The sequence below is a fragment of the Primulina tabacum genome, chromosome 9 (assembly GCF_025594145.1).
Source record: "Primulina tabacum isolate GXHZ01 chromosome 9, ASM2559414v2, whole genome shotgun sequence".
Lineage (NCBI taxonomy): Eukaryota > Viridiplantae > Streptophyta > Magnoliopsida > Lamiales > Gesneriaceae > Primulina > Primulina tabacum.
The window spans coordinates 19,894,601-19,966,689 of record NC_134558.1 but is presented as its reverse complement, the minus strand read 5'-3'; the positions used below and the strand labels follow the sequence as shown (position 1 = coordinate 19,966,689).

The window sequence follows — 72,089 nt, the reverse complement described above, 5'->3', positions numbered from 1 at the left end:
TACATATCCTGTCCTTCAAGGGACAAATGGATGAATGCAATTGAAGAAGAAATGGATTCAATGAAATCATACCAAGTTTGGGAACTAGTTGAACTTCCAAAGGGACGTAAAGCTATTGGGAACAAATGGGTTCTCAAAATTAAGCGAAAGTCTGATGGGACTATAGAGAGGTATAAGGCTCGACTAGTGGCAAAAGGTTATACTCAACAAGAGGGTATTGATTATGAAGAAACCTTTTCACCAGTAGTGAGATTTACTTCTATTCGTTTATTATTGGCCATATTTGCTAATTTGGATTTAGAATTATATCAAATGGATGTAAAGACGGCTTTCCTCAATGGAGAACTTGAGGAAGAAATCTACATGGAACAACCAGTAGGTTTCGTTGTTAAAGGTCAAGAAAACGAAGTTTGTAAATTGAATAGATCAATTTATGGCCTTAAGCAGTCTTTTAGACAATGGTATTTGAGATTTCACAGAGCAATAATTTCATATGACTTCATTATGATAGATGAAGACCATTGTGTATATGTGAAAAGATCCAATAAAAGGTTTGTGATTCTATCTCTTTATGTCGATGACATATTGTTAGCTGGGAATGACAATGAGTATATAAAAACCATTAAGAAATGGTTATCCTCAAATTTTGAAATGAAGGATATGGGTGAGGCAGATTACATCCTAGGTGTTAAAATTCACAGAGATCGTTCTAAGAGACTTCTTGCACTGTCTCAAAAATCCTACATTAAAAAGATTCTAGAACGATTTAAAATGTCAAATTGCAAACCCATTGATACTCATGTGGCCAAAGGTGAAAACTTAAGTCGTGAAATGTGCCCAAACACTTCTGAAGAAATCCATGAGATGTCTAAAGTGCCATATTCTAGTGCTGTTGGGAGTTTAATGTATGCAATGATGTGTACTCGTCCCGATATTTGTTATGTCGTGGGTCTTGTCAGCAGGTATCAATCTAATCCAGGAAGAAGACACTGGAGTGCAGTTAAAAGGATTCTAAGATACCTAAAAGTCACTACAGATTACTTTCTTTGTTATCAAGGAAAATATTTAACACTGAAAGGATACACAGATGCTGATTGGGGTGGTGATTTAGATGAGCGTAAATCAACTTCTGGTTATGCTTTCTTGCTAAATAATGGATGCATCTCTTGGAGAAGCAATAAACAAACTTGTGTATCACTATCCACAATGGAAGCAGAATTTGTGGCATGTGCTTCTGCAGTGCAAGAAAGTGTTTGGTTAAAGAGATTCCTATGTCATTTGGGTATCAGTAAGCAGTTCAGTGGGAGCTTTAACAATTTATTGTGATAGTCAATCGGCAATTGCTTACACAAAAGACCCCAAATACCATGGAAAAACCAAACACATTGACACGAAGTACAACTTTATCAGAGATATAGTAAAAGAAAGAAGTGATTTTGAAATACATTCCTACACGCATGATGGTGTCTGATCCGTTTACTAAGCCAATACCAAGAGACATATTTATAGATCATATCAGATCTCTTGAACTACGTAGGATATGATTGTAACTAAACACATGTATTTAAGACATTGTACTCATTATTATAATGATGTTTTCATTATGTGTAATGTGTACACTTTATGAATTATTAATCTGAAAATTGAACGTCTGTCTGACAAGTTGAGATTGGCTCTCTCACACTAGCAATCACCTCTGGTGCTGAGAAACATGCAGAGATGAGACGATATTGGTTTTGTTGAGAACAAATCCATACATATGTTGCCTTGGTATATATTACCAAGATGAGATTACTTATGTAGATTTTATTGTAATCGAAATGGATATTCCCACAATCCATTTATCTTGTCTTATAGCCAGATTAGAGTTTTCTTTATATTGATACATGTTGGAGGATAAGTAAAAAGAAAACTCAAGTTAAGTGTTGAGATGCACTTGAACTAAGATCTGTACAATGTGAATATTTTTTTGTGACATACATATTTTAAAGAGGAAGAAACACATCGTAGCACGTGTTTCATACCGCGTGTGCTGGAGTGACCATTTGGATAATGATTATTCGAGTCCCACATCATTGTGTGAGATCCATAGGTTTATATAAATAAACTTAATATTATACCCTTAAGACTTTCAACAGTCTCTTTAATATTATTTTATTGATGCTACTTTAGCATGATACCAATAGCTATGGATGATTCGGTAATGCGGTACATGTCTAAGAAAGCAGCTAAAATAAAGATTGAAAGATTCTAGTGGGAAAGGAAGATTTATTTTGACACTTATTTTGTATTCACAAGCCGGATAATTATGTTTAACTTCGTTGTTAGAACATAATTGTGAATACATACAGAGATAAATAATTTTGAATCAAGTATGCTCTTTTTATTTTATTTTGGGACAAGAGATACGTTGATTAGTGTAATAAAATAAATCTGAGGTATAACGAGTAAAATGTCCTCATAAATATGTTTTGAATTGAGCTGCTACATATCCTTAACCGGTGTATGGCTCTGAGCTCTTATTTAATATGCTCGTTGGTCACACGATCCATTTGCTTGTATAAAATTGGAGATATATGATTGTGATAAATCTAGGCAAGATGTCTAGCCCTCATGTGCAAGTGGGAGATGTAAGAATTTATATATATATGGGTTAATGGTAATGGATCGCCCATGAGGGCCGACCCGACCCGACCCAAACAATTTAAATTGGTAATTTGAATTTATGGAGGGAGTGGTTATTTTTTTTAAATAACTTCCCTAATCTTACTCTGTTGGGGATCGATGTAGAGTTTAGAGGGGGGTAAATAAACTCTTCTCCTTTGATGATAAATTTTTACAAAAGGTGCTAGAATCCTGTTAGAGATTGTAGCTGTTCTTGTTCGAGTGTAATTCCAGCAAATCACTAAAGTAAGTGCGGAAACGATCCAATGGAGTCGGGTGAAAATAGTAGTAACAGTAGGCAATAAAACAATAGTTGTTTCTGGAAGTTCGAAGATAAAATCTTCTACGTCTCCCCTTCTTCTGTTTCCAGAAGGTATCACTAAAAGACTTTGGTTTTTACAGTACACACCCACTTCAATAGGGCTTATCCTTTGCCTACTGAAACTCTTAGTAACTCAACACAAAGATTAAATACAACAGGGTTCTGGAAAAGACTCTTTTCCAGTTTTACAATCTCTTCTCTCAAAGTATAATAAAATTGTTTTGCCTGAAGAGATAAAGAAACAGCAGTACAAAATGATCTCCAAAGATCAGATGAAATATGAAGCGTGTACTGTTTTTCTGCAATTTTGAGCTTGGAAGATGAAGATTGATTCGCGGTTGCTCAATGTAGTATTGGATAGGTAAAAATGATCAGCGAGCATCTCTAAATGGTTTTGATCCATATATATAGATAACTTGAATCCAACGTCTATAATCAAAAACGGCTCTTTTGATTTCTGAAAGAAACAGCTTTATTCCTTATGGATCCTGCAAAAATCTTTCAACACAATCAGTTTGTTACTTACCAAAATGGGCAAAGCGAATTAAATGACTTCGTACAGCATTTAATGGTGCAATTAATACTTGGTACTAGGTAAAGTAACGGTAACATTTAAGATAGGAACGATTGAGTGAAATGCTGTTAAGTACTGATACAGTAAAGCTAAGTTCTGCTACTGATATACTAAGCTGTTGAACACTAACTGAAGTACTGCTTCTGGTAAAGCGAGTCAAGAGCTACTGCTTTGCATTAACTTCTGGTTCGAGTTATTCCTACAGGTTTTGATTCTCATCACCACAATAAAAAAGGTCTAACATTGTTGAGATTTCTTTGCAGAGCTTCTATCTCAAATTCCATGTTAAAGATTTATGGTTCCGGAGATGGAGTCCTAGTGAGCATACGCTGTTTGATTTCGACAACATGGGCAATATGAGCAGCAGAGTCAGAGACAGACACAACCAATGCAGTAGAGGTTGTAAGCTGGGGTGGAGCAGTAGGAGGGATCGCGTCCAGCAGAGCAGTAGAAGGACCAGGTGCAGAAGAGCTTGCTTCTGGAGCAGTAGAGAAAGTATGTGCTGCAATAGTCTCCTCAGCAGCAGATGGAGCAGTAGAAATTTCTTCAATAACAGCAGAGGGTTCAGGAAGTGTGCTTTCTGCTGAGTGACCAACTTCCATTGGCTCCAGCTGTTCAACGGGTGGAATCGGATCTTTCAAGATTGCGACCATCTCCTCTTGATGTTCAATTGAGAATATCTCCAAATTTGACAATGAGGGAGATTGAGCAGCATGCGATTCTTCCTCGGGTTGATTTGCTGATTGGACTATTGGTGGAACTGATTTATCGGGTGGAATGAAGTCTGGTACCGCAGAATCATCTCGAGTGATAGATTGAATAACTTCATCCACTGATGCCAGTTCACGAACAGATATGAAAGAAGAGGACTGAGTAGGCACCTTGGGAGATGCAGGAGTACTGGAAACCTTAGCTTCTGTAGGAGCTATAGTTCTTTCCTCAACTGGCTTAATCTGATCAAGATCTGGAATAAGGCCTACTGAATTGATTCCAGCTTCTGACGTTTAATCTGCTCAAAAATGAAACTGCGACGTCTCATCGCTTCAATCACATTTTCTGTCTTTGCAAATTCAAAGACCTTTCTCTCATATTTTACCAGTCTTCCAAAAGTTCCTGGTGTTCTAAAAAACTAGAGGGGATGAAATATCCGAACCTTGTGCCATTCATCAAAGAAAGTCATTTCTTCATTTGCAGAATTTTCAATTTCTTTCAAATGAAGAGCAATGCCAGTAGAAACAGTCGATTTGGCAGCTGGAAATTGTGGTTCGTCAAGAAGTTTTTCTTTGCCTTTTCCGGTCGATGAGGCAGTCATCATGGGTCGAAAAGCAGAAGACCCGACAGTTGATTCACGAATAACGATCCCAGACACGGGTCTGACAGTTGAAGAAGTAGATGTTATGGTAGCAAAAACAGCAATTGGTTTAGAGACCGAGATGGTTGGTGGTGCAGCAGAAACAGCTTTTGGAAACACTTGTCTCAACGGAACAGTGTCCAACTCAGAGATTGTTGTTGTCTTCTTGATTCGAAGAACAGTGCGAGCTTTCTTCTTGTTGGGAGTAGGTGGTAGAGATGGTTGAATAGGAGCAACAGACTCCTCAGAAAATGTTTTATCAGAATCAGTGGAGATAGCCACTCTCTTTTTTTTATTTTCTTCTGAGGTGCTAGAGCCTCAGCTGGAGCATCTCCCACTTCCTTTTTCAAAGCAATAAACTCACCCACGGTTGGCTTTGGTCTTAATGCAAGCACATTATCAGCATCTGCCATTGTGACGTACGAGGCGTCCAAATCAGAAGTAAGAGCAAAACCAACATCCTTAAGCATTTGGCTGATCTGCACAACGAAACTAGAACTCCTTCTGAACACCATTTCTTTCATTATTTTGAAAAGAAAACGACTCCAATCCACCTTATATCCAGAAGTGATGGCTACCATCACTTGAACTTTTTCTTTAGTTAGCCGATCGAACGTTCCGGCTTTGACTAACAGTGCTTTGGCAACAATATCAGCAAGTACTTGAAATTCTATCTTCAACAGCTTCTTGAAACAGGACGGAGATAGTTCTTCTCCAGAAGCTGAGAAGTTCAGTAGAGCAGTAGACATTTCTTCCTTGGAAATTTCAGAAAGTTCATTGATCCCTGAAAAAGGGAGAAGGAAGGTTGATCCAAGCAAAGCAGCATCAATAGAGATGGATGCACCACCCTGGGAATACATGATTTTCCCTTCTTCCACAGTCGCCTTAGCATAAAAATCCAGAAGGGCAGTTTTGTATATCACAGCAGGTGCTTCCAAGAATTTTCTGAGTCCTGATTTTTCAATAACTTGGAACATCTTGAGAAGGTTCTCATCCTTGATAGTAAGGACATACGCAAAGTTGACTTGGTAAGCATTCAAGGTGTAAGCTCCGACCATTTCTGTAAGTAAAGAGGATTTGATGAGAATATGAGTGCAAGAGAAAGCAGTAGTCGATGATCAGAATACTGGAAGCGTAAAAATGAAAAGAGATTAAAGAGGCGGTTAATATTTAAAATTGTACAGCCGTCAGGGAAACATAAGGACACGTGTCAATATATTTGCGGTTGAGTAACTGAAAAGTTAAGCAGATGGTGTCAGCAAAACTAATGATTTAAAAATTTTTTAAAAGAGCGGGCTATCCAATAGGTTATTGAAAATAATCAGAAGAAGATTTGTCGTTTTATGATAACGTCTGCTAGAAGTGATAGGGTACTGAAATATTTTCAGCACTTTGATGAAACCAGCAGACACGTTGTTTTATCGAAAAGACAAATATTCTATCTATTACTTAAAAAAACGAAAATCTTAGTCTGACTAAGATAATGTTCCCCCTAAATCAATGCAACTAATAAATGCGAAGATATGATATCTGAGGAAAGGATAGATGTATCTTGGTATTCGTGTAGTCAGACCGCCGTCTCTATAGCTTCCCAAGACTCTATAAAAATGCATGCCTGCACTTTCACAAAATAAGTCATTTAAACTTTTCATCAAATCAGAACAAATGAGCAGTTCAAACGATCTCTCGGAGTCTTCTCCAGAGTCTGAATCAGCAAAGGATTTCCAGAAGCAACTTCCAGCGTCTCGTAAGAAGATGTTTGAAGACATCATTTTTCAAGATATGAGGGCTGAGAAGAAAATCCTCAGTTTATAACATGAACAATCAGTAAGATTGTTCAAAATTATTAGGACTAGGTTGTGGAATCACTTCTCCCACAACCACAATCATTCAAGGAGAGGGGTTCCCAGCAGTCCTTAGATAGGTTTCTGCTGAAGTACTTTGCACGAAGTACTTCAAGCTGCAGATATCAACAAATGTAGTAGATAAACTTTCTGTAATGCTTCTGGTTTTATGAATGAAAAAAAAATCTTATTTAGTCATATCTTGTTTATCTACTGCTTTCATTGAATGAATGAATGATGAAAATAATAAAAAAAATACGAGAAACTCAGTCTGTGTAAATCAGTAGAACGGTTCGGTTGACTTGAAACTCTTCAACTTCTTTACCATTAAATGTAACCTCTCTATAAATAATATGACAACAAGTTGTTAGGAAAACAATAATTCGATATGTCAGACTCAAGCAATTCGGATGCCTATAGCAGCACTCATGTCTTGGTAACACCAGAGACACTTCCACATCTGGAAACTTTGAAGAGAACCATAGAAGAATATGTCTGGATAAAGGTCATGTCCATATGGTTCAAGGTGCAGGAGCTGCAGAATGTGTATCGGAATGGTTTGAGTTCTACTACTGCTCAAAGAGCAAGAGCCAGGAAGTACAAACAGGAGATTGAAGTTGATCAGGTTTCTGAGCTTGCTATTGATAGAGTTCTGCTATAGATGATGCTTTGGAAGGAATGGCATCTGCTTGAAAAGATTTCCAGTGCAGAATCCTTTCAAAGGATTAGAAGTCATGAGTTGAGTAACTGGATTTCCAAGTGGCAAGACTCCGTGGAAAATGACTTAGACAGTATAACCTGGTTTCGATTACATTCTAAATAAAATAATAATGGTTGTGACATGTTGTTCCTTTACTTTTCTGCAAGTAAAACAATGTTAGTGCAATAAATTGACAATATTCAATGATAACATCAATAAAGTCAAGTTAAATCAATTAAATCGAGTATATTACGAAAATAAGAAAACTTATTCTCAGGCAGATGTTTTGTAAAGATGTCTGCTGCTTGTAAATCAGTAGAAACGTATTCCAGATGAATGTCCTTCTTCTGCACATGATCTCTTATAAAATGATGTCTGATGTCGATGTGCTTCGTTCTGGAATGAAGTACTGGATTTTGCGTGATTGCAATGGCACTAGTATTGTCACAGAAGATAGGTGATTCAGAGGCTTGAATTCCATAGTCTTTGAGTTGTTGTTGCATCCATAGTATTTGAGAGCAGCAACTTCCAGTAGCAAGGTATTCTGCTTCTGCAGTAGACGTAGCTATGGAAGTCTGCTTTTTACTAAACCAGGAGATCAGCCTATCACCAAGGAATTGACAAAAACCACTTGTGCTTTTTCTGTCTAGTTTGCAACATGCATAATCAGCATCTGAATATCCAATAAGATTGAAAGATGAATCATTGGGATACCATAAGCCGACATTTTGAGTTCCTTTTAAGTACTTCAGAATACGTTTAGCAGCAATATAATGAGATTGCTTGGGGTTAGATTGAAATCTTGCACAAATGCATACAGCAAATAAGATATCAGGTCTACTGGCAGTAAGATACAATAGTGAGCCAATAAAAACACGATACTGAGTTACCTCTACTGAAATTCCACTTTCATCTTTATCAAGCTTGGTAGATGAGCTCATTGGAGTAGAAGCAGCAGAGCATGCGTCCATACCAAACTTTTTCAGTAACTCCTTGGTATACTTAGCTTGATTTATAAAAATTCCAGTATCAAGTTGCTTGATCTGTAGTCCTAGGAAGAATGTTAATTCTCCCATCATGCTCATTTCAAACTGATCCTGCATCAATTTAGCAAACTTTGCACACAGTTTGGGGTTAGTTGACCCAAAAATAATGTCATCAACATAAATTTGTACCAATAAAATATGCTTATTCTTGACTAAGGTGAACAAAGTTTTGTCGACTGTGCCAATTGTAAAATCATGATTAGTAAGAAGTTGTGACAGAGTATCATACCACGCTCTAGGTGCCTGTTTTAAACCGTACAGGGCTTTGTGTTATTTGAATACATGATGAGGTGAAAAATGATCAATAAAACCTGGAGGCTGTTCGACGTAGACCTCTTCTTGTAGTAGACCATTTAGGAAAGCACTCTTCACATCCATTTGATAAACTTTGAAATTCTTAAAAGCAGCAAAGGCCAAAAATATTCTGATAGCTTCGAGCCTTGCTACTGGTGCAAAAGTTTCATCATAGTCGATTCATTCCTCTTGTCTGAAACCTTGAGCCACCAGTCTTGCTTTATTTCTAATCAATGTGCCTTCTTCATTTAATTTGTTTCTAAATACCCACCGAGTTCCAATAACAGCTTGGTGAGATGGTCTAGGTACTAGAAACCAAACTTCCTTCCTTTTGAATTGATTCAGTTCTTCTTGCATAGCTTCAATCCAACTTGGATCCAAAAGAGCTTCTTCAATTTTCTTTGGTTCATCCTGATAAATAAAAGCAGTATGCATATATTCATTATTCATTTGCCTTCTGGTTCTTAAAGATGCTGCTGGATTTCCAATAACCAAAGATGGAGGATGTGATTTTCTCCAAATAAAAGGGTTTAAAGGGATTTCTTCCTGGTTTGATATATTTGGATTGATCTCAGCTGAATCAGTAAAAGGTTCTGGAGTGTCAGCTACTGGTACTGGTAAATCTAACGTATGTATTTCTGGTTCCACTATTGAAATGTCTGGTTCTAGATTTTGAACGTCTTTGATACTTGGTTCTGTATCTTCTTCACTATCTGGTTCCAAATGAATCCTGTCTAACCTGTTACTCGAATTTGACATATTAGAAATTTCAGGAGCACTGCTGTCTTCATTGAAGACAACATGAACAGATTCTTCAACATTGAGAGTTTTATTGTTGAAGATTCTGAAAGCTTTGCTTACTGCTGAATAACCAAGAAAAAGTCCAGCATCTGATTTTGAATCAAATGCAGATAAGTAGTTTTTACCGTTGTTAAGCACAAAACATTTGCAACAAAACACATGGAAATAGGATACATTAGGCTTACTCCCTTTCCATATCTCATAAGAAGTCTGATTGTGCCTTTTGTTGATCATAGTTCTGTTTTGTGTATAACATGCAGTGTTGATTGCTTCTGCCCAGAAGCGCTGAGAGATATCTGCTTCTGCTAGCATTGTTCTAGCAGCTTCTTTGAGAGTTCTGTTTCTCCTCTCAGCTACTCCGTTTTGTTGAGGCGTTCGGGCAGCTGAATATTCATGATGAATGCCATTTTTCTTCTAAGTATAACTCAAGAATTTTGTTAGTGAACTCAGTACCCCGATCACTTCTGATTTTAATAATTGAAGATGATTTTTCATTTTGAATCTTTTTCAGAAGCTTGATCAAGAGGTTACTGGTTTGATCTTTTCCAGCAAGAAATATTACCCAATTGAATCTAGAAAAATCATCAATAACAGCAAGGGTGTATTTCATTCCCCCTAAGCTCGTGATAGGGATTGGACCAAATAAGTCCATATGCAGTAATTCCAAACACCTTGAAGTTGATTTATTACCTTTGTTCTTGAAGCTGGATCTGATCTGTTTCCCAAGCTGACATGCAGAACAGACATGATTCTTAATAAAATTAATATCAGGTAAACCATCAACTATGTTCTGCTTCTTGAGATTATTGATTGATTTGAAATTCAGGTGATTCAATCTCTTGTGCCAGAGCCAATGCTTATCAGTAAGAGAGGCAACTAAACATGTAGGAACAGTAGCATGATCTAAGTTCCATGAGACTTTGTAGGTGTTGCCTTCCCTCTTTCCAGTTAATACAGTAGACTCAGCAGAATCTTTAACTGTGCATATGTGCTTCCGAGAAACTACAGAATAACCATTATCACACAGTTGACTAATGCTAATCAAATTATAACAGAGATTCTCAACTTGTAGTACATCATTGATAGTTATGTTACCATGGATAATCTTACCCTTACCCACGGTTTTACCTTTTGAGTTGTCCCCAAAAGTTATCTTTGGTCCAGTACAACTCATTACTTCTGATAGCATACTTTTCTGTCCAGTCATGTGTCTGGAGCATTCACTGTCCAGATACCATTTGGAGCTGCTTACTTTAGCTTTCTTTGCATGTTCTTGCAAACACAAATTTTAGTATCTGGTACCCAATCAACTTGGGTCCAAGCCTTATTAGTCCATTAGGAACCCACATTTGTACAATTTTAGGTGATTTTGTACTTCGGGTATCCATAGAGGTGTGTGCAGCAGAGGATCTGTTATTTCTAACAGTATGCATAGTTGGATGTTGTTTTTCCCTTCTGTTTGTGTTGTCTGGCCTGTATCTCTTCTGAACAGGTCTAGAATTATAGTACTGGTAGTTTTTAACCTTCATAGGGGGTTGTCCTCCTGAGTTGAATCCTCTACTGGATCCAACACTCTGGTGATCTCTCCCCTTAGGTTCCACATAGCCCAGACCATAATGCTTCCTTCTGTTCGTCTGATTTACATTCCTTTCAATTTGAACAGTTGGTACTTCAGGTTCATATACCACACTGGATTTAACAAAACGAATGTATTTTGCTTTGCTTGTATCCAGTTCTACTAGTTTCAGAAGTGCTTTCATTATTGTTGAATCCGAGACCACTCCTATCTCCAGATTGCTTCTGCAATTCTTGCATCTTTTCTAATGAAACAGACGACTTATTCCATGCATTTACCAGAACAGACATCTTCTGATTTTTAGATCTTATTGTCTGGTAATCTGTATTTACTCTTTCATTCTCAGTTCTCAACTTACTTATCTCAACTTTTAAATCATTGCAGATATTCTCTTGTAAACAAGTGAACTTACTGACTTGATCTTTTAAGTTTTGATTTTCAGTCTTAACTTCCTCGAATGATTGAGAAAGTCTTGAGTACTCCCCTACCATGTCATGCAATGCTTTAATTAAATCAGTTCGTGTAAATTCGTCAGAGTCAAAGTCGAATACCTCTTCAGATGTCGAGTTTGGTTCAACATCCGCCATAAGACATTTGATCTCTTCTGCATCACTTTCACTGGAATGATTTTCTGAGTCAGATGACTCAGAACTGGATCCGCCCATTATTTGCTTTCTTCAGCAATCATCGCTTTGCGGTCTCTTCTGAACTTTTTGTCATTCTTTTTGTATTCTTTCTTCTTCTGGTCATCTTTCTTGGGCTTTGGACAGTCAGCATTAAAGTGACCAATCTTTCCACGGTTGAAGCATGCCATATCACCAGGTGGTGAATCCTTCTTGAAGTTTCGATTAGGATCTTGGTAAGCTCGGTGATTCTTCTTCATGAACCTGGAGAACTTTTTCACAAAGAGAGATATAGCGTCATTGCTGATCTTTTCAGCAGTATTTTCAGAAGTACTCTCAATAAAGGTAGCAGGTACTGCTTGTGGGATGACTACAGCAGCAGCAGTAGTAGCAGCAGTAGCAGCAAGGGCCTTGGCTGGCAGATTTGTTGAGGGCTCTTCTCCGCTTCTCACTTCTAGCTCGAACTCATAGGCTTTTAAGTCGGCGAACAAGTCATGTTGCTCCAACTTGTTTAGATCTTTAGAGACTCTCATAGCCATTTTTTTGACGTTTCATTCCCTAGGTAAAGCTCTCATCACCTTGAGTGCTATTTCTCTGTTGCTATGCTCTTTACCAAGGGCTGCTAATTCATTAACCAGGCTGCTGAAACATTCATCAAACTCATTTAGAGTTTTACCAGCCTTCATTTTCAGATTTTCAAACTTCTGCATTGCTACAGACAGTTTGTTTTCCTTTGTCTGCTCATTTCCTTCACATATTTGAATGAGCTTTTCCCAGATTTCTTTCGCGGTAGAACACATCTTGATTTTACTGAAGGTGTTCTTATCAAGAGTTTTATAAAGAATGTCCTTCGCGACATTATCAAGATTGGCTTTCTTCTTATCTTCGTCAGTCCATTCGTTTCTTGGTTTTTCAACCATTTGCGGCGCACCGTCAGTAACAGCAATAGTTGTATTTGGTTTTAAGATCTTTAATGGGCCGTCTGTGATGACATACCACATATCGTCATCTTGGGCTGCAAGATGAGCTTGCATCCGGATCTTCCAGTCATCAAAATCTTCCTTCGAGAACATGGGAACCTTGCTAAAATGTGCCATAACTATTGCAAATTTTCAGAACAAGAGAAATCTGCTCTGATACCACTTGTTGGGGATCGATGTAGAGTTTAGAGGGGGGGTGAATAAACTCTTCTCCTTTGATGATAGATTTTTACAAATGGTGCTAGAATCCTGTTAGAGATTGTAGCTGTTCTTGTTCGAGTGTAATTCCAGCAGATCACTAAAGTAAGTGCGGAAACGATCCAATGGAGTATGGTGAAAATAGTAGTAACCATATGCAATAAAACAGTAGTTGTTTCTGGAAGTTCGAAGATAAAATCTTCTACGTCTCCCCTTCTTCTGTTTCCAGAAGGTATCACTAAAAGACTTTGGTTTTTACAGTACACACCCACTTCAATAGGGCTTATCTTTTGCCTACTGAAACTCTTAGTAAGTCAACACAAAGATTAAATACAACAGGGTTCTGAAAAATACTCTTTTCCAGTTTTACAAACTCTTCTCTCAAAGTATAGTAAAAGTGTTTTGCTCGAAGAGATTAGGAAACAGCAGTACAAAATGATCTCCAAAGATCAGATGTAATATGAAGCGTGTACTGCTTTTCTGCAATTTTGAGCTTGGAAGATGAAGATTGATTCGCGGTTGCTCAATGTAGTATTGGATAGGTAAAAATGATCAGCGAGCATCTCTAAATGGTTTTGATCCATATATATAGATAACTTGAATCCAACGTCTATAATCAAAAACGGCTCTTTTGATTTCTGAAAGAAACAGCTTTATTCCTTGAATGGATCCTGCAAAAATCTTTCAACACAATCAGTCTTGTTACTTACCAAAATGGGCAAAGCGAATTAAATGACTTCGTACAGCATTTAATGGTGCAATTAATACTTGGTACTAGGTAAAATAACGGTAACATTTAAGATATGAACGATTGAGTGAAATGCCGTTAAGTACTGATACAGTAAAGCTAAGTTCTGCTACTGATATACTAAGCTGTTGAACACTAACTAAAGTACTGCTTCTGGTAAAGCGAGTCAAGAGCTACTGCTTTGCATTAACTTCTGGTTCGATTTATTCCTACTGGTTTTGATTCTCATCACCACAATAAAAAAAGTCTAACATACTCCAAAACATGATTGATGATATACAATTGAAGAGGAGATACCCGAGGCATTCATTCAAAGATTGCAACAAATATATCACTATTATTTGAGCATTTGGATTGTGAAAAAATCGATTCCCTTTCGTTCGTGATCGGGTCGTGACATTGAAGTGTATTAATATCTCTGGAACAAGGTTAGTAATTCAACTACAAAGATCCTAAATTAAAGTATGAATTTATTCGAAAATCATATGCGAAATTCGAGTGTATGATTTCCGTCAGCCTCAATGGGAGACTTGCAACAAAATTGCCGTCGGGGTAAATCTTTTTTTTTATTTTGTTATTTAATTTTTAATGATTATAACAAATAATTATAAAACAACACAAAAATTTATAAATTGTAACTAAACAATATTCAAACACTTATTGAAATACAAATACACCCAAAAAAAAAATTCTTTTTAGTTAAAAATTTGATGCAAATGAGTTGGAGATAGATATTATATTTGGTGCATAGATTACACTATTTTAGTACAAAACTTACACCAAAATATAATTTTGGTCATAGATGGCCTATTTCACTATTTTAGTGTTGCTATAACTTTAAAATAATGCAATATTTACATTAAATATAAAACATATATCCACCCATTCAACACTAAAAGAAATATTCTTCTAATATTCCCAATAATTTTATTTTAAAAAATTATTATATTCAACAAATTATTTAGCAATATTAGAAATCATTACATTTAAATAATTATAAAGTTAACGTAATTAAAATAAATATTTAGTAGAGCATGATTAAATTTATTAAAATAATTACTTCGATGTAGTTTATAAAACTCAAATTGATTGTATGATAAATAAGACACATGCTTTCATTTGTATATCTATAAAATATTGTTATTCAATATAATTACAAAAAAATTGGAATAATTTGTATATCTATTAGATATTTAGATTTATTTAATAAACATGAATTGCTTCGATGTCAAAAGTGCGTTCACGAAGCACATGCAAAAGGAAAATAATGTCCACTAAATTGGGACAATTAGCGGTGGCCCTTCAATTATATTATATTTGTTGAAAATAATATATTAAATGTTGAAAAATAATATTTAAAATGTGTGTATTGAATATTTGAATGTTGAATATTTGAATGTTGAAAATAAGAGTTGTAAATATTGAAAATTAGTGTGTGTGATATAGGTAATGATGTATTTTATTTTTGGATTATTTGTAAAGAATTCCTATAAATAGATCTCTCATTTGTGAAGAAATTCACAATTGAGTAGAGAGAAAAATATTATAAAGTGTGTAGTTTGGTAAATTTTGAGAGTTTGAGATTTTTACTTTTTACCATAAATTTTTACTTTTCACAACACGTTATCAGCACGAAACTCTAAAAGTCCTTCATACTTTTTCAAGCTCCAAACAGAAGAAAAAGATAACAAAAATAATAATATTTATTTTACTGTTATTTATTTATTGTGTATATATTTAATATATAATATAATGTTATTATTAGAAATAATAAAAATAAATTTTTCAAAAACTTGTTATAAATCCTGAGAGGATGTTAAGACGACATCCCACACTCCCGGTAAGGGATACGACAAATATAAAAGCCTATAAGATTTTTAAACAAAATAACTTATGACACATCATTATAATAATGTGATATGATATACATAATTATTTAAACATGACTAATATTATATACACCATATTATTATCATAAAATTATACAAATACATACATTTATTTTTTTGTACACCAACGGTCATAAACGGTAACAAAACGGCTAGTTTTTGCCCCATAAATATGATCTCACAAATTCTTTCAATCACTCCAACTTTCTTCTATTCTCTAAAAATTATTCTTCATCAAATTTTTCGAAGAAAAAAGAAGATGACTTTCTCAAGGTTATTTTTAATTATTTTGGTTATCATACTCACGAGTCTTTTATTTATCGGAGAATATCCTCCTCGTGTGTTTTCTTTATTTTTACAAATGCTTGTAATTGTTGTTTATCCATTACTTTGTATTGTAATATTCATTAACTAATAAAATGCATCGTAATTTTTTAGTACCACCATGTCAAATTTGACAAAGCTCGAATTTGTTGCGCTCGACATCACGGGAAAAAATTATATGCCATGGACTCTCGATGTAGAAATGCATCTTGAGTCATTGGGTATAAGCGAGACCATTAAAGAAAATGGTATATCTTCATCACAAAAAAAAGCAAAAGCTATAATATTTTTGCGTCGACATTTCGATGAAGGTTTAAAATGTGAATATCTCATCGAAAAAGATCTCATGGCTCTGTGGAAAGGATTGAAAGAAAGATTTGAACATATAAGGGAAGTTATACTTCCGACCACCCGTGATGAATGGAATATGTTAAGATTCCAAGATTTTAAGAAAGTCAGTGATTATAATTCAGCGATGTATCGAATAATCTCGCAGATAAAATTTTGTGGACATGAGGTTACAGAATCGGAAATGTTTGAAAAAACAATTTCCACGCTTCACGCATCAAATATAACTTTACAGCAACATTATAGAGTGCGTGGATTTGCGAGATATTCTGAACTCATCACCTGTCTTCTTGTGGCGGAATAGAACAATGAGCTATTAATGAGAAATCATCAGTCCCGACCCACTGGATCAACAGCATTTCCAGAAGTAAATGCTGTGAGTAAAAATGAATTTAAACCTGGAAACCAAAATCAAATTCAAAGACAAGCTTTAGGTCGAGGTCGAGGTCGAGGACGTGGACGTGGAATTGGCCGTGGTCGTGGTCGAGGCCGTGGTTTTGAAAACAATAGAGATAGTTATTTTTATAACTCATCTCAAAAGGGCGTCACGAACCACCCACATAAAAGGCATCATGAGAACATGTGTGTTAATGAAAATCACTCGAAAAGATTTGAAAGTTCTTGTTTCAGATGCGGCACTCCAGGACATTGGTCTCGTATTTGTCGAGCCCCTGAGCACCTTTGCAAGCTCTATAAAGAATCGATAAAGGGGAAAGAAAAAGAGACCAACTTCACTGAACGCAGTGACCGTTTGAGTGATTCAACTCATTTTGATGCTGCTGATTTTATGAATGATTTCTCTGAAAATGATCAATATGTTGGTGGGATAGAAATGAACAATATTGATGCTACTGATTTTCTCAATGATTTCTCTGATAATGAACAATATAATGGTAGAATATAAATGTACAATAATTTATTTTTCATGTATTCATATAATAATGTTTTATTGTACAATTATGATATGTGTTATATTTACATATGTATTGTCAGTAATCTTATTTCATTGCATATTTTTTTTGAAGTTCAAATATGGAAAATGCTATGAGCAAAGCTGAAGTTTGCATATCCGATAGTGGTACAACGCACACTATCCTCCGAGATAAAAGATATTTCTTGGAACTAAAACCAACAAAAACAACGATGAATACAATATCAGGTCCTGTAGACTTGATTGAAGGATGTGGTAAAGCACAATTTTTGTTACCTAATGGTACAAAATTTTTGATCAATGATGCTTTATATTCACCACAATCGAAAAGAAATTTGTTGAGTTTTAATGATATATATTCCCATGGGTATGATACTCAAACAATGAATGAAGGGAATGAGAAATATATGTGTCTTATCACATATAAATCAGGAAAGAAATATGTGATTGAAAAACTACCAATGCTCCCTACTGGATTGCATTATACACATATAAGTCCCATTGAATCAAACATAGTAGTAGATAATTCTTCAATATTAACCAATTGGCATGATCGATTAGGACATCCTGGTTCAACAATAATGCGAAGAATTATAGAAAATACACATGGTCATCCACTGAAAGACCAGAAGATCTTTCAGAATAATAAGTTTCAATGTAAAGCATGTTCTCTTGGAAAATTTATTCTAAGACCATCGCCAGCCAAAATCCAAACTGAATCACCAATGTTTCTTGAACGTATTCAGGGTGATATTTGTGGACCAATCCATCCACCATGTGGACCATCCAGATACTTTATGGTATTAATTGATGCCTCCAGCAGATGGTCACATGTATGTTTATTGTCAACTCGAAATGTTGTATTTGCAAGATTACTTGCTCAAATAATAAAATTGAGGAATCAATTTCCCGATTATACAATCAAGAAAATTAGACTTGATAATGCTGGTGAATTTACTTCCCAGACTTTCAATGATTATTGTATGTCTATGGGAATCATTGTTGAGCATCATGTTGCTCATGTACATACACAGAATGGATTGGCTGAATCATTGATTAAACGTCTGCAAATGATTGCCAGACCAATGATTATGAAAACAAAGCTACCTATTTCTATATGGGGACATGCAATTTTACATGCTGCTTCATTAATTCGCATCAGACCAAGTGCATATCATAAATACTCCCCATTGCAACTTGCATTTGGTAAAGAACCAGACATTTCTCATCTGAGAATTTTTGGATGTATGTTGTATGTGCCTATTGCACCACCGCAACAAAAGAAAATGGGACCTCAAAGAAAGGTTGGAATTTATATCGGTTATGATAGTTCATCAATCATTCGATATCTTGAACCTCAGACAGGCGACGTGTTCACAGCACGTTTTGCTGATTGTCATTTTAATGAGGAAATCTTCCCAAAGTTAGGGGGAGAACAAAAACATACCGAAAAGGAAATTACATGGTATGTATCATCATTGTTACATCTGGATCCAAGAACAAAACAATGTGAAAAAGATGTACAGCAAATTGTGCACTTGCAAAGAATAGCAAATCAAATACCAGATGCATTTGCAGACACAAAAGGGATAACTAAATCATATATACATGCTGCAAATGCTCCTGCTCGAATTGAAATTCCGAAGAAACAAATTGAAAATACTCATGATGTCATTAAACGCCTGAAGCGTGGAAGGCCAATCGGTTCCAAGGATAAAAATCCTCGAAAAAGAAAATTCATAGAGAAACACGATGATCACAAAATGAAGAATGATGTTCCTGAAGAAACACATGATGATCACAAAATAGAGAATGGTGTTCCTGAAGAAACACATGATGATGAAAATGTTCTGTCAGAACCACAAACTGACGAGAATCATGAAATCTCTATCAATTATATTAATACTGGAAAAATATGGAACCGAAAAGATATAGAAGAAATTGATGATATATTTTCTTATAATGTGGCAATCGACATCATAAATAATAATGATGATCATGAACCAAAATCTTTTGGTGAATGTAAAAATCAGCAGGATTGGATAAAATGGAAAGAAGCCATCCAGGTTGAATTGGATTCGCTAAATAAACGTAATGTTTTTGGACCTATAGTCCTTACACCTGAAAGTGTAAAAACTGTTGGTACAAATGGGTTTTTATTCGAAAGAGAAATGAGAAAAATAAAATAGTAAGATATAAAGCTCGACTTGTTGCGCAAAGTTTTTCTCAAAGGCCTGGAATTGATTATGAAGAAACGCATTCTCCCGTGATGGATGCAATTACGTTTCGGTATTTGATTAGCTTGGCGGTATCTGAAAATTTAGAAATGCGTCTTATGGATATTGTTACAGCTTACTTATATGGATCACTTGATAGTAATATATTTATGAAAATCCCTGAAGGATTTAAGATGCCTGAAGCACAAAGTTCAAAACCTAGAGAATGTTATTCTGTGAAATTACAAAGATAATTATATGGGTTAAAGCAATCCGGTCGAATGTGGTATAATCGACTAAGTGATCACTTGATGAAAAAGGGATATGTAAATAATTCAATATGCCCTTGTGTTTTCATTAAGAAAATAACATCCGGATGCGTAATTATTGTTGTATATGTTGATGATTTAAACATCATTGGAACGAATAAGGAAATTCAAGAAGTTGTGTCATACTTGAAGGAAGAATTTGAAATGAAGGATCTTGAAAAACCCAAGTATTGTCTGGGTTTACAAATTGAACAAAAAGAATGTGGAATGTTTGTTCACCAGAAAAATTATACAGAAAAGATCCTTAAACGTTTTAATATGGATAAATCTAATCCTTTAAGTACTCCAATGATTGTTAGATCATTAAACATAGAAAAGGATCCATTCCGTCCATGTGAAGATGATGAAGATATTCTTGGTCCAGAAGTACCATATCTAAGTGCTATCGGTGCCCTTATGTATCTTACAAATTGTACAAGGCCTGATATATCTTTTGCCGTAAATTTGTTGGCAAGATTTAGCACATATCCAACAAAGAGACACTGGAACGGAATTAAACATATATTCCGTTATCTACGAGGAACGACAGACTTGGGACTTTTATATTCAAAAGATGCTAATCCAAGTATAATTGGTTATGCTGATGCTAGATACTTATCTGATCCACACAAGGCACGTTCCCAAACTGGATATGTATTTACTCGTGGAGGCACTGCAATTTCTTGGCGTTCACAGAAACAAACGCTCGTAACAACTTCATCAAATCAGCCGAGATTATTGCACTACATGAAGCAAGCCGTGAATGTGTGTGGTTAAAATCAATGACCCAACATATCCAAATCTCATGCGGATTATCATTCGACGAGAAGCATGTGATACTATATGAAGATAATGCTGCATGTGTTGCTCAAATGAAAGAGGGATACATAAAAAGCGACAGAACTAAACATATTCCTCCTAAGTTCTTCGCATTCACCAAAGAGCTAGAGAAGAATAAATGTATTGATGTTCGTCACATTCAATCAAGTGAAAACTCATCAGATCTCTTCACAAAGGCACTTCCTACGTCAATATTTAGAAAGCACATATATAATATTGGGATGCGCAATCTACGAAATTTGTGAAGAATTGTTTGTGTCAACATGAGGGGGAGCTTACGTGACTGCACTCTTTTTTCCTTACTATGGTTTTTATCCCAATGGGTTTTTCCTATTAAGGTTTTTAATGAGGCAGTACAAAAACACGTAATGAAGACATCTTCGTATCATGATCATCATCACAAGGGGGAGTGTTGAAAATAATATATTAAATGTTGAAAAATAATATTTAAAATGTGTGTATTGAATATTTGAATGTTGAATATTTGAATGTTGAAAATAAGAGTTGTAAATATTGAAAATTAGTGTGTGATGATGTAGGTAATGATGTATTTTATTTTTGGATTATTTGTAAAGATTTCCTATAAATAGATCTCTCATTTGTGAAGAAATTCACAATTGAGTAGAGAGAAAAATATTATAAAGTGTGTAGTTTGGTAAATTTTGAGAGTTTGAGATTTTTACTTTTTACCATAAATTTTTACTTTTCACAACAATATTATTTTATTTTATGGTCACTCACAATTTTTCATGGGACCTTTTATTTCTCTTTTTTTTGGTCCCCCGATTTAATAATTTTTATAAAAAGTAAAAATTTACGATAAAAAGTAAAAATCTCAAACTCACAAAGTATATTAAACTACACATTTCATAAAATTTTTTCTCTACTCAATTGTGATTTTCTTCACAAATTTAGAGATTTATTTATAGAATTTCTTTGAAATAATTAAAAAATAAATACATCATCACACACTAATTTTCAATATTTACAACTCTTATTTTCAACATTCAACTTCTTATTTTCAACATTCAATCTTTTTATTTTCAACACTCCCCCTTGTAATGATGATCATGATACAATGATTGTCTTCATTACGTGTTTTTATACTGCCTCGTTAAAAACCTTACTAGGAAAAACTTATTGGGATAAAAACCATAGTAATGAAAAAAGAGTGCAGTCACGTAAACTCCCTCTCATGTTAACACGAACAATTCTTCACAAACTTATATCTATGCTTTCTAAATATTGTCGTAGAAGCCCCTTTGTGAAGAGATCTAATGAGTTTTCACTTGATTGAATGTAACGAATATCAATATCTTTACTCTTCTCAAACTCTTGGGTGAATGCGAAGAACTTAGGGGAGATATATTTAGTTCTGTCGCTTTTTATGTATCTTTCTTTCATTTGAGCAACACATGCAGCATTATCTTCATATAATATCACATGCTTCTTGTCGAACGATAATCCGTATAAGATTTGGATATGTTCGGTCTTGATTTTAGTCATACACGTTCACGACTTGCTTCATGTAGTGCAATAATCTCGACGTGATTTGATGAAGTTGTTACGAGTGTTTGTTATTGTGAACGCCAAGAAATTTCAGTGCCTCAACGAGTAAATACATATCCGATTTGGGAACGTGCCTTGTGTGGATCAGATAAATACCCGGCATCAGCATAACAAGTTATGCTTTGATTGATATCTTTTGAATACAAAAGTCCTAAATCGGTCGTTCCTCGTAGATAGCAGAATATATGTTTAATTCTATTCCAGTGTCTCTAGGTTGGATATGAGCTAAATCTTGCCAATAAATTTACAGCAAAAGATATATCTGGTCATGTACAATTTGCAAGATACATAAGGGCACCAATAGCACTTAAATATGGTACTTCTTGACCAAGAATAACTTCATCATCTTCACATGGACGGAATTGATCTTTTTCTATGTTTAATTATCTAACAACCATTGGAGTAATTAAAGGATTTGATTTATCCATATTAAAACGTTTAAGGGCCTTTTCTATATAATTTGACTCGTGAACAAATATTCCACATTATTTTTGTTCAATTTGCAAACCCAGACATTACTTTATTTTTTCAAGGTCCTTCATTTCAAATTCTTCCTTCAATTACGACACAACTTCTTGAATTTCCTTATTTGTTCCAATGATGTTTAAATCATCAACATATACAACAATAATTATGCATTGGAATGTTGTTTTCTTAATGAAAACACAAGGGCATATTGAATTGTTTACATATTCTTTTTTCATTAAGTGTTCACTTAGCCGATTATACCATATTTGACCCGATTGCTTTAACCCTTATAATGATCTTTGCAATTTCACAGAATAACATTCTCTGGGTTTTGAACTTTGTACTTCAGGCATCTTAAATCCTTCAGAGATTTTCATATATATATATTAATATCGAGTGATCCGTATAAGTAAGCTCTGACAATATCCATAAGACGCATTTCTAAATTTTCAGATACCACCAAACTAATCAAATACCGAAACGTAATTGCATCCATAAAAGGAGAATACGTTTCTTCATAATCAATTCCAGGCATTTGACAAAAACCTTGTGCAACAAATCTAGCTTTATATCTTACTATTTTATTTTTCTCATTTCTCTTTCGAATAAAAACCCATTTGTACCAACAGTTTTTACACTTTCAGATGTAAGGACTATAGGCCTAAAAACTTTGCGTTTATTTAGAGAATCCAATTAAACCTGGATGACATCTTTCTATTTTATCCAGTCATGTGGATTTCACATTCACCAAAAGACTTTGGTTCATGATTTTCATTGTCATTTATGATGTCAAATGCCATATTGTAAGAAAATATCTCATCAATTTCTTTTATATCTTTTCGGCTACATATTTTTCCAGTATTAATATAATTGATAGAGTTTTCACGATTCTCATCAGTTTTTCGTTCTAACAGAACCTTTTCATCATTATGTATTTCTGCAGAAATATCATTCTCTATTTTTTGATCATCGCGTTTCTCTATATTTTTTCTTTTTCGAGGATTTTTATCCTTGGAATCGATTGGTCTTCCACGCTTCAAGCGTTTAATAACATCATGAGTGTCTTCAATTTGTTTATTTGGCATTTTAATTCGAGCAGGGGCATTTACATCATATATATATGATTTAGTTACCCTTTTGTGTCTGCAAATGCATATGGTATTTGATTTGCTATTCTTTGCAAGTGCACAATTTGTTGTACATATTTTTCACATTTTTTAGTTATTAGATCCAGATGTAAAAATGATGACGTATACCATGTAATTTCCTTTTCGATATTTTTCTTTTCTCCCCATGACATTGGGAAGACTTCCTCAATAAAATGACAATCAGCAAAACGTGTTGTAAACACGTCGTCTGTCTGAGGTTCAAGATACCGAATTATTGATGAGCTATCATAACCAACATAAATTCGATCTTTCTTTGAGGTCCCATTTTTGTTCGTTAAGGCGGTGCAATAGGCACATATACCATACATCCAAAAATTCTCAAATGAGAAATATTTGATTCTTTACCAAATACAAGCTGCAATGGGGAGTATTTATGATATGCACTTGGTTTGATGCGAATTAATGCAGCAGCATGTAAAATTGAATGTCCCTATATAGAAACAAGGAGTTTTGTTTTCATAATCATTGGTCTAGCAATCAGTTGTAGATGTTTAATCAATGATTCAACTAATCTATTTTGTGTATGTACATGAGCAATATGATGCTCAACAATGATTCTCATTACATACAATAATCATGAAAAGTTTGGGAAGTAAATTCATCAGTATTATCAAGTCTAATTTTCTTGATTGTATGATCGGAAAATTGATTCCGTAATTTTGTTATTTGAGCAAATAATCTTGCAAATGCCACATTTCGAGTTGATAATAAACATACATGTGACCATCTGCTGGAGGCATCGATCAATACAATAAAATATCTAAATGGTACACATGATGGATGAATTGGCCTACAAATATCAACCTGAATACGTTAAAAAACATGGGTGATTCAGTTTGGATTTTAGCTGATGATGGTCTTATAATAAGTTTTCCAAGAGAACATGCTTTGCATTGAAACTTATTCTTTTGAAAAATCTTTTGGTCTTTCAGTGGATGACCATGTGTATTTTCTATAATTATTCGCATCATTATTGAACCAGCATGTCCTAGTCGATCATGTCAATTGATCAGTATTGAAGAAATCAACTACCATATTTGATTCAATTGAACTTATACATGTATAATGCAATCCAGTAGGAGCATTGGTAGTTTTTCAACTACATATTTTTTCCCTTATTTATATGTGGTAAGACACATATATTTCTCATTTCCTTCATTTATTGTCTGAGTATCATACCCATGAGAATATATGTCATTAAAACTCAAAAAAGTTCTTTTTGATTGTGGTGAATACAAAGCATCATTTATAAAAAAATTTGTACCATTAGGTAACAAAAAATTTGCTTTACTACAACCTTTTGTGAAGTGTACAAGACCTGATATGGTAATTCACCATTGTTTTTGTTGGTTTTAGTTCCAAGAAATATCTTTTATATCGGAGAATAGTGTGCGTTGTACCACTATCAGGTATACAAACTTCCATGGGATTAGTTCCTTGTTTAGCTTTGTTCATAGCATTTTTCATATTTGAACTTCAAAAATAATATGCAATGAAATAATTACTAACAATACATATTTAATTTATTGAAAAATATAACACATATCATAATTGTACAATAAAACATTATCATATGAGTACATGAAAAATAAATTATTTTACATTTATATTCCACCAATATATTGTTCATTTTCAGGGAAAAAATCGTTGAGAAAATCTGCAGCATCGATGTTTTTCATTTCTATTCCACAGCATATTGATCATTTCAAGAGAAATCTTTCAGAAAATCTGCAGCATTAAAATGAGTTGAATCACTCGAATGACCACTGTGTTCAGTGAAGTTGGTCTCTTTTTCTTTCCTCTTTATCGATTCTTTGTAGAGCTTACAAAGGTGCTCAGGGGCTCGACAAATACGAGACCAATGTCCTGAAGTGTCGCATCTAAAACAAGAATTTTCAAATCGTTTTGAGTTATTTTCATTAACACTCATGTTCTCATGATGCCTTTTCAGTGAGTGGTTTGTGACGCCCTTTTGAAATGAGTTATAGAAATAACTATCTCGGTTTTTTTTCAAAACCACAGCCGCGACCACTTCCACGACCTCGATCAAAACCTTGTCTCTGAATTTGATTTTGGTTTCCATGTTTAAATTTATTTTTACTTACAACATTTACTTCTGAAAATGCTGTTGATCCAGTGGGTCGGGACTGATGATTTTTCATTAGCAGCTCGTTGTTTTTTTCCGCCACAAGAAGACATGCGATAAGTTCAGAATATCTCGCAAATCCATGCGCTCTATATTGTTGCTATAGAGTTATATTTGATGCTTGAAACGTGGAAAATGTTTTTTCAAGCATTTCTGATTCCGTAACCTCATGTCCACAAAATTTTACTTGCGAGATTATTAGATACATCGTCGAATTGTAATAATTAACTTTCTTAAAATATTGGAATTTTAACATATTCCATTCATCACAGGCGATTGGAAACATAACTTCCTTTATATGTTCAAATCTTTCTTTTAATCATTTCCCCAGAGCCATGAAATCTTTTTCGATGAGATATTCACATTTTAAACCTTCATCAAGATGTCGAAACAAAAATATTATAGTTTTGCTTTTTATTGTGATAAAAAGATACCATTTTCTTTAATGGTCTCGCTTAGAACCAATGACTCAAGATGCATTTCTACATTAAGAATCCATGACATATAATTTTTTCTTGAAATGTCGAGCACAACAAATTCGAGCTTTGCCAAATTTGACATGGTGATACTAAAAAAATAACAATACATTTTATTAGTTAAGATCTAAATTTATTAATATGACAATAGAAAGTAACAGATAGATTATAAGTACAAGCATTCTTGGAAATAAAGAAAAAACGTAAGGCATATATTCTATGATAAATACAAGACTAGTGAGTATAATAACCAAAATAATTATACAAAATAAACTTGAAAGAACCATCTTCTTCTTCTTCGAAAATTTTGATGAAGCCAATTTTTAGGGAGGATGAATAAGTTTGGAATGATTGAATGTGTTTGTGAAGTCATATTTATAGGGTAAAAACAAGCTATTTATGATCGTTACAAAATCTTAAAAAAATGAATGTATGTATATGTAAATTTTATAGTAATAATATAATGTATATAATATTAATTATGTTTAAATAATTATGTATATCATATAATCATTCCTATGAGCATTAGTGGTTATGGATAGATGATATTAATGTAGTGCACACACTGAACATATATATATATTTTTTTGACGGTCACACGCTGAACATATTATAAGTATCACATGTATGTACATGCTTTTTCCCTAGTGGCTAGCACATAAACTATATATATAAAGAAAAAACGAGTTATGAAAACGGCACTAAGTAAAATTTAATAACTCAATTATATCTCCACTTTCAACAACGATAATTAAAGTAAAACATATATTTGGATCCATAATTTTGTTAGAAAAAATATCTTCCTCAAATATTTAATTACACAATAATAATAATATTGTATGTTTGAACTATTTTACTCTGTCTCTGATATTATTTATGGCCAGTATAAAATCGAGGATATTTTTAATCTATTTTGTCAAAGTTGTGGAGTGCAAACAAATTTTTTTTTTGCCCCAGGGGATGAACTCTAACTTGAAACTAGGATTGACGATTTTTCTCCAATTTATCCTTAAAAATAAAAGTTTTTGTTTATATACATGTGTTCTAAAATGCATGGCCTGGGAGTTTGGCTGTAGTCCACTGCCTTGATTTTTGGATCTGTCCAAGAGACTGCCTAATGTAATACATATTTTTTTTTTTTTTAAAAAAAATTTGTTCGACATGTTTTTAGTCAATTTGTACCAGATAAAGAGGAATATATGCATCAATTTGTACCAGATAAAGAGGAATATATGCATTGATTTTGAGTTTGAATCTGATAAAAATAAATTATTGAAAAAATATGGAGATGCACAAAAAAAATTAGATATTTAAGAAATAAATCGCTTAGGTGGCCACTTAAGCCCCTAGAATACTAGTATATATCATTTTATTTTCACATTTAAAAAAAATAGTTTTTATTATTTTCATTATTTGAATAAAAATTGACTAATTACCTAATACTCCCATCATTTTTTTTAGGGATATAAATGAACCAAATCGTTTGTGAGCTATTCGAAGCTCGATTCGATAAAAGTTCGTTTGAGCTCGTTTAATGAGGCTCGTTAAGATAAACGAACCAAATTCAAGCTCTACAATATTCGGCTCGTTAACTTGTGAACATGTTCGTTAGTAAATTTATAAGTAATATCTTATATGAAAAATAATAATTTTAATATTTAATTTATTGATTTAACACATTAATTATGAAATATATAGAAAAATCTATTATATTTATTTATTATAATAAATTGACAAATTTTAATAAGAATATTATATTTTTTTCTAAATGTATAATTTATTTTTTAATGAATTTAATGAAAATTTAAATGTACAATTTATATTTATTGAGCTCGTTTAGGTTCGATAAAAACTTGAATAAGCTCGTGAGCCATGAATATATTCGTTAAATAAAGCTCGAGCTCGGCTCGATTATAAACAAGCCAAGCTCAAACATTCAAGAGTTCGGCTCGACTCGACTCAATTACATCCCTAATCATTTTGGACCTTTTTCTAAAAAATGTACTCTACATAATCGATCAAATGTTTAAAATTTTTTGTGATTTCCTGAATTTTCACAGAACCAAATTTGAAGATGTCAATTTTTTTAAAAAAACAAATCAATTAAAGTTTTCGGAAATTATATTTTAAATTTTTTTCAGATTATTTATAGCCAATATTATTTTATGTTAAGTTTAAAATGAATTTAATATTATTTAATTTTCAGGTGTCATTAATAATTTGTCGGATTTCCTTTTCTGCCAAAGAGGAAGCCGTACCACTACTCCCCAATTTCCCTGACTTCTCTCGTTCTCTCTCTCAAGTTCCCGACTTTCCATGTTCTCCTCGCCCAATTTTTTTCCAAATATTTATATATTTTTTCCAGTACAGATTATTGCCAACTATTGCGGAGACTCCCATTATCCAGCTGCGTATACTCATTCATAGTTCCGCTCCATAAATCCTTTTACCCCATCAATAAACAAGTCGCTAACTAAGCGAACCCACGTAAAAATTCCATTTTTTACCGTAAAAAAATTCAGTTATTGGCAGTTTCTTGTGCCAATCCTTGTTTACCCATGGTTTAAACTTGAAAATATCATCTGGGTTATACTTTGTTTTTGTTGCAATCTGAGGTCTCTTTGTTTTTCGATCTGAAAGAAGTAGCGTCTTGGCGAAGTATTGTTATTGATTTGTTTCTTAGATGCTTTGGGGCTAAAAGATGCAGCCTGATAATCGGAAAAAGGTAATAATCTTTCGGTTTCAGGCTTTCAGCTCCATAGTATTAGTACCTTGCTTAAAGTAAATAAGTTGTTGATTTATGAATGTGAGTTAGAATTCTTTCAGCCTAGATTTTCATATGTCTGGCAATTTATGGATCTTGATTTCATTTTTTTTTATATAAAGATTGGATTTGGATTTTCTTGATATTTGGGAGAGAATTTAGTGATTCAAGAACTAGAGCTGGAGTCAGTATGGATTACTTTTTTTGTTTTAGTTACTGATTTATTGGGTTGTCTTTGTATTTTTGGGTTTTAGTTGTCTAATTTTGATTCTTCAACTTCCTTGCTTAGGTAAGATACATGGAAACATTGGCTATTGCAAGCTGTGTGTGATCCCTATTTCCAGTTATAGCGTGTTACATTTTTACTGGTTTACTAGCTTGAGATGGTTTTTTAATATATTTTTTTCCATTAATTTGTCTTGTCTGGATTTCTTTTAATGAAAAAGTTTATTTGAGAAGGTTTGAACAGAGTAATGTTTTCCTTGCTGCTATTGAGAGTTCGTTTGTTGGTAAATAAAGTATTTGGTCTTATTTTGAAATCTGGTTGGTCAAATGTGATACTGACTCATGAGGCATGAGGTTCGAAATTTATGCAATTTGCAGAAAACAAAAGAAAAAAAAAGTATGTAAGATTTTGACTTGGGATCATGATTCGCAATCGCGGTCGTGGAGACCGTCGCGGAGGTTAACGTTCAAGTTCACATGATATTTCGCGGAACGGTCATGGCGCAGATATTTTTTAAAAATTAATATAAATTGAAAATTTTGGAAAAATATTTAAAAATATGGAAATCAAAATAAATATCATTTAAATAGATTATTTGATAAAACAATATAGTAAATATATTTTTTAAATTTTATTCACGTCTTATTGAATCACAAAGCATATCTTTGTTATATATCGAAATTTTCACAATCCTCTCAAAATTGAAATATACTATTAAGAAAGTTTTGAGTTATAATCAATTGAAATTTTGAAAAAATTTCAATCGGAGGTACATATGTTAACCCAAATTGGAATCAAATTTCTTTAAAGTTTACTGTGGAGTTACATATTATTTAACATCAACTAAAATACATATTTTACAATCAATTTAATTATTTTATTATTACACATTATGATTAAAATTTCCCAATATAAATAGCTAAATATCAGTGTAGCTCTTCTTTCTTTGATGGATGGAGCGGTAAGTAGACTCGAGATTCACCATCTTAGATCAATTGATGTGTTTTCCAACGTTCACAGTGATATTATTGTTAACCATATTAAATTATATATACTATATAAATGAGAATAAAATGACAATAATAACTGAAATTTAAATTGATTGAAAAATGATATATTGACATAAAACTATATGACAATATTAATATAGAAAAATACATGCAAATGATATACCATCGAGACTGATACCAAGAAGAGTGACGTGCAGGAATTAAATCATCAGTATACTCTCCCTCGAGATTCAACTGAGAAACGATCTTCACCATATGGTTGTGGATATAAATCAGTGTTGTGTTGTCCACCAGGATATTGATTGAATCTGGGATTCGAAACGGAGTCGGTGTGGTGTAATGAATGTGGATTTAATAACGCTTCATCACGACGATGACGGTCTCCAAATTCTCGATGCCCAAAAGAATTACCAGCCTCACTTGAAGATACATATTCATGGTCATGATGTCTAACATCACCTGCTGCGAATGATTGATGGTCATGATATCTATTTTGTCCACTATTAGAATATCCTTTAAATTGATTATTCATGTGATTGGTATATTGAGATGACTCATAATCAAATCCATAATTTCTAATTCCACTTGCATTAGATGAAGAATGATCATGTCTAGTACTATAACTATGAGAATACCCAAAACTATGTTCGTTATATCCAATGGCACCACGACCAATTTAAGCATTACACGGCGCTTTCAAATCAAATAATAAACTACTTTACAGCAATGCAATGTACATTATTTGAAAAGATACATCGCAGATGTAGGTTTACTTGGAGACATTATTTGAAAAGATATTTTGCATCTAGATCAACCAACTCGACCCAGAAGAGTGGGTGGGTCGAGCTCGACCCACCTCGACCCCGAGGTTGGTCGAGGACTCGACCCAATTTTTTAAGACCGCAGCGCTTTCCTTGGTTTAAAAAATTCAAAATCCCTTTTATTTAATTAAATTTTAAATGGATCATATGTTTTTTAATGATCCCTCCTGTATTCCTTTTTTTTTCTTTTTATCATTTCTATTTTTTTCTTTTTAACGTTCTGTTCCATGCCGTTTCGTCGATCCGTGCCGTTCCACCGATAACACGGTGCTTTCTATCTACGTAACGACGACCCAAAGCATCAACGTTCACACCCAGTAACTTCGTCAAGGTGGGACTCGTTCCCGTTCCGGAACGGCTACCGTTTCTGCAAACCATCTTTGGGATATAAACATTATCCTTGTTTTCTAACCCATCTAAAATCTTTCTGAAATCGTGTAAAATTTGTCCAAATGGTAGCTGAGGCAGGCATTTTTCTTAATATAAGTTATGTTTTTTCCCTCTTCCTTTCAGTCTTGTTTCTTTTGAGAGTTGAACAAAGCATGTGTTGTTTGCAGGCATCTTTTGATGTAGATTTCTTCACGGAATATGGTGAAGGCGGCAGATATAGAATCGAGGAAGTTATTGGAAAAGGTAGCTATGGTGTTGTTTGCTCGGCATATGACACCCATCTTGGGGAAAAAGTTGCAATTAAAAAGATAAATGACATATTCGAACATGTCTCTGATGCCACACGAATTCTTAGGGAGATTAAGCTTCTTAGGCTTCTTCGTCATCCAGATATTGTGGAAATCAAGCATATTTTGCTTCCTCCTTCTAGAAGGGAATTCAAGGACATATATGTTGTTTTTGAACTAATGGAATCAGATCTCCACCAGGTTATTAAAGCCAATGATGACTTGACTCTGGAACATTACCAGTTCTTTCTATATCAGCTCCTTCGAGGCTTGAAATATATACATACAGGTAAATAATTACTTTCATCTCTAACTATTGGCAACACATGTCCTCTTGGGAGAAATGAAAAAAAAAAAATTTTGCAACTAATTTGAGAAAGATTATGAATTTGTATGGTCTAATAAATCACTTTTTTTTTGCAGCTAACGTATTTCACCGTGATTTGAAGCCAAAAAATATTTTGGCGAATGCTGACTGCAAACTTAAGATTTGTGATTTTGGCCTTGCAAGAGTGGCCTTCAATGATACTCCTACCGCAATATTTTGGACAGTATGCAATTCTTGTTCTTTTTCCCCAGACGCTCCTTTATTCGATTTTATTCCTGGTGTCAATCTTCTGTTGTATGTATGTGAAGCTTGATGTGAACGTTAAAGAACAAAGATAAATTTAAAATTTTTTCTTTGATGTTTTTATAGGATTATGTTGCCACAAGGTGGTATAGGGCACCTGAATTGTGTGGTTCTTTTTTCTCCAAGGTAGACATCTCTTTGATTGTATAATATATAAAGTATTAATGATAAATTCAATCTTGCTGCATTATTGTGCTGAAAATGGATGTGATTCCTACATATTTTTCACTGTGACATTTCACAGTATACTCCTGCAATTGACCTTTGGAGTATTGGGTGCATTTTTGCGGAACTTTTGACCGGAAAACCTCTGTTCCCTGGAAAAAATGTGGTTCACCAGTTAGACCTCATGACTGATTTGTTGGGTACACCACCTTCCCAGACCATTGCAAGGGTATGTTCAGTTATTGTTATTTTTTGCTAGCATGATTCCAATATCACAACTCTGGTTGGTCATTAGTTTACTCAACCATGTAATGTGACAGATAAGAAATGAAAAGGCTCGGAGATACTTAAGTAGCATGCGGAGGAAGAAGCCAATTCCTTTAACCCACAAATTTCCAAATGCAGACCCCTTTGCTCTTCGCTTATTAGAAAGAATGCTTGCTTTTGATCCTAGGGATAGACCTTCGGCAGAAGAGGTCCATATTTTCCTTTGATATCCATTAAATTACCTAGTCATTCTAATTTATAGAAAGTTATTCTTGTGATGCTTCAGGCTCTAGCAGATCCATACTTCCAGAACTTGGCTAGAGTTGAGAGAGAACCTTCTTCTCAACCGGTTACTAAAATGGAGTTTGAATTTGAAAGGCGAAGAATTACCAAAGAGGATGTTAATGAGTTAATATATCGAGAAATTCTTGAATACCACCCAAAGATGTTGAAAGAATACATAGAAGGAGCTGAACCTACTAGCTTCATGTACCCAAGGTATCTTATCTGAAATTTATAATAATTAGTTTCAGATATGCTTTTTTTGCTTCCGTACGTTTACATTTTTGTTGTTATCGGCTACGAATTACGATCATCTTGTGATCATCTGAAGTTTTCCACATCTTTTGGGCCTGTCAATAAATTATTGTGAAAATGGCATTTTTGGTCATGTATATATGCTTCTTTGCGATTTTGGTTCTCTTAGTCCTGTATCTTCTGATTTCTAACAATTTTAGTTTTTTTCGTTGGAAGAGCAAACACGCTTTACATGTCATCGCTGTGTCCGAAAAAAGCACTAGAAATGCCAAAAAAAAAATTGCTTACTAAAACTGAAATTTGACACATAGAAGATAAATATAATATATGTAAGAGGTAAACCTACGGGACCAAAAATGCAATTTAAACAATTGTTGATGCAAACAAATTCCTTGTCTCTGTTACTTCCGTACTCTCCTTTTTAGCAATCTTTCTCTCTGTAATGGAATTAAAAGAATTACATTTTTAACTGAATATAGATTTCTCAAGTCGCTAAGGTTTCTTATTTTTTCCCCTTTAATGCATACGCGGATGTGCTCAAAAGATCACATATATTGTATTTTTTGTCCCTGAGGTAGTACCCACCACAATTTTTACTTCTAGAATATCTACAATATTACAATAGTAGCTTTCCCATGTTTTTCTCTGCTTAGATTCTTTGGGGGAAAAAAGGCTGCGGAGTTAAGATGGACCCTAACCTAGTAACCTTAATTATGACTCTGAAGCATCAAAGGAAGGTATCGAATCTTATCTCCAAGTTAGTAGAGATCTGAACTAACAAAAGAACGATCTAACATGAAATATACTTGCCCAAAAAGGGGGGGAAACTCGAGAGATTAGGAACAAAATTTGTGAAATCTAACAATCCCCTCAGACCACAAGTGCTGAATTCCAAAACTCGGTCTCTCCTGTATCTTAATTTTTTTTTGGTTGACCTCTTTTGCATAGTTTTGGTTTCCTGTGCCTGTTTTGCTGATATTATGGTTTTTGGCTTTCCGCTGATTTCTCAACTTTTTTGTGAATCCAAGGTCATTGCAGTTTAATTTTTCCATGAGTGTTCTAATATTTCATCTTATGTTCCTCAACAGTGCCGTCGACAAATTTAAGAAGCAATTTGCGTATCTTGAGGAACATTACGGAAATGGAGCTGCTGCTCCACCTGAAAGACAACATTCGTCATCTTTACCCAGGTAAGAACCTTATAGGTAATTTTGTTCTAGACTTCACAAATCTGCTCAGATTATAGGTGTGTATGTTCATTATATTTTGTATTTGCATCATATGCACCTCTGATAATAGTTGTTTGTGTACAGGCCATGTGTTTTATATTCGGAAAATTCTAATCTGACCTCATCTGATGTTGCCAACGAGCTTTCGAAATTCACCATTAAAGAAGCTGAGAAGAATCAAGTAGACCGTAATTCTGGGCATTCTATAGTGAGATTTCCAGGTCAAGTACCTCCAAATATCCAAGGTATGTTTTGTAAATTAACTTTTGCGAGCAGAGCCCTCCCATCTGTGTGTATTGAGATTTGAGAAGCATTAATGCAAAATTCCGGTGTCACATTCCATACATGCTGTTGTTATAGTTTCTCTGACTGGAGAAACCGGTTAGACCGAACAACTGAAGTTAGTGAATTTGAGGTGGAAACATAAAATCTTTATTTGTGTCTTGCAAACACTGTCTGAATCTGTTGTCCGTGTCTTTGTAAAAATCTGCAAATAATGCATTTCTTATGAAACATCAGAACAACAACTGCATAGAGCATAAAATATAAACTGTACAGAGTATACCCTTTTTTCTGAAGAATTTTGAGAGTCATTAAGGCATTACAATCGATGAATATAAACAATAGTTCACAGCACTCTAGTTTCACATCATTTGCCAAAATATTAATTTCCTGCTGAATTACCAACACATTCTTGGCCTGACCACCCGATGTCCTTCCACTGATAAGTGGTGCCGTCTCAGCAGGTGTAGCGGCAAGGCCTGGCAAGGTCATTGGTCCTGTAGTACGTTACAATGACTGTGGAGCAACAGCGGCAACCATAGAGGCAAATGATCAACATAAAATGGTTCGAAATCCCAGTGTCAATACTCAGTACATTGTTCCTGGCTCTTCTCACCCAAGAAAACACCCTGGCTGCAAGATCGAAAAGGGGGACGGTTGCTCAGAAGGTTCGAATGGGCTGCAGCCCAAACCTGATCTATACATGGCAAGAAACGTTACTGCTGCTCAAGGTGGGGTAGTAAACCATTGGTATTAACTTTGGATTCGACACTTATGCGTATGGCCGAACGGTTAACCTGTGCTCAAGCTCTTTCGAGAATAGTTGAGTTGTAAATTCAACACGTGTGACAGATTTAGTCTCTACAAGAACTGTCCTGAAGGAATCGAGATATATTGACTATGTTAAAATTGGTTCTACAAATGTTTTACAGTGATACTGGTTCCGAGTTACTCAGATGATTTAGAAATGATCATCATTCGGTTGAAATCGTTAGTACCAAGTCTATTAATGGATTGTATCCATTTTCCACGATGTTCAGTTATTGGATTGAAGGGGAAATCTGAATAAAGATTTAAACCTGATGACGAGGAGAGGCAAACTATTCGCTTGGTTGGTTCGACCTGATTGACATCCTGTACTTCCTGACCGACTGTATGATATCAGTCTTGTTTTTCATTGCAGCATCACTGTGTAAAACTTATCTGGGAAATGCATCAACTGACTTGTTTTGAGACTAGAAACTGGCAAATAGAACTTTTAACTGGAATCTTGTTGGCTGTCTATTGTATTAACAATCATGTGTATTGTTTTTAACAATCTGTGATCTCAAATATGTGGTGATAACCTTTCAACTTATATATATAGTGGCCTTGATTTGGTTTTATATTTTCTTTCTGAATGGTTATTGCAGGTTAGTACAGAAATATTTTATGCTTATACTGTATTATGGAATTTTTTTTACCTTTTTCAAGTATTATTATGAGCAAAATCTTGAGTATTTATCAGGGAATAAGCCTATCAAATTAATATTTGCAACGTTCAAGTGAACTCCCCGTCTTCTATAATTTCAAGACGTGCTTTACAAATTTACTTGCAATCTTAGTGAAGCTGAGTTTGATATCATGATGCTTGTAATCGATCGACAAAAATAAGAAAGGTTTGTTGGGATAGCAATATATGGTTTCTTCTAACCAGAATCAACGTTGTATGATTTCGGATATGCAAGTTATGGCAACAGCACAACCATTTTACAAACATGCTCAAGACATTGGCTAGAGCTGCTTATAGAACCGGACCAATTCGAAATCAGTCTGGATCCGGTTTAATTGGTGTCTGATTGAATTGAATACGATATCAATGTTGAATGAAAATAGATCCAGAACCATTTTATTCTCCTCCAGTTGAATATGTTCTAATAATATTGTTTGGGCTAAAATATTTAATTACGAAAGGCAAATTTAATTATGAAGCTTAATTAAATTATACAAGCCCATCAAATGTGGCAGACATATTTCCATCGATTCAAATTAATTCAGATAAGTCAAAATATTGTGGAAAAAGAGGAAAAGATCGTGGAAAGAGGAAAGGATCGTGGAGCTTATAGGAGGAGATCATGGGGGAGTGGAGAAGCATCGTACATTTGCTAGGAAGAAAATGGACATCAGCTACAGATAAAAAAATATACGACTCTGCACAAAAATATGCAAATATTCTCTACTAAATTTCAATCTTCAAGCACTAGTTTCAAGCATTCCAATATATTTTCTAGCATTTTAGGTCTTATCGTTTTAGATTTCAGTAACTATATATGTTAAATTTGTATGTCTTGTAACTTCCTACCGTTTATTGAAAATATAAATAATGTCAGGGTTTATTCCTCAAATTCCAGTAGTTTTCTTCGTTTCTGGAGTCATAGTTGTTTAGGATATTAGAACTGACAGTCGAATTTAGGATTCGCTTTCGTTTGATAGTTAGAAGTTAGATTTTTCATTGTTTTTACGCAAATCGGTACATTTTCGTACCTGGCACGCCCGCAAATCAAATATTGTGCAAACAATTTTTGGCACGCTCAGTGGGACACCATTATGCCACCAAGAAGGAAAGAAAACGTCAATCAAGGGGATGGAGAGTCTCAACCAAGCAAGGAAGAGGTTCACACTTCGCTGACTAAACAGCCGGCTGCTGAAGTGTAACGTACCGTACTTTTTACTACTTAAAATTTACGGAAAAATTAAAATTTTCTTTAAATAAAAGGCGAACCTTCAAAATTCGATAGAACAAAATGTCCGTCCCCAAAGTAGTTGCATAAAAGATCTCAAAGTAAAGTTTATCAAAGATATTTGCTTAAAATCTCATAACCAATAACATAAATCAGAGTACTTTTAAACATTTCATAAAACTTAAAACTTGGCGGTCCTCGGGTTTAGCCTCCCGCCCAGTCCAAGCCAGCTCACTGGTCCACATCTCTCGTCTCCTCAAATGCCTCATCACCTGCATCGATCAAGTCTAGTGAGTCTAAAGACTCAACATCTATAAACTGGAAGTAACGAGTAATACCTAATAAAATCACATGCAACTTTAAAATAGAGTGTACGTACTTGAAACTTGAACTTGCATCCTTAAAAGTTTGAACGTAACATACTTGAAACTTGTACATACATACATAAACGTAGACGTGCCATCATCATAAGACTTTTCTTAAACATGCTTGCATACTTGTACATACTTGAACATTCATAAACTTAATCATTTTGCGTAGAGGCATCTTTCAAAGCAAGTGATCCATACATAAATACGCCTGATCAGACTAAACCACAGTACTGGGCTGACAGGGAAGATCCACTGCCACATGAGATCCCCGTTCATGCTTTAACTGGTGGATTGGTCCCAGTTCACGCTTTAACGCTTTCCAATCCTGATCTAAACCCGTTCATGCTTTAACGGGGTGGATTGGTCCCTAGTCATCCTTTACCGCTTTCCAATCCCATACATAATTGGTCACAAGACATTTAGCATACCTCAAAAACTTGAAATATTTTCTTTGCACGTCAAACATACTTACTTGGCGTTGAGGGATTCGTTGGATCTCGTTTGGGGCCGCTGCTGCACAAACTAACATGAGTTTGAAATACTTAACTTGCATAACTTAGACTTAGGTACTCAAGCTCACCACCGAAGTGAATAAGTAGCTTATGACATTCTAGTTCCCTCGGGACTTGACCTCTTTTAATCATCGTACTAACCATTATCTTGAACCCCCAAAACATAACCATTATCGTGCCCGGGTCCGTGTAGGTTCGCAAAAGAAATGCTCGAAAAGAAGTAAGGACACGGACCCCGTGCTAGGGTCCGTCTAGGGGCCCGTTTAGGCTCGCAAATTTGACACTTCAAAGGAAACAAAGGCACGGACCCCGTTTCAGGGTCCGTCGAAGGGTCCGTGTAGGCTCGGTTTACTGACACTAAGAAGGAAACAAGGGCACGGACCCCGTGCCAGGGTCCGTGTAGGCTTGGTACGCGTGAACCAACGAAAATTCATATACTCAAGGCTTATTTCTCCTAACTCGATCATCTCGACCATGAATCGACACCTCAAGACCCCTTCTAGGATACTATAACCTTGAATCCAAACCCGTACAAACACCCCCAAACAACGACATCCAACCTACGACACAATACAACTAAAAAACACGGAAATTGACACGAAATAGTTTCCTACGACTTCTAATGAATTCAATTGCCTATCGACACTAACCGGCATACCAAATACCAACCCAACATTATACTAAACATACCTAAATGCAGCAATGATCACCCTTTGATCCTCAACGAAGCCTGCAACAATAAAACTTCAAGAACACATCAATAACATAATTTTTCAGAAAATGCAGTTTGAGCAGTCCCACGAAAATAATCATATCTCACTCAATTTTTATCCAAATATTTCGAATTCTATATCAAATCGAATGTATCAAAAAGTTATACGTTTCTTACATTGAAAGTTTTCCCAAAATCCCGACCGAAAATCGCAGTTTTTAAAAGACCAGTAAAAACGAGATTTGAGATCCCAAAAATTGTTTCAAAAGTGATCCAAACATGATTGCTCAAACTTCTACACATCACACATGTATTTTCTCGCATAAAAATATCTCAACACATAATATGACTAGATCGATGTAGGAAAAACAGAATATACATGCCTTTTGATATTTAAAACTCACGATACGGCGATACCGAAGCGGAGACAGAGCGAGGCTTGATCCGGGACGAACGTGACACTATTTTCTTGCAATAAAAATCACCCAAAACTTGCTGGAAATTCAAAAGGGAGGGGAGGCTGCTCTAAGGTGGAGGAACCCTAGGTTTTTGTTCTCTAAAATATAAAAGATCTGAAAATAAAATGTGTAGGTGTGTGTTGTGTGTTTTGGTGTGTGTAAAAATGTGTAAGTGTGTGAAACATGTGTGTGTGTTTTAATTAGGAGAATTTATTCCTAAAATAACTAATTAAAATGCTAATAAAAGGTTAACTCACACTAACTTTAAACAAACTCCTCAATTAAAATAAATACACCATAATTTTATAAAATTCTCCTTTTTAACAAAATAAAATGCACGAGGCCAACTTTAAAAGTTTCAAAATTCTAAACTCACTAAATACATAATTTAGGCTTTAAAATGCTGAAACTTATTAAATTAATACGCCCAACCTTAACTTAAAAAATAAAATACCACGTAAAAATATGCCAAAATCGTCACCGGTCTCTTTTCCTCGATCCCGCATCGAATGATCGCCTGAACATGAAACTCGATAAAACAATTAACGTGCATCACATAAACAATAAAATAATGCAATTTAATATATCATGCATCACTAAAAATCATTTTAAATTTAAATAAATGATATAACAATTACATAAATGCATAGGTTTTACGTGTATTGATTTTGGGCTCTACAATTCCTCCCCCACTTATATAAATTTCGTCCTCGAAATTAAATCTTACCAAATAACTCTGGGTAGCGGATTCTCATATCTGCCTCGGTCTTCTAAGTGGCTTCCTCCACTGCTTGATTCAGCCACCGGATTTTGACCAACTTGGTCACCTTGTTCCCAAGTCTGCGCTCCTGTCTGTCTAGGATTTGGACGGGTCTTTCCTCATATGACAGGTCTGGAGCAAGCTGTAACGGTTCATAGCTCAACACATGCGAAGGATTTGCGAGGTACTTTCTCAGCATCGAGACATGGAACACATTGTGTACCCCGGCCAGATTCGGCGGGAGGGCAACACGATAAGCTAGTGCCCCAACTCTGTCAAGAATCTCGAACGGTCCAATAAACCTCGGACTCAGCTTGCCTCTTTTCACAAATCTCATAACACCCTTCATAGGTGCTATCTTTATAAAAACGTGCTCACTTACGGCAAACTTGAGATCTCTCCTCCTCTTATCAGCATAACTCTTTTGGCGACCCTGGACGGTCTTCATTCTGTCTCGGATCTTGACCACCACATCTGCAGTATGCTGAACTATCTCCGGACCAAGTTCTGCTCTCTCTCCGACTTCATCCCAATGAATCGGTGATCTGCACTTCCTCAAATAAATTTCCTCGTAGGGAGCCATACCAATAGATGCTTGGAAACTGTTGTTGTAGGTAAACTCCACTAGAAGTAGTTTTGATTCCCAACTCACTTGGAAATCGATTATACAGGCTCGCAATAAATCTTCCACAACCTAAATCACTCGCTCAGACTGGCCATCTGTCTGCGGGTGAAAGCTGTGCTGAAAGCAACTTCGTCCCCATGGCTGCATGTAAGCTCTTCCAGAAGGACGACGTAAACCTCGGGTCCCTGTCGGACACAATAGAAACTGGGATTCCGTGCAAATGGACTATCTCCCTGATATAGAGCTCCGTATACTGCATCATGGAGAAAGTCGTCTTCACTGGCAAAAAGTGTGCTGCTTGGTAAGTCGATCCACTATAACCCAAATAGCATTGAATCCTCTGACTGTCTTCGGAAACCCAACCACGAAGTCCATGTTAATATTCTACTATTTTCACTCGGAGATAGAGAGTGGTTTAAGCATCCCTGCTGGCCTGTAATGTTCTGCCTTCACTTGTTGACAAGTCCGACATTCAGACACAAATCGACGGATGTCTCTCTTCATCCCTGGCCACCAATACAAAATCTGCAAATCCTTGTACATCTTGGTACCTCCTGGATGAATGGAATACGGAGATGCATCTGCCTCTGTCAAAATATCCTCTCTGATTGAATCAACACTAGGCACCCACATTCTACCTCTGTATCTCACATTGCCATCAGAAACTGTGTAGAGTACACTGCCTTTGGCTTCGTCTTTCAGTCTCCATTTCTGTAACTGTTCATCTGAAGGCTGTCCTCTACGGATTCGGTCTAGTAAATCCGATTTGACTGTCAGATTAGATAGTCTGGGAGCTCTGCCCTTGGGATAAACCTCTAACCCAAACCTCTGAATCTCAGACTGAAGAGGTCTCTGTACTGACAACTGAGCTACGACTGCAACCTTCCTGCTCAAGGCATCTGCCACCACATTAGCTTTCCCTGGATGGTAGCTAATTTCAATATCGTAGTCCTTTACCAACTCCAACCACCGTTTCTGTCTCATATTCAGCTCTTTCTGCGTGAAAAAATACTTGAGACTCTTGTGATCAATAAATATCTGGCATTTCTCGTCGTACAAGTAGTGTCTCCAAATCTTCAAGGCAAAGACAACGGCGGCTAACTCAAGGTCATGAGTCGGGTAGTTCTTCTCATGCACCTTCAACTGTCTGGAAGCATAAGCTATAACCCGACCCTGCTGCATCAACACTGCGCCTAATCCGAGTTTAGATGCATCGGTGTATAGCACAAAATCTCCTTGCCCTGTTGGCATGGCTAACACTGGCGCTGAAATGAGAACTTGCTTCAAGGTATCAAAGCTCTTCTAACATTCATCACTCCACTCAAATTTAGCATTTTTCTTAGTCAGTGAAGTGAGCGGCACTGCTATCGACGAAAATCCCTGAATAAACTTACGGTAGTAACCGGCTAAACCCAGAAAATTGCGGATCTCTGATGCATTCTTTGGCTCAACCCATTCCTTAACAGCCACTACCTTAGCTAGATCCACCTCGATACCGCTGCTAGATATTATGTGCCCCAAAAACGCTATCTTCTCCAACCAGAATTCACACTTACTGAACTTCGCAAATAACTTGCGACTCTGCAGGATCTGAAAAACTTTCCTCAAATGCTGGCTGTGCTCCTCATGGCTCTTCGAGTAGATTAGAATATCATTGATGAATACTATGACGAATTGATCAAGGTAAGGCTGAAATACTCAGTTCATGATGTCCATGAATATAGCTGGAGCATTAGTCAGTCCAAACGACATCACTAAAAACTCGTAATGCCCATATCTGGCTCTGAAGGCTGTCTTATGAACATCTGTGTCCTTCACCTTCAGCGGTGGTACCCCGATCGAAGATCTATATTAGAGAACAATGTAGCTCCCTGCAACTGATCGAACAAGTCCTCGATCCTAGGAACTGGGTATTTATTCTTGATCGTTACCTTGTTCAATTCTCGATAATGAATACACAGCTTCATGCTCCCATCTTTCTTCTTTACGAAGAGTAATGGTGCGCCCCATGGTTACAAACTAGGGCGGATGAAATCCTTGTCAAGGAGCTCTTGAATGTGCTGTTTGAGTTCTAGCATCTCAGATAGAGCTAAACGGTACGGTGCCTTGGAGATTGGCACTGTGCCTGGCATAAGATCAATGGCGAACTCCACCTCTCTTTCTGGTGGAAGGCCTGTGACGTCATCTGGAAAGACGTCATGAAAATCTCTGACCACTTGTACATTAGTTATAGATGGAGTGGGTGCTTCAGGTACGGAAACAACGCTGGCCAAGAAAGCCTGACACCCTTTGTGAATGAGTCTCCGAGCCTGCATGCAAGAGATCATGCGAGGAAAACTCCTCCATCTAGCCGGCTCAAAGAGAAACTACTCCATACCCAAAGGTCTTACTAACACCGACCTTTTCTGGAAGTCGATAAGAACTCTGTTCTTCGTCAGCCAGTCCATTCCCAGAATGATATCAAATTCTGGCATCGGCAACACAATCCAATCGGCATACACTAAGTGGCCCTGCAGTTCCAGATCGATGTCTCTGACCACGCTAGTAGCTGACAATTCTTCCCCTGATGGGACTGTCATTGAGTAGCTCACGTCGAGTCCAATAGACTTGACGTCCAGGTGACTAGTGTTGCGACTTTGATTGTTGCACTCCCAAGAGCAGGTTGTCAACAACTAGTATAATTTGGTGAGTCCGAATATCGAATCCACAGGGAAGCTAAGGTAATTACAAGTCCACTATAATGTCTTTTTGTTTTTATTTTTGTTTTTTTTTCTTTTAATGGTTTGAATCTTTGATTGGTAATTTTTAATTGTTCAAATTTTAATTTAAGTAGTTGAGATTAAAGGATCTACTCTTGGTATTTTAATAAAGTTAATATTAATGAACATTATTGAAATTCACTTAATAAAATGGTTCCAATATATATTAAATAATCATATTTTTATTATGTTATATATTATTATCTTATAAATATATAATATATACCAAAACTTGTAAATGTTGTCAAATATTTATTATGCTATATATATATTTGTAAACACTAAATCAAGGTTCCCACTTTAAATGGTTGATAAAACCAAACAAACATTTAAATGGTACCAAGAAATTAATATTATGATATTAATATATAATAAATCTAGGCATCCACTTTAAATGGTTGGTAATACCAAACTAACATTTAAATGGTTCCAAGAAATTAATATTATGATATAATCATATAATAAATCAAGGCATCCACTTTAAATGGTTGGTAAAACCAAACAAACATTTAAATGGTACCAAGAAATTAATATTATGATATATTCATATATAATAAATCAAGGCATCCACTTTAAATGATTGGTAACACCAAACTAACATTTAAATGGATCCAAGAATTTAGTCTAACATATAACAACAATAAATCAAAACTCCCACTTATAAGTAGGGATATAATAATACTTAAAGAGATAAATATAACATAAACAATAAATAATGATTAAATAATATAAAACATATATTCTTACCTTTTAATAATCTTATTATCATGCCAAGAGTTTCACCTTTTCATGTCAACTTTGGGAAGTTAACTACTCATTATTCAAAGTGTAAAACTTTGAATATGAATTTAACATGCTAATTATATTTAAATGAAGAAATAAAGGAAAAATAAAGAGAGAAATATTATGAACTCAAAGGTTTGTTCATAAAATGAGGGATATCTCAATACATTACAATGCACCGCTATTTATAGCCAAATTTGGGGAGACAACCACAAATAAAATATTATTTTTACACATAAGTCTTCATTGGTGTTCCACGAAATTAATATTTTAATACACATCACTTTTGAAATTCTTTCCATCTGAATTTTCTTCTCCACATAAAATAAAACATGTAGATATCTGAGTTGTTTGAATCGTGGTATTTTTTTTTAACCATTTGACCAAGTAATTTGAGAGATATGATCAAAATACTAGAGCATGGTAAAACTGCCACTTCTTTGGTAACTTTAATTGTTGCTTAATTTGATCCCACTTGTGAGAAGATTTTTATCTCATGCTTGCCACCGATATTGTAGATATTAACATCAACTTTCTACAGGTCCAAGAATCATCTTAATCCCATTTGCAACGCCAAGTTTATTCTTGTTTTATCGAACCTGTAAAAAATAGTAAAAACTTATAATTACACAACAACTTATATTTTATACAATTTATTATAAAATATATAATATTTAAACATTTAATAAAACAAAACTATATATTTATATTATAAAACATTTAATTAATATAGAATTTTTTATCTTTATCAACTAGCGAACGTCTCCGAAATAAAGGAGTGGGTGGCTTCTGAGTATATCATGGCCTGCGTGGCTAGTCTCTTGATGAATATATTTCCTGAGAGACGTTAGCACAACACAAAACTTATCTCCTCAAAATTCTAACCTTAATCTCAGGCATAGAAGAAATTTATATCGCATGACACCCAAAAATATTACTAGCACACTAATAAACCCAAATGAAATTCCAACACATGCATGACAAAGTAATACGATGCTTAATTAAATAGTTTACCAATCAATAACGTCGCGTCTGGGTTCGTCTCCTGAGCATGCATGGCGAACACTCTTCCCTGTGTGGGTTGCCTCCACTGTGGGCACTCCTTCAGCATGTGGTCACTCGCTCCGCACTTGAAACATTTACCTGACCCCTACAAACACTGTCCCGGGTGCTGGCGGTTGCACTTCGGGCACACCGGGTGCTCTCCCGGCCTCTGTGGCGCTTTCTGCTGTGGCATAGAACCCTTGCCCTTTGGCGGTCCCTGATAAGGCTTCTTTCCTGGCTGCCCCTGGAACGGCCTCTTAAACTGAGGTCGCTGCTGCTGCTGCTGTGGAGCCTGATAGGGCCTCTTGCCATGCCTGTCAGCCTCAATATCCCTCTGATCCTGCTCCGCCGCCAAAGCTCTAGACACGGAAACTGCGTAAGTAGTAGGACCAGCTACTCCGACATCTCGACGAAAGATCGGCCACAACCCATCCATGAAATGCCTCAACTTTCCATGGGCATCATTAGCTATCAGGGGCACAAAGTGACACCCCCTTTCAAACATCCTGGCAAATTCTGCAACACTGCTGTCTCCCTGTTGCAGTGTCATGAATTCCCTGGTCAGTCTGGATCGTACTTATTCAGTGAAGTACTTGGAGTAGAATACCTCTTTAAAGCCATCCCAAGAAAGGGTCTGCAAGTTCGCTGCCACGGACGCGCTCTTCCACCACAGTCTGGCATCCCCGGTTAGTAGAAATGTGGCACACCTGACCCCATCTGCATCTTGCAACTCCATAAAGGCAAAAATCACCTCGATGGATTTAATCCATCCTTTGGCTATCATCGGGTCAGTGGTCCCCAAAAACTCCTTTGGGCTCATCCGCCTGAACCTCTCGTATACCGCCTCTGGTCTGGGCCTAGCCCCTGCATCCACCATCGCCTGGTTCCCCGCAAACTGTGCGAAGAACTGAGTCATTCCTGCAAGCATCTGTGCCTGCATATCTGGCGGTGGAGGAGGTGGAGCGTCTCTCCCCTCCTCTCGAGCCTCTCTATCTTCATCCCTAGCTTCCCGGTTAATTAAGCGTCTAGGATGCATACTGTTCCAAAAATTTACTCAACACGTAAACCCCATATGCATGAATATGATATCAATAGTATAAGATGCACGTAAATAGAACTTAAAACATGGACATGCTGAAATTATGCTTAGTACATAACATAACTCAAAACTTTAAAACTTACAGACTTGAGGTGTGACTTCGTGAGCTTCTTGCGACTAGCAGTAGGCATAACCCTTTACAAGAACCTGGCTCTGATACCAACTGTAACGTACCGTACATTTTACTACTTAAAATTTGCGGAAAAATTAAAAATTTTCTTAAATAAAAGGCAAACCTTCAAAATTCGATAGAACAAAATGTCCATCCCCAAAGTAGTTGCATAAAAGATCTCAAAGTAAAGTTTGTCAAAGATATTTGCTTAAAATCTCATAAACAAAAACATAAATCAGTATGCTTAAACTTAAAACTTGGCGGTCCTCGGGTTTAGCCTCCCGCCCAGTCCAAGCCAGCTCACTGGTCCACATCTCTCGTCTCCTCAAATGCCTCATCACCTGCATCGATCAAGTCTAGTGAGTCTAAAGACTCAACACGTATAAACTGGAAGTAACGAGTAATACGTAATAAAATCACATGCAACTTTAAAATAGAGTGTACGTACTTGAAATTTGAACTTGCATACTTAAAAGTTTGAACGTAACATACTTGAAACTTGTACATACATACATAAACGTAGACGTGCCATCATCATAAGACTTTTCTTAAACATGCTTGCATATTTGTACATACTTGAACATTCATAAACTTCATCATTTTGCATAGAGGCATGTTTCAAAGCAAGTGACCCCTACATAAATACGTCTGATCAGACTAAACCACAGTACTGAGCTGACAGGGAAGATCCACTGCCACATACATGAGATCTCCGTTCATGCTTTAACGGGTGGATTGGTCCCCATTCATGCTTTAACACTTTCCAATCCTGATCTAAACCCGTTCATGCTTTAACGGGGTGGATTTGTCCCTGGTCATGCTTTACCGCTTTCGAATCCCATACATAATTGGTCACAAGACATTTAGCATATCTTAAAAACTTGAAATATTTTCTTTGCACGTCAAACATACTTACTTGGCATTGAGGGATTCGTTGGATCTCGCTTAGGGCCGCTGCTGCTCAAACTAACATGAGTTTGAAATTCTTTAACTTGCATAACTTAGACTTAGGTACTCAAGCTAACCACCGAAAAGAATAAGTAGCTTATGACATTCTAGTTCCCTCGGAACTTGACCTCTTTTAATCATCATGCTAACCATTATCTTGAACCCCAAAACAAAACCTGATGTGAAGTTAATTTTTTTCCCAAAATATGAAGTACACGGATCCCGTGCCTGGGTCCATGAAGGTTCGCAAAAGAAATGCTCGAAAAGAAGTAAGGACACGGACCCCGTGCTAGGGTCTGTCTAGGGGTCCGTGTAGGCTCGCAAATTTGACACTTCAAAGGAAACAAATGCATGGACCCCGTGCCAGGGTCCGTTGAAGGGTCCGTGTAGGCTCGGTTTACTGACGCTAAGAAGGAAACAAGGGCACGGACCCCGTGCCAGGGTCCGTCGAAGGGTCTGTGTAGGCTCGGTACGCGTGAACCAACGGAAATTTATATAATCAAGGCTTATTTATCCTAACTTGATCATCCCGACCGTGAATCGACACCTCAACCCCTCCTAGGATACTATAATCTTGAATCCAAACCCGTACAAACACCCCCAAACAACGACATCCAACCTACGACATATACAACTCAAAAACACAGAAATTGACACCAAATCGTTTCCTACGACTTCTAATGAATTCAATTGTCTATCGACACTAACCGGCATACCAAATACCAAACCAACATCATATTAAACATATCTAAATGCAGCAACAATCACCCGTTGATCCTCAACGAAGCCTGCAACAATAAAACTTCAAGAACACATCAATAACATAATTTTTTAGAAAACGCAGTTTGAGCAGTCCCACAAAAATGATCATATCTCACTTAATTTTTATCCAAATAATTCGAATTTTATATAAAATCGAAGGTATCAAAAAGTTCTACGTTTTTTACGTTGAAAGTTTTCCCAAAATCTTGACCGAAAAATCTCAGTTTTTAAAAGTTTTAGGATCGGTTAACGTATCAAAAGTGTTTAGAAAGGGGGGTTGAATAAACATTCACAATTAAAATTGATCTTTTCAAATTTTGAGTTCAGTTTGGTGACAAACTGATTCTCGGAATCTTGTTAATCAATATCAATTAGTTAAACTGAATCAATTGCGGAAGGTAACTGACTGAAAGATAGAATACAAAAATAAAATGCACAAGGGTTGTTTCTGGATGTTCGGAGATTTCAATTACTCCTACGTCACCCCTTCTATCACAAGGATAGGATATTCACTAAAAGACTTTGATCAAATACAAGAATTGTACTGACCCACTTCAGCTTGGACTTAACACTGCCAAAAACTGAAACTCTTAGTATAACAGAATGTTCTCAGTGCTTAACTGATCTTAGCACTATCGAATTTCAATGATTATTACAACTTGCTTGTAAGCTTAAATTGTAGCCTTAACTGCTACGAATAAATCAAGTAAAAGGTGAGCTGAGATTTTGACAGAGTGACAGCAAGCTTTTTGAATAGTATTCACTTCGTTGTTGTTTTCAGCTGCTCTTCTGTCATATTTATATGCTTCTTTTCCAATGGTAACTTGAGATAAATTTGAATCTATGTATCCGTTGATTTCCACTTCATTATTCTTTGACTTTGTTTGCGGCGTCTTAATTGCTTTAGCCGGAATGCGTTGTTCTAGGTAGTCTTGGTTGTGGTGCGGCGTTTCATATTCAGTTGTAATCTGTTATGTCTCTTTGTCGGTTGAAAGTTCTTTCCCGAGACATCTTCAGCTGAGAGATACTTAACTTTAAGGCATTCGGCTGGATGTATTAACTGATCGGTTTCCAACTGATCAGACAGTCGATTTCAGTTATTAAGTCCAGTTGCTGAGTTCAGTCGGTTCGTATTTTCAGTTGGTTGATCAGTTTGTCAAACTCCAGAATTTAGTTTCCAACAATTTCCCCCTTTATGGTGTTTGACAAAATTAAGTAACTGAACCCTTTGTAGATATGAGATTGATCAACTGAATTTCACGATTGATTGGACTCTTTGTAGATAAAATAAGAAACTGATCAACTGAATCAGTAACTTGATGAGTACAGTGAAGACTGCTACTGAAACGAGAATTTCTACTGTTGTTCTAGCATTCCTTTGATTTCTTCCCCCTTTTTGTCAAACAACTCCATCTTCTCAGATAATTTTCGAACATCATTTGAAAGAATTTTGACATCTGCTGAGATACTTAAGAGCAGTTTGTAAACAGGTCTGCAGCAATTCCATTTTATTAGAAACAGAAGTTTCTAATCGTTGAACTCGTTGACTAACTATATCCTGAGTTGTAAATAGGCTTTGAGCTAGACCTTTCTTCATCTCATCTACAGTTTTGGTGAGAGAATCCATGTTTGCTTGAATTGCTTTCAGTTTTACAGAGTCATATTCAATTGAAGAATCCAATTTGACAGTGTGAGATAATTGTGTAGATTGAATCTTTTTGATGTCAGTGATTATCTGCTGCATATTGTGCTGCATATTTTGGATCTCTTCAAGAACAAGATCCATTTCTGTGGATTGAGGAGGAGGTGACTGATGAGGGAATTCCGGTCCCTTTGTGGTTTGATCAAATATAACCAACTCTTGGTTAGTTGCTACTGTTTCAGCAACATTCTGAACTGAAGTGATTGTTGCAGCAATGTCTTCTGGAACTTGAGGCGGAGAAAGTGGATGTTGATCAGCAGATGAGCTGCCTGGAGGAATAATAGAGTCTGATGAAGTCAAAATTGGTGTCTCTAGAGGATGATCTTGGGGATCAATTTGCACATCAGTTGGAATAGTCTGTTCAGCAGAAGGATCTGGCTGAACTGGTGCTTCTGAAGAGATAGGCACCTCTGGATTGATTTGATCAACGGGATTATCAACATTATCAGAAATGGGTTCACTCAATTGGGATTCTTGCACCACTATCTGAATAATTTCATCAATGTTTGCGAAAGATAATTCTGCTTCAGTGTACATTTGATGTTCACCAGTTGGTGATTGAGACACATCCTGAACTGGCTCTTCAGTTGGAATAATAGCCTGTTCTGAGGATGACTCTTTCTGCTTTGAGGGAGGTTCTTCAACTATTTCCTTTTCATCATCGTTTGAATCTCCTTTATGAAGGACTAACTCTTGATCCATTTCCCCAAACTTTGTCTGAGATAGCAATCCCATCAGATCGGTGTCTAGCTGAGTGATCACCGCATGATCAGCATAGGCAGTAGGATTTGTTGGAACGTAGTTAGCCTTCAGTTTGTCAATAATTTGTGTTAACTTCTTTGCTCTCATCTGATCAAACAAATATGTTTTTCTCTCCATAGCTTGGGCAATGATGGCAGCTTTGACTATCTTGAGGACAGAAGCTTCCAGTTTGATGAATTTGTTCAGTTGAGATTTCTTTCTTAGTTGCTTGGCAAAAATCTGTGTACGATAGGCTGTCCAAGCATCATAGAGTTGAAGTTTTGATGCTGCAAAATCATTAACCTCGTCCCAAACAAGGTCAATGTGGGTCTGAATGGGATTGGATGGCCCTGGTTCTTCAGTCAATTTTCCCTTGCCTTTGTCAGAACTGAGGATGTGTGGAATTTTCAGATCAGTTCGTGTAGTATCCACCCGTTCTATAATACTAATGCCCTTGGGTCGGGCAGGTGCCAGAGGAGTGGGACGAGTAATATTAATCAGAGGGGCTTTGATCCTAACTGTTTCTTTCTTTGCACCAATTGATTTTTCTGGTGGGATGATCTTCAGAGGGACTGCTTCAATTGGCTGCTGAGCATCTGAAGATATTGGCTTGTCAGTAGGAATAGATTCTTCTGTAGTTATTGGTTTAATCCTCTGGGTTCTCGGTTTCTTGGTGATCTTTGGGGAAGGAGTTTTCTCTGAATCGGATTCTTCCACAATTAATTTTCTTTTTGCTGACTTCAGTTGAGGCAATGTCTTGGCCTTTTTTACTGATTTAGGAGCCGCCTGTTGAATCTCAATCTCCTGTTTTATCTTTACAAACTGATCAGGAGAGATGTCCAATTTTGTCTTGGGTGGCATAGTATTCTTCGCATTAAAGACTTTGAATTTTGATGATTTTTCTGTATTATCTGCCATTAACCCCTTCACTTTCAGCAGATAGCTCAGTTGCACTGCAAAACCTTTGGACTGTTTGGATGATAGAAACATATTCTTTAAAATATTGAATATAAGATGCTTCCAGTTGAATTTATGTTCAGCCATAATGATAGAAATAGCTTGAAATTTTTCCAAAGTAAGTGCAGCAAAAGATCCAGCTTTCGCCAAAATCCCTTTGGCGACTATATCAGCAAATAACTGAACTTCGTGCTTCAGTTCCTTCTTGGGGTCGGAAACATTTATTTTCCGTCCTTCAGCAGAAAGTGAGGTTTGCATCTTTTCAATGTCAGATGCCTTAACATCAGATAAGTGTGCTAGTCCATCAGATGGTAAAGAAAAGATTTCTCCAAAGGAATCTTCAGAAATGGTCAGCAGCTGACCATTGATAGTAAAAGTGATGTTTCCATCAGAATTGATCGTACCGTTAGAGTAGATTTCCTAAAGTTCTTTGGGGTAGATCTCTTGTGATGATTGTCCCAAGAATGTCCTTAACCCAGCAGTTTCGAGTTTTTGAAAAACGTTCTTGACATTAGTGTCGCCAAAAGATAGAATTGATCCAAAGTTGATAGCCATTGCATTCAGCATGTAAGCGGGAATTTGATTCGCCATTTTGATAGATAAAATGATCTGCAATTTGTAAACGAGAGCTCTGGAATTAGTATTCTCTTAGAAACTGATTGTACGCGTAAGAAGAAAAACTGAATTGAAGCGGGCTTAGTACAGTTGTTCGTGACTGTTTAAATTCGGGACACGTGTCAGTCCATTAAAAATTTGAGTAAAAATGTGTGTACGTGTGCTATAAGCGTGTGTACAATTTAAATGGTTCAAATGCTTCCACGTTTTCAAAATAGGATTCATCATTAGATAGTAGACAGTCACGTTACTTGATTTGGAATATAATTCGTTTTAATCAGTTAACTTATATGAGAAGATTAGTGAAATTTCCAACTGAAATATCAGTTGAAAGACTGTGTCCTTTCAGTTTGAGAATTTACTAACATTTGTCTTCTCAGTTAACCTCTTAAAACCATTATTCCCCCTTAATTAGTGCATAAGATAATTAAAACGAATAAATTCAAAGATTAGAAAGATTATCGGTCTGCTGAAATGTTGACGACTCTTCAGCTTCCTTGATATTCTGCTATAAATAGACATAACACGGTTAGTTTCAGTTATATTGGTGAAAAATATTCAAAACTAAAGAATGGCAGATGCGAGTAGCTCGAGTGCTTCGCCATTTTCTCTGGAAGCTAGGAAGACTGCCATAGAAGACGAAGTCTTCTATAAGAGTCTTCCCTACTGGGAAAGGTTACAGGAGCTAGAGTTCCTGTATAATTCTGGAGAGGCTACTACTCCCAAGCTGATGGTAGAGTTGAGAGAAGTGCAGGAGCACTTGAACATAGCTGTGTGGGTGGACGTCTTCAAGGAAGGTCATATCTATCAGCTGATGCTTCAAAAGGAACTGGAGCTCCTTAATCGCATAGCTTCTTCTCACAGCTTTTGCAAAACATCTTCCTCAGCTCTATCTGTTTGGTTGAGAATGTGGATAGATGATATAGAGGAAAAATATGAAAATGTAATTCAGGCAAATATTTATTGTTGAATGAAATATTTATTTTGGCTTATCTTTGTTTTTCTTTTTCCTGCAAATAATAAATTATGATCATAAACAAATGAACTGATGAAAGACTAACTGATATAAGTTGATTAAGAATTGAAATCAGTTAATTGTTGAGTTGTAAATGGTAGACTGATATCAGTTGACAATGAACAACTGATAGTTAAGAGGCCTCGGTAAATGAGAAAAACGCTTCGGTTGACTAGAGTCTCTTCAGTTTCTTTATCATTCAAATTTTATCTGTCTATAAATAAGATGATAGAATGTGAGACAACAACAGTTCAAAATGTCGGATTTAAGTGACTCTGATGCATGCAGCAGTACACACGTTCATGTTACTGAACAATCGAATCCACGTTTAGAAGAGATGAAGAGAAGGATGGAGGAATATGTTTTCAAAAAGGTGATGTCAACATGGTTTAAGATTCATGAGTTGCAGAGAGTGAGTAGAAGTGGTGCAATTCCTACTTTTGCTCAAGAAGCAACAGCAAGAAAGTATCTTGAACGTTTTGAAGTTAGGCATGTTACAGATTTGATTGAGGACAAATGTTTGTTGGAGGCGATGTTATGGAAGTAGTGGCATGTGGTTGATAAGATTTCTAAAACTAGGGCATTTTCTAGAATTCGAATTTATGAGATGAATGATTGGGTTAGGGATTGGCTAGATACAGTTGGTTCTATGATTTCTGCTGTAAACTGGGAACGGTGGTATTCTTAATGAATTATTATTTTCAATTTGCTGTTTTCTTATTTTTTGCAGATAATTCTATTAGTGAAAGCAACATTAGTAATAATTTTAAGACAAATCAATTAAACCAAGAATATTGCGAAAGTAAGAAAACTTAGTCTCGGGTAATGGTTTGGTAAAGATGTCGGCTGCTTGTTGTTCAGTTGATATATACTCCAGTCTAATGTCCTTCTTCAAAGCATGATCTCTGATGAAGTGGTGTCTGACATCTATATGCTTTGTCCTTGAGTGGAGAACTGGATTATAAGTGATGGCAATTGTATTCGTGTTGTCACAAAATATGGGCGAATTATTTGTAATTACTCCATAATCTTTCAGTTGTTGCTGGATCCAGATCAGTTGTGCACAGCAACTACCAGCAGCAAGGTATTCTGCTTCAGTTGTTGAGGTAGCTATAGATGTCTGCTTCTTGCTGAACCAAGAGATCAGTCTGTCTCCTAGAAACTGACAAGATCCACTTGTACTTTTTCGATCAAGCTTACATCCTGCATAATCTGCATCTGAATATCCAACTAAATTGAAAGTAGAGTCTTTAGAATACCATAACCCAACATTTTGTGTGCCCTTAAGATATCTCAAAATTCTTTTAGCAGCTGAGAAATGTGATTGCTTAGGATTTGCTTGAAATCTAGCACACATACACACAACAAATACAATATCAGGGCGACTGGCAGTTAGGTATAATAATGACCCAATTAAACCTCGGTATAGTGTCGTCTCAACTGATATTCCCCCTTGATCAGTGTCCAATTTAATTGATGAGCTCATGGGAGTATTTGCAGCTGAACATGATTCCATGCCAAATTTCTTCAGCAGCTCCTTTGTATATTTAGTCTGACTGATGAATATGCTAGTCTCCAGTTGCTTCACTTGCAGTCCAAAGAAGAATGTCAGTTCACCCATCATGCTCATTTCGAACTTTTCCTGCATCAACTTAGCAAATTTCTCGCATAATTTGGGGTTAGTTGACCCAAATATGATATCATCAACATAAATTTGAACTAATAAAATGTGATTATTCTTAGTAAATTTAAACAAGGTCTTATCAACTGATCCAACAGAAAAATCATGATCAGTTAGAAATTTTGAAAGAGTTTCGTACCAAGCTCTAGGAGCTTGTTTAAGACCATATAATGCTTTGTTAAAATGATATACATGATCAAGAAAGATGTGATTTACAAAACCTGGGGGTTGTTCAACATATACTTCCTCTTGCAATTGGCCATTTAGGAATGCACTTTTTACGTCCATCTGAAAGACCTTGAAATTCTTGTATGATGCATAGGCAAGAAACATTCTGATTGCTTCCAGTCTTGCAACTGGAGCATATGTCTCATCATAGTCAATTCCTTCTTCTTGTCTGTATCCTTGTGCTACTAATCTTGCTTTGTTGCGTCCAACCGAACCATCTTCGTTCAGTTTGTTCCTGAAAACCCATTTTGTACCTATGACAATTTTTGAAATTGGTCTTGGAACTAAGTTCCAGACATTGTTATGAGTAAACTGATTTAGCTCTTCTTGCATTGCATTTACTCAGTTAGGATCAGCAAGAGCTTCATCAGTTTTCTTTGGTTCTATTTGTGAAACAAAAGCTAAATAGATAAATAGATTTAGCATTTGATTGCGAGTTCTTACTGGATCAGATGGATTTCCTATTACCAATTCAGGTGGGTGTGATTATCTCCATCTGTACTCAGTATTTGTTGTATCAGCAATTTCTTTAGCTGGTAACTGAATATCATCAGTTTGCTCTATCAACTGATCATTAGGAATGGCTTCTGGTTTAGTTGATTGATCTGACACTTCTGGTTCGGGTGTTTGAAGAGTGTTTTGATTAATATGATTGTCTTCATCATTATCATCCTCCAAACTGATATCTGTCAGTCGATCAACTAGCTCAACTTGATCAGTTGGCTTATTAGTTAGTTCAGTTTCATCGAAGTCAACATGAGCAGATTCTTCAACATTTAGGGTTTTCTTGTTAAAGACTCTGTAAGCTATACTAACTGATGAGTATCCAAGAAATATTTTCTCTGCAGATTTAGCATCAAATGCTTTTAAATAATTTTTACCATTATCAAGGATAAAACATCTGCACCCGAATATTTTGAAATAAGTGATTATTCTTTTTCTTCCATGCAAGATCTTATATGGTGTTTTCATATGATTCTTATTAATCATTGATCTGTTCTGAGTATAACACGCAGTGTTTACTGCCTCTGCCCAAAACCTTTGAGAAATACCAGAATCAGCAAGCATTGTTCTAGCAACTTCTTTAAGGGTCCGATTTCTTCTCTCAGCTACACCATTTTGCTGAGGAGTTCTAGCTGCTGAGAGCTCATGCTTGATTCCAGCATTTTCTAGAAAATTTGAAAGAGTTTGATTGATAAATTCAGTTCCTCGATCTGATCTGATTCGATCAATTCCAACTGATTTTTCATTTAAAAGTCTTTTGAAAAGCTTGATCAGTTGTGCAACAGTTTGGTCTTTTGATTTGAGAAAGATAACCCAAGTAAATCTTGAAAAATCATCAACAATCACCAAGGTGTATTTCATTCCCCCTAAACTCATGACTGATATAGGACCAAAGAGATCCATGTGCAATAGTTCTAAGCATCGGGATGAAGATTTACAGCCCTTGTTTTTAAAAGACGATTTTACTTGTTTTCCAAACTGACATGCTGAGCAAAGTTTTTCTTTTGAAATTCTATTTTGGGCAAACCATTTACAAGTTCATGTTTACTCAGATAGGCAATGGATTTAAAATTTAGGTGACTTAGTCTCTTGTGCCACAACCAGTTTTTAGATGATTTGGAAGCAATAAAACAAACTGGTGCATTAGTTTGATCATTCCAACTGACTTTATATGTGTTTCCACAACGTTTGCAAGTTAGTATGATTTCATCAGTTGAAGTTTTAACTGAGCATGAGTTTTTGTCAAAATGTACTGAAAATCCACTGTCGCATAATTGATTGATGCTGATCAAGTTATACTTCAGGTTTTCTACTAGTAGAACATCTTTAAAAGTAAAATTGCCATGGATAAGCTTACCCTTACCCACAGTTCTACCTTTGGAATTGTCCCCGAAACTGATATTTGGACCACTGTATTTGATCAGTTGAGATAGCACACTTGCATCTCCTGTCATATGTCGCGAGCATCCACTGTCCAAATACCATATTGAGTTCTTGTTTGTACCTGTTACATGCAGTCATACACATAATATAATTTGGTACTCATATCTATTTGGGTCCTGAACTGATTAGTCCCTTAAGAACCCATACCTGAATTAGTCTAACAAACTTTCCAGTAGCTGTATTCCAAATGGTTTTTCTCGGCTTTTGTGTGCTTGTGTAGTGTATGGATGATACAATATGAGTTTTAGCTTTATTCAACTGATTGTTCAGTCTATATCACTTCTGAACTGGCTTGCAGTTATAGTAATTGGAATAGTCATTCGAATAGTTTTTGTAAAAGCTTTTTGGTGACTGACTACATGAATCAGTTACCACTTTTGGGCTATAACCAATACCATATCTTTTGCCCTTGTTCATACTTTCAGTTGGCTTTTCAACCAGTTTACTTGGCTCTGATTGTTCTTGTACCATAACTGATTTGACAAAGTGAATGTATTTTCCTTTGCTCATATTCAGTTTTGGTTGAGTATCATTGGTTGACATTTCATCTTGGTTACAGAACCCCAAACCAGTTTTATCAGTTATTGATTTTTGGGAGTTCTGTATATCAGTCAATGCGATAGATGATTTGTTCCACGACTGAATAAGCTCAGTCTGTTTTGTGTTCTCAAGCATCAACTTCTGTATTAATGACTTATTTTTATTTCTTTCTGCTTTTAGCTCAGCAATTTCCCTTTTTAGACTCAACCCTTCAACTGATTCATCGGTTTTGGTTTTATTGTCTGTGGGATCAGTTTGCTTTGCTTTGAGTTTTTCAAATGATGATGCAAGTTTCTGATACTCATCTACCTTGTCATGTAATGTGATCAGTTTTGGTTTTATTGTCTGTGGGATCAGTTTGCTTTGCTTTGAGTTTTTCAAATGATGATGCAAGTTTCTGATACTCATCTACCTTGTCATGTAATGTGAAAATGAGTTCTTCTCGTGTAAAATCAGTTGAACTAAAATCAAATACCTGTTGGCTAGATGACTCTTCTGCTGCATCATTAGCCATCAAGCACTTTACTTCCTCATCATCACTAGAACTGCATGAGTATTCTGGTTCCGACTCTTCTCTGTCAGTTTCTGCCCATTTTGATTTGTTTTCTTCAGCTAAGAGTACTTCATGTTTCTTTCTGAAGAACTTTTTATCTTCTTTGGGTCTTCTTTGTGTTCATATGATTTCTTTCTTCTGTCAGTTGAGCCTTGAACATCCTTCTTAGGTTTAGGACAATCAGCAATAAAGTGGCCTGATTTGCCACAGTTGTAGCATGCATTTGATTCATCCTTGGCGTTGTTTCTTTGATATGGTTTCTGGAAGTTCCCTTGATTCTTTCTCATGAACCTTCCAAATTTTTTGATAAACAATGACATAGCATCGTTACTCAACTGATCAGCAGATTTTTCAACTGAACTGATTTGTTCAGTTCTGACAGCGGCTAGAGCAGTTGTGGCTGCAGAAGTAGATGGTTCTCCTTCTCTGGTCTGCAGCTCAAATTCATAGGCTTTTAAATCAGAAAATAGATCATGGAGTTCGATTTGGTTCAGATCTTTGGACTCCCTCATTGCCATGGTCTTGACATCCCATTCTTTGGGAAGACCTCTCATTACCTTTAGTGCAATTTCTTTGTTGGTATACACTTTTCCAAGTGCATTTAGCTCATTGATGATACTACTTACTCTTTCATCATACTCGTGCATCGATTCTCCTGCTTTCATTTTGATGTTATCAAACTTTTGCACAGCAACAGAAAGTTTATTTTCTTTGGTTTGATCATTTCCTTCACAGAGCTGGATCAGCTTTTCCCAAATTTCTTTGGCTGTTTTACACATCTTTATTTTGCTGAAAGTTACTTTGTCCAGCGTTTTGTACAGAATGTCTTTAGCCACATTGTCAAGATTTGCTTTTCTTTTGTCTTCAGTTGTCCATTCATCTCTGGGCTTTTCTATTCTTTGTGGTGCCCCTTCTGTGATGGCAATTGCTGTATTTGCTTTTAGAATCTTCATGGGTCCATCAGTTATGACATACCATATGTCATCATCTTGTGCTGCTAAATGATCTTGCATTCTAATTTTCCAATCATCGAATTCTTTTCTGGAGAACATAGGAATTTTGTTGAATGAAGTCATGCTAGCAAGTTTATATATCAAAAGTATTCAAGAACAAGATTCACCCGCTCTAATACCACTTGTTAGGATCGGTTAACGTATCAAAAGTGTTTAGAAGGGGGGGTTGAATAAACACTCACAATTAAAATTGATCTTTTCAAATTTTGAGTTCAGTTTGGTGACAAACTGATTCTCGGAATCTTGTTGATCAATATCAATCAGTTAAACTGAATCAGTTGCGAAAGGTAACTGACTGAAAGATAGAATACAAAAATAAAATGCGCAAGGGTTGTTTCTGGATGTTCGGAGATTTCAATTACTCCTACGTCACCCCTTCTATCACAAGGATAGGATATTCACTAAAAGACTTTGATCAAATACAAGAATTGTACTGACCACTTCAGCTTGGACTTAACACTGCCAAAAACTGAAACTCTTAGTATAACAGAATGTTCTCAGTGCTTAACTGATCTTAGCACTATCGAATTTCAATTATTATTACAACTTGCTTGTAAGCTCAAATTGTAGCCTTAACTGCTACGAATAAATCAAGTAAGAGGTGAGCTGAGATTTTGACAGAGTGACAGCAAGCTTTTTGATTAGTATTCACTTCGTTGTTGTTTTTAGCTGCTCTTCTGTCATATTTATATGCTTCTTTTCCAACGGTAACTTGAGATAAATTTGAATCTATGTATCCGTTGATTTCCACTTCATTATTCTTTGGACTTTGTTTGCAGCGTCTTAATTGCTTTAGCCGGAATGCGTTGTTCTAGGTAGTCTTGGTTGTGGTGCGGCGTTTCATATTCAGTTGTAATCTGTTATGTCTCTTTTTCGGTTGAAAGTTCTTTCCCGAGACATCTTCAGCTGAGAGATACTTAACTTTAAGGCATTCGGCTGGATGTATTAACTGATCGGTTTCCAACTGATCAGACAGTCGATTTCAGTTATTAAGTCCAGTTTCTGAGTTCAGTTGGTTCGTATTTTCAGTTGGTTTATCAGTTTGTCAAACTCCAGAATTTAGTTTCCAACAAAAAGACCACTAAAAACGAGATTTGAGATCCCAAAAATTGTTTCAAAAGTGATCCAAACATGATTGCTCAAACTTCTACACATCACACATGTATTTTCTCGCATGAAAACATCGCAACACATAATATGACTAAATCGATGCATGAAAAACAGAATATACATGCCTTTTGATATTTAAAACTCACGATACGGCGATACCGAAGCGGAGACAGAGCGAGGCTTGATCCGGGACGAACGTGACACTATTTTCTTGCAATAAAAATCACCCAAAACTTGCTGGAAATTCAAAAGGGAGGGGCGGCTGCTCTAAGGTGGAGGAACCCTAGGTTTTTGCTCTCCAAAATATAAAAGATCTGAAAATAAAATGTGTAGGTGTGTGTTGTGTGTTTTGGTGTGTGTAAAAATATGTAAGTGTGTGAAACATGTGTGTGTGTTTTAATTAGGAGAATTTATTGCTAAAATAACTAATTAAAATGCTAATAAAAGGTTAACTCACACTAACTTTAAACAAACTCCTCAATTAAAATAAATACACCATAATTTTATAAAATTCTCCTTTTTAACAAAATAAAATGCACGAGGCCAACTTTAAAAATTTCAAAATTCTAAACTCACTAAATACAAAATTTAAGCTTTAAAATGTTTAAACTTATTAAATTAATTAATATGCCCCAACCTTAACTTAAAAAATAAAATACCACGTAAAAATATGCCAAAATCGTCACCGGTCTCTTTTCATCGATCTCGCATCGAATGATCGTCTGAACATGAAACTCGATAAAACAATTAACGTGCATCACATAAACCTTAAAATAATGCAATTTAATAAATCATACATCACTAAAAACCATTTTAAATTTAAATAAATGATTTAAAAATTACATAAATACATGGGTTTTACGTGTACTGATTTTGGGCTCTACATGAAAAGCTGACCATGGAGTTGGATTTGCTTCCAAAAAATGTTCCAGAGGTGTATGCTCATATTTCAAACCGTTTGGTTGAAGAGTTGACTGCGATGAAGATTGAAGAAATATCACAAGCATTGTCCAAGGCCGTGTCTCATTGCTTGAAGACAGTATTGTGTAAAACGAACCAGTCAACCAACAAAGAGAAGAATGTAAATGAAAAAGAATAGAACCAAGGAAGCAACCAAGTTCAGGGAAGTAATCGATTCACTGAACTCGACCAGGGAATGGGACATTCAAAGGTTGGTGATCCTGGTCGCCCAGAGTTCGTACTCCTAAACCAACAGAAAGAAAGGTACACACCACCACATAAAAGGGAGGAAACTTTAGGTGGAAAATTTCGGCCATATCCACGTACAGATGTAGCAGGGAGTTCGAAACAACCTGTCAACCAATTCCATGCGATTACTAATCATTTGTATCAACCAGGAATGTATGATGATATACCATACTTGGGTTATCAGGGGGTTGATGGAAGTTTCCAAGGATGGAATGCTGGTAATACATGGGCTCAGAATCGGGGGGAAAACTATTATCACCATCCACTCCCCAACAGAAGTGCATCAATGATCGATCCTAATATGGTGAGAGAAACTGTTCAAGAGCTATATGGGCCAGCTTTGAGACATATAGGCCACCCAGAGTTCCATAAACCATATCCAGACTACATAGACGTGAATAACACGTACCCAAGGGGTTATAGAGTTCATGATTTTAGTTTATTCTCTGGGGAGGATGGTCAGTTCAGCATGGAACATATAGCCAGGTTTACCATCCAGTGCGGGGAATTAGACAACTTGGAGAACTTCAACAATTTAAAGTTACGGCTATTCACAAATTCTCTCACAGGGACTGCATTTGCCTGGTATGCTTCCCTCCCAGAAATTCAGTGATGAATTGGCAAGAGATGGAAAGACAATTTAACATTCAATTCTAAAGAACAGAGCCAGAAGTGTGTATTGCCGATTTATCCAGAGTCACCCAAAAGAAAGGAGAATCTGTAGAGTCTTTTATCGACATGTTCAAAAAGATGAAGAACAGGTGCAAGGTTTTCCTACCTGAGACCGAGTTCATGAAGATGGCACAAAAAAGGGGCTGGATTTTGAATTAATGAAGAAATTCCAAGGTATGGAGTTCATGGACTTCTTTGAGCTGGCTGCCAAAGTTGCTGAATAAGAAGAACTATTGCGGGAGGAGTCGTATAAAAAGAGAATTGCTATGAGGTCTTATTATCGAGAGGTGGAAGATGTGGTATTGGCAGAAATTTGATCGGCTAGTTCTTGTACAGTTCCCCTGCTAAACAAGAAACCAGCAGAACCTAAGAAGAAGAATAGCCCCCAACTCCCCAAGGATATGCAGTACACGTTTAATGTGTCAAAGACCGATAAAGTTTTCGATTTCCTCATAAAAGAAAAATTCATCACTTTTCGACCGGATCACAAGGTGCCACCCAAGGAAGAGCTGAAAGGTCGAGAATATCATAAGTACCACAACTCTTACAATCATGCTACTAAATCTTGTTGGGCTTTCAAGAATATTTTGCATGATAGAATTAACAAGGGAGTCTTGAAGTTCGCTGACAAACAAGAGTCCATGGCAGCGGATGATGATCATTTTCCCCAGTAGCTTATGTTAATGTAAATGTGACAGATTTGAGAGATCTTCTCAATGAGAAAAGAAGCCGATCCTTTGCAGTGAAAGACCGGATAATTAAAAAATGCTAGGGTTCCGAAGGATAAACTGTTTGAGGCCACTGGAAGGTATAGTACTGATCGAGTAAGAACAGTTCAGCAGCGTTTTCCCAGAAGTGTTGGTGAATCCGCGGCCTATAGGCCGAGGGACCAACATTTCTTTGAGAGACCAGTGCCTAAGAATCAATGGTTCAGAGGGGAGTCATCTCGCAATCAGTACCAAAGATACTCGAACAAGAGAAACACGTGTAGAGTTGAGTCTCCAAGGACGGAAATCAAGAAAAATTCAGTTGACCAAGGTAGAGAGCGGCGTATGAATGAAGTCTCAAAAAGAAAAATGATTGGGCAGGGGAGCAAAGCCCAAGTACGTCCTTCCTGCCAGATGCGAGTTCAGTGAGTCTTGGAGAGTGGCCCAACACAAAATGTTCCCTAGGCCACTTACTAGGACTCAAAAGAGACGACTATTGAGAGAAAGAGCTATTGCAAGAAGGGAAGATTCCGCTAAGTTGAGAAACGAACCCAAAATTGATATTCCAGTCAAGGAAGATCAGGCGGGGAGTGGGTCTAAGTTTGGAAGATCGGCTACTGAAGATAAGTTGGTGGACGATGATGATGATTTTTTAAGTGAGGAGGATGATCACGGAAGAAAAACAATCAACTTTTTTTGTTGAAGAGTTCCACATCATTGTGGATTGTGCCACATGACTGGTAATACTACCAGAGAGGTTTAAAATGATGGAATAAGAGAATGGAGAGTTGGTGCCTAGGGAATCAGTGGAAAAGGGAGATCATGCAAATAAACTCCTTGAAGGAAGTTCAAGAGTGATTATGAAGGAAGACCACCCAAATAAGCCTAAACAGGTGATACTTGAGAAGCCTACACCGGCCATTACCAAGCACATAAGGCCATTGTACATCAAGGCTCATGTCAGTGGGAAGCCAGTGTCTAGGGACTTGATTGACAATGGCTTAGCTGTGAATGTTCACTACAAAAAAAGGCCAAACGACAACGGTTTTTAACCGTTGTTGTAGCCCTTTTAAAACTGTTGTTAAAGCCCCTGTTGTTAAAGGGTTCGCTCAAAGATAGCGGTTTCTCACCGTTGTTGTAGCTACAATTTGCGACGGTTTTTTAAAAACCGTCGCAAATAATATTAGCGACGGATTTATGCCAAACCGTCGCTATATTTAGCGACGGACTTTATGGCAAACCATCGACCATCGTAAATAATATTATCGACCGATTTATGCCAAACCGTCGCTACTTTAGCGACGGTTTGCCATGAAGTCCAAATTAGCGACGAGTTTTTCATTATTTCCATCGCTAATATTTTAGGTAAAATAAAAAAATACTTTTAATAATTTAACAAATTTAAAAAATTACAATCTTACTATGCTAACAATATTCCTGATCTTAAGTAACACTTAAAAATTTACCAAAAATTAAAGCGAAAAAATTTACCCTAAATCGAAACTAAAATCGTGTAAGAGATAAACATTTTAAGTGTTGTGAAATTGTAAAATTGTGTAAGAGAGAAAAATTTTAAGTATTGTGAATTGGATGGAAGAAAATGGATCGAAAATGCGGGTATTTATAGACAGTTTGCGACAGTTATTGGTAAAAAAATCACTAATTATGTCGGTATTTTCAAAACTGTCGCATGTTTAAATTTTGCGACGGTTTTTCTTATAACTGTCGCTATATTTAACGACGATTTTCGCAAAACCGTCACTAATTTAAAAAATGCGGCAGTTTTACTTTAAGCCGTCGCTAAATTTAGCGACGTTTAAATGAGCGACGGTTTTCATAAACCGTAGCTAGTCGCTAAATATGGCAACAGTTTATACAAACCTTTGTTGTTTGTCCAAAAAATACGCTAATCGACAACGGTTTTCTAAAACCGTTATCGATTGTTCAAAAAAATACGCTAATAGACAACGGTTCATAGAACCGTTCTCATAAACGCTCAAAGACAACGGTTTTAAAATAGAGAGCGGCATACCAAAGATACTCGAACAGGAGTTTTAAACTTTCGTATGTAGTCTTTGACACACAGGCGTTAAACAAGTGTTGGCTGAAAGGTGCTGCCTTCAGTCTAGGCTAGGAGTTCAGTTGAGACAGCAGTGTAAGTCCTAAGCTGAGTGGGTTTGTACAATTAGTTGTATAAATCAAATTATTCTAGTGGATCCTACCCGAGGCGGTAGAAGGGGTGACGTAGGAGCAGTTGAAATCTCTGAACATCCATAAACATATCTTTTGTATTTAATTGATTAACTGCTTTTTTCGAATTGACTTGATCATTTAGAGCATCCGTCAGTTCAATTTTCATCATAACTGAACTGACATATGCGACAACTGATTCTTTTCTTTTCAGTAATTCAGTTTACATAAGTTAAAATATTTTTTAATCTAACAGGTTTCTTCACGAAGAATTACTTCGAGTTTCTTCTCGATTTAATTCATCGATCACTACAAAAAAAGGCAAAAGACAACGGTTAAAAATCGTTGTCGTAGGTCAAGTAAAACCGTTTTTAAAACCCCTGTGGTTAAAGGGTGCCCTCAAAGACAACGGTGAAAAACCGTTGTCGTAGACGTCTAAAGACGACAGTGAAAAACCGTTCTCGTAGCATTGAAAAATCGTTGTAAAACTAAATTTTGCGACGGTTTTTCTAAAAAACACCGTCGCTAATAGCGAAGATTTTTTATACACTGTCGCTATTAGCGACGATTTTCATATAATTTCCGTCGCTCACTAGCGACGTTTACTCATTTTCCGTCGCTAATTAGCGACAGTTTTAAGTATGCTTTCCGTCGCTAATTAGCGACGGTTTCTCATATGATTTCAGTCGCTATTGTTTTTCGTAAAATGAAAAAATTTACTGTTATAATTTAATAAACCTAACAAAAAAACCTTACAATCTTACTAAATTAATAATATTTATAATTTTTAACACTTAAAATTGAAGTGAAATGAAAATCGTGGAAGAGAGAATAATTTGGTGTGGGAAGAAAATGACTAAAGATGCGGATATTTATAGAAAATATGCGACGAATTTGGTATAAACCGTCACTATTAGCGACTGTTTTTCATTAAACTGTCACTAGAGGCGACGACTGTAATAAAACCATCGCTATTAGCGACAGTTCATCTAAACTGTCGCTAATAGAAAGATGAACTTTCGCTAATAGCGACGATCTATTAAAAAATCGTCGCAAATATTAATTTAGTGACGGTCGTTTCGTCGCTAATTTAAAATTGCGACAGTTTTATTGAAGCGACGGGTTTTATTTTGAAACGTCACGAATTTAACAATGCGACGGTTTTATGCACCGTCGCTAATTTAAATTATTGTAAAACCGTCGCTAATATTTAGCGACGATTTTTCTTTAACCGTCGCTAAATATTAACCGATTTTTTTTAAAAAAAATTAGAAACTACGATAATGTTTTTTCAAAAACAGTTGTCGTTAACCAAATAAAATAATAAAAAACGACAACGTTTTAAAAAACCGTTGTCGTAGTTAAAAAACCATCCGAAAGATAACGGTTTACACAAACCGTTGTCTTTGACCATTGGCAGAATCTTATATAGACAACTGTTTTTGAAAAAACGTTGTTGTAGCCTAAAAAACACATCCGAAAGACAACGGTTTTTAAAAACCGTTGTTGTAGCCTAAAAAAAACGCTCATAGATAACGGTTGTTAAAACCGTTGTAGCCCAAAAAAAAACTGAAAAACGCTCATAGACAACGGTTGTTAAAACCGTTGTTGTAGCCCAAAAAAAAAACTCTTAAACAACGGTTTTTAAAAACCGCTGTTGTAGCCCGAAAAAAACGCTCTTAGACAATGGTTTTTAAAAATCGTTGTCGTAGACACATCAAAGACAACAGTTTTAAAGGTTTTTTAAAACCATTGTCTATAAGCGGGTTTTTTAGACTATGACAACAGTTTTTGTTAAAACTGTTGTTTAAAGAAAAAACACAACGGTTTTTATTAAAACCGTTGTCGTATGAGTGTTGTTGATTAGTATTTTTCTTGTAGTGGATGTTAACATTCTTAGTATACGAGCTATTTGAAGCTCATCGGAGAATATAGTGTTTGAAGCATCTTCGAAGGTGCTAGCACACAATCCTTCAATTGGTATCAGAGCTAGTTGTTCTAAGTAGAACATTTGAAGAAAACTGTGTTTTAAATCATTTTACTTTAAAATAGTGTTAAAAAGTTATTTAAAAGTATTTCATACTATTTTCAAAACTATTTGAAAATTTTTATCTATCACTCATTGCGAAGGGTTGAGAGGATTGGCTCTGCAAGTAACATTTTCGCCACTTCTCTAGACTCCAAGCTTTGGGGCTTTAATCAGCCTGCAGGGTTCTGAGCTTTACCTGTCAAGATGCACAACTAAATTGTTTTGCGAACAAGGTTTCAGCTACAAAGCCTTCCAGGTCAGATGTTCTTCAGACGAAACTCATCCATGCTGGGACGTTGGTTGATTTAATCACTAGCTGTATTCCGCTTGAGCCCAGTTTGAGTTAGCTTGACCAGTTGGTTAGTATAGAGATCAAGTTCAAAGCAAATTAGCTCGTTTCTCTAGCAAATGAAACTCACGAACAATGCAACATTTCAGACAGTTAAGACAATCAGTTGTTGGTATATCCAGTTCTGTCATACATAAATCGATTGATAACTGATGTTATTTAAAATATGCTATTGAAGTAGCAATTTTCCTTATAACTGATGTATGTTCTAAAATGTAAAATACAAGGAAGTTTATTTGATTTAATAAACATCATGTTTATCCAGTTGTGTTTCGTTGTGACTGATTGAATATTTCCAAACTTCTTGTATACATTGCTTGAATGATTATAATATCTGAATGGGTGCTTAGTTAAATTTTTTTTCTCAGAGTTTTTAAATTCAGTTGTTGAGGGGGAGTTTTCTTACCCTCAAACTGAAATTGTTCTTAGAATTTTCTTAAATTCAGTTCTTGAGGGGGAGCGTTTAACGACGTTTAAATGTACTAACCCTCAAACTTTAAAAGTGTTTTAATTTCTATTTACAGCTTTAACTGTTCAAGTTTTGTGATCATAAAAAATGGGGAGATTTTTGGAATATTTCATGTTCGAAATCTTGTTTTTAATGTTAGCAAAACTTGTTATTTTGTTACTAATGATTTATCGCAGTGCGCAGGATACTGTAACTGATCAGAAGCCGAACTGATCAGTTATCTCGCCTAATTGAAGCTTTCGAGAACGCCAACTGATAGTGTCAACTGATTGCCCAAGCTGAATCAATCCAACTGATGTATCGAAGAACAGTTCAATCGATTGATCAGTGGATAGGTAATTCAGCAGAAGACCTTCAGAAGCCCAGCCAGTTGATGAAGTGCTACTCTGATGGAAAGTCCAACTGAACCACTGTAACCAATTAAGCTGGCGAGCCAGCTGATTTCACCAGACCAGTTCAAAGCATCAATCAAGAATCAATCAGTATGGAGAACACGACAAGATTATTCAATGGAATCCAGTTGTGCGCACTGAGTAAAATATTTGTACTATCAGTAGTACAATTAATGGACGTTGCAGTAAAGATTAAAGCCGAGAGATTTTTGGAGACTTGTCGGAAAAGTCGAGACACAAAATCCTAGGAACGAATTCAAGCTGCAACAGATACAATTATTGAGTCTCACTGTACGATAAGTTTCCCGCCTATATATAGAATATCAGTGGAGACGAAAACATATAAAAGAAAAAGGAAAGAGTGAGAGGAAAATCAAGAAGAGAGAGCATATCAAGAACACATCAATTCAAGTGAGAAAAGGGCATGCTTAATGCTTATCGGCTTTCAAGAAGCAATGAGCCCAGAGGGGCTCTTCAACGTGTTTTTAGCTTAGTTTAGAAGCTCATTTTCCTCAGTGTATGAGAACACCTTTCTGGTGTATTCCTTGTTCAGTTCCCACACACACACACACTCATTCACTCTCAAATACTGTCTTGCACAAAGACGTTGAACTTGTGTATGTTGTCTTTGACTAACAGATGTTAAACAAGTGTTGGCTGAAAGGTGCTGCCTTCAGTCTAGGCTAGGAGTTTAGTTGAGGCATTAGTGTAAGTCCTAAGCTGAGTGGATTTGTACAAGTAATTGTATAAATCAAAGTCTTCTAGTGGATCCTACCCGAGGTGGTAGAAGGGGTGAAGTAGGAGCAGTTGAAGTCTCTGAACATCCATAAACATATCTTGTGTACTTAACTGATTAACTGTTGCTTTCAAATTGACTTGATCAGTTAGAGCATCCGCCAGTTCAGTTTTCACCATAACTAAACTGACATATGCGACAACTGATTATTTGTTTTTCAGTTATTCAGTTTACATAAGTTAAAATGTTTTCTAATTTAACAGGTTTGTTCACGAAAGATTACTTCGAGTTTATTCCGCTTGGTTTTTAAACCAGACTCGATTTAATTTATCGGTGTTAACATTATTAGAACACGAGCTATTACAGTTCATTGAAAAATATAGTGTTTGAAGCATCTTCGAAGGTGCTAGCACACGATCCTTCATTATATTTTTAGCTTCATGTTGTAAGATTTTATTTAAGGTAGGCCTTAGAGCCACTAATGTAAATAATTGGTGGTTATGATTCAAAAACAAAAAACATTCAATTATAGTTGGCCATTAGGCCCATTTTATCATATTGGATTCATTTGTTTCGATAGAGAACAGGTGAGGAAATAATCAGGAGCGAGGAGTTTTAAGCCAACATATGGTTTTGCTTGAAGTTATTGAAGTGAGTTGGGTTAATTGGATTAAGAACGAATAAAAACTCATTCCCAACATCCAACACACAATATCATATACAAATCCATTTTCATTCCACATCCATCACCCAACAACGACGACACCAAACCAACAGTCAAGAAATATAAAGTGGAGCCATCTCATGCAAGAATAACAAGTATACGTGTAGGCGAAAAATGGGTCCAACTAAAGTGTAAATGCGTATATGTGTATGCGGGAAAGGGGTCCGACTGAAGTGCAATGCATAAATTCTGGGGACGAGGGAGCCATCTTGAGTGGATGCAGCATGTAAGAGCACGTAAGATTTGAGAGTTACCTATGTTTCAAGATACCCCAAATGACACCAATGCTTAAGTGTCAAGTGCACCAGGGAACTGAGGCCAACCCATGGCCAATCTCAATCCAGTGATACCTGTTATGAGCAAACATGCCAACACTATATATATATATATACATATATATATATATATATATAAAACGAGAGTGGGGAGTTGATGCCCAAGAAAGAGAGTGACGAGTTGATTTCCAAGGACATACATATCTTAGTAGGTATGTTAGAATGGAAGCTACAGAAGCAGACATGCAATACAAGGCCATCGGCATGAACAAATCAAAGGATCCATTTGAGATTGTTTTTGAGGAACAAGAGGAATCACCACCAGATTCCCCTGTTGGTCTTGATGAGAACGAAGCACAAACTTCATTGGGTCACATTCGTGGAGATGTTGATGCCAGTGCTAACGTTCATACCTCACAGCCTTCAACATCTTCAGCAGTAATTGTAGCCATAGGCACTGTCGGTCCAGTTTCCAAACCTAAGGAAGACGATGATGATGAGGAAGAAGAGAACATGGACGTTGAGCTTGGAAAGCTGCAATATAGTGGCGATCCTGATAAAGTGGCTAAGATGCAGACTCTTTTAGCTAAGTCTACGGATGAGCAAATAAGTCGGCATGAGTCATTTAGAATATCTGGATTTTAGAAATCTAATATGAGAAGGCTACTAACAAGCATAACTGGAATTGCAAAAGTTTCAGTACCCATGACCATTGTTGTATCTGGAATACGAAAAATGTTTGTTGGGAGCTTATTGAAACAACAAGAATGGTAATGTCAGAGAGAAAAGAGCACAAACGACGATGTGGAGTTCTTGTGAGTTGGGTGATGAAGTAACTTAGAAAATTTGAGATTTGGCTTTCACATTAAATGGAATTCGGAGATTTCAAAGTATGGATTTAGAAAAATGAGATTTTCGACTAGATTTTGGAGGTTATTCTGTGAAGAAGAAGAAGAAAGCGAGCTTTTGAAATTTTGAATCTGGCTTCACTGAATATTGGAATTTGTCTTGGGCTTTTTCCGCTTATGGGCCATACATGGTAATAAATAGAGTAAAAGAATAATATACAAGCATAATGGGCCAATGCTTACAGGGGGCAATTGTTTGGGCTAAAATATTTAATTATGAAAGCCCATTTTAATTATGAAGCCCAATTAAATTATACAAGCCAATCAAATGTGGCAGACATATTTTCATCGATTAAAATTAATTCAGATAAGCAAAAGATCGTGGAAAGAGGAAAAGATCGTGGAGAGTATAGGAGGAGATCGTGGGGGAGTGGAGAAGGATCGCACAGTTGCTAGGAAGAAAAGTGGCAACGGCTACAGAGAAAAAAAGTTACAACTCTGCACAAAAATCTGCTAAATTTCAATCTGATAGGATCGGTTAATAGGTAGAAACATGTTTAGAAGGGGGGAGGGTTGAATAAACACTCACGATTTTTATAACCTTCTTCGAATGAAGTATCAGTATTTTAATAAACTGAAACTTAGGAATCTTGTCAGTCGATGACAATCAGTTTAACTAGGTATAGTTGCGGAAATAAACTGACTGAA

General features: G+C 36.0%; 2 protein-coding genes and 1 long non-coding RNA gene across 5 annotated transcripts; 2 read left to right on the top strand and 1 right to left on the bottom strand.

Annotated features, from left to right (window-relative positions):
• The first annotated feature begins 28,643 nt into the window (after positions 1-28,643).
• On the top strand, positions 28,644-36,002 carry LOC142554972 (mitogen-activated protein kinase 15-like). 3 transcript variants are annotated; one of them, XM_075665596.1, is made up of 11 exons: positions 28,644-29,130; positions 31,784-31,859; positions 32,105-32,192; positions 32,327-32,454; positions 32,601-32,660; positions 32,779-32,928; positions 33,020-33,175; positions 33,253-33,464; positions 34,592-34,693; positions 34,817-34,977; positions 35,476-36,002. In XM_075665596.1, the coding sequence occupies exons 2-11, from the start codon at positions 31,815-31,817 to the stop codon at positions 35,769-35,771; spliced, it is 1,398 nt and encodes a 465-aa protein (XP_075521711.1). In that variant the 5' UTR covers positions 28,644-29,130; positions 31,784-31,814; the 3' UTR covers positions 35,772-36,002. The 3 variants fall into 3 exon arrangements, with proteins under 3 accessions (XP_075521711.1, XP_075521710.1, XP_075521709.1); XM_075665595.1 differs by having other exon boundaries at positions 31,784-32,192; positions 35,479-36,002; XM_075665594.1 differs by having other exon boundaries at positions 31,784-32,192.
• A 70-nt stretch (positions 36,003-36,072) lies between these two features.
• Positions 36,073-36,393, bottom strand: LOC142554974 (uncharacterized). The gene is made up of 2 exons (XR_012822288.1): positions 36,239-36,393; positions 36,073-36,165 (listed from the first exon to the last, which is right to left on the bottom strand). It is a non-coding gene; the product is annotated as an uncharacterized LOC142554974 (long non-coding RNA).
• A 34,399-nt stretch (positions 36,394-70,792) lies between these two features.
• LOC142504609 (transcription initiation factor TFIID subunit 11b-like) lies at positions 70,793-71,274 on the top strand. The gene has a single exon (XM_075617478.1). It carries the CDS (start codon positions 70,798-70,800, stop codon positions 71,176-71,178), a length of 381 nt encoding a protein of 126 aa, XP_075473593.1. The 5' UTR covers positions 70,793-70,797; the 3' UTR covers positions 71,179-71,274.
• Positions 71,275-72,089: the final 815 nt, after the last annotated feature.

Excerpts from the sequence above, each read along its gene's own strand:
- LOC142554972 (XM_075665594.1), top strand. The coding sequence starts at position 29,107 with ATGCAGCCTGATAATCGGAAAAAG. Across the intron at positions 32,661-32,778 it reads GTGGTTCTTTTTTCTCCAAG|TATACTCCTGCAATTGACCT; the intron begins GTAGACATCTCT and ends GACATTTCACAG. Across the intron at positions 32,929-33,019 it reads CTTCCCAGACCATTGCAAGG|ATAAGAAATGAAAAGGCTCG; the intron begins GTATGTTCAGTT and ends GTAATGTGACAG.
- LOC142504609 (XM_075617478.1), top strand. The coding sequence starts at position 70,798 with ATGAACAAATCAAAGGATCCATTTGAGATTGTTTTTGAGGAACAAGAG.